We start from the raw sequence: 61,297 nt of genomic DNA, 5'->3' as shown, positions 1-61,297 counted from the left end.
CTCTGGGCACAGCCGCTGGTCTGCATTGACAGTCCATTAAGAAAAATCTGGCCAATCCAAAATGGCTTTTGTTGTATTGTTTAAGTATCCTGTTTTGGTGTTGCTGTGGAGACTGAGAGGCGAGAGAACAGGGTCTCACTCTCTATCCGGTAAGTGCGTGTGTTACCTCTCTCATGGCTTGGCAGGTTCTGATTAGCCATTGTTAAAGCCTTACATCACATTTGGGGATGGAGCCGGCCCTCCCTCCCCAGCCCCTCTCTCTTCCCTTTCCCATAAACCAGTTCTCCCATTCTGCCAAGCAATTGCGTAGATGTGCTTCTGCCAGCTGTTTTTGCTCGTGTACTAGCAGAATCAGGCCTTAGTCTGCCAAGCCTTTCCCAGTCGACTTCCAGGCATATTTGCTGGAGGAAACATTCAGCACCCCTAAAGGATATTTAGCCTGAGTTTGGTGTATCTGCATGTCTTTTAATGAAGCATCAGGCTGAGTCTAACTAACCTGTATCACCTGTGACTAGAATGTGAGTTTTGGTAGAATCATGTAGGGTTTCCACACTACCGCTCTGCAGCAATGTTCACTCTGCCCAACTTTGATGCTTGTGACATTGTCGGGGACCAGGGGGGCAGCTGTGTGAGGATGTATATATAGGGGACAGACTAGTGACTTGTCACTGCCATCTTGACGAGCTTGCATCTCCATTTACAAGCGGAAAAACTGATCTCGTGCTTCCTGAGTATAAACTTCTGTAAGGGTCGTCTCCTTCAGGCTTTGCAAGGTTTCCCGCAGCTCAGAGTCTCAAGCCTTGGTCTGTTTACTCCCCTCATGGTGGTTCCTGGTGTGCCAACACTGCCCCCTACTGTGTGAAGCTACCACACAACATTGGTTTATGATCAAGGCTACTTCTGATACCAGTATGCCAAATCAACCAGAGCCTGCTTATGGTGACACTTTAACCCCCTTTACCCAAGATAAAGGCCTGAAATTCTAACAGTACAAAAGTAAACCTTGATGTTTAAATAGCATCATAAATGGACTGGAATTATTAATGACTAATTGTATACCTTGCATTTGTGACACCCATATAAAGATTTGCTGCCATTAGGTCCATGGTCTTCATTGTGTATTTATACTGCATGAGTGGCGGTTGCAAAAAGTTCTGGGGGTTTTCGGGAAAGACATAATCAACACATAACCTGCACCTGAAACACCACATAGGATGATTTAATATCCCAGTAAGTGAGCTCTGCATGGGTAAGCAGAGAAGCCACACCCTGCAGCTAACAAGGACCTGGGCTTGGTGTTTCTAGCTGTAAGCCCACATGAAAGCATGATCGCCATCGCAGCTCAGTAATGCTGCCATGGCGTATTAGGCTGCTGGTTCATTTCCAGGGAAACCAAATACAATGACCTTCAGAAAAGCTCTTTTCATGGTCGCCTTCTCTAAACAGTCTATTGTTTTTCCAAGTTTCGTCACATGTATTGGGGGAACAGAGTGAAAATCTTGTGCCACAGAAGGGGGGTAAGGGGCACTGTGATTGCATGGGGGTTAGAACAAACAACTGTGCTATACTGGACAGTACAAGAATAAAAAGATGTTTTAATAAATAAGTAGAGTAATATGGGGGATGATGTGCAGATCAATGCAATGTGCTGAAAGTACATTGATAGAGCTACATATTGTACTGGTTGTGGGATGGACAGGTACAGGTCAGCAGGTGTTTAGCAACCTAATGGTTTCACAGAGGGCAGGATTGAGCAGAGGGTATGAACTGGACATATGGTGTCCCTGATGATGCTGCCCTCATCTGGCAGCAGACAGAGGTGGACGGACTGAAGCTGTGGAAGATCTGTGCCGATGACCTTTGAAGCACTCTGGACAGTCCTTTGCAGTATGCTGTGGTCCAGAGCAGTTGGGCTGCCCAATCACATTGCGATGGATTCAGTCAGGATGTTCTCACTGGTGTAGCGGCAGAAGTTCAGCAGAGTTTTGGTTTCCAACCCAAAGCTCTTTAGCCTCCTCAGGAAGATCAGCCTCTTCAAAACATTTCAGTAGCACAGGATATCCGGCTAATAGCTACCAAGCTGGCATCTGTTTCACAAGACAAATCGTGAAAAGTAGTGTAAATAACTAATAAATGTTCCTTAAGTGTCCCCCTTTCTTGCATTTCCTAATTGCCTATAGGGTGGACCGGGCCCTACTACCCAAGAACATGAGGCTGCACACTGTCTCAGCAGGAGAGCCAACACTGAAGTCAAAATTATCTTGTAAATGTTAAAGGAGAGGTTATTTTCATGCACCAAACATCATACCATATGAGAAGGTGAAATACAAATGGCCTTTTTGATAACATGCACATAGAACCATTAAGTAAGGTTGACAAGAGTGGAACAGAACTGAATTAATCTCATCTCACTAGTCACAAACTTTGTAAACCTTAATTGTCAATTGTCAAATAATTACACCTTTAAATAAACCTTTTTAAATTATGTTTACCAGCAAGGCAAGTATAAACATTTACAACTGCATGTCCATCATTGCAGGTTAACAAATTTAATTTCTTACTTACGATTTTTTGGAAGTTTATTCTGTGGATTTATCTAGTTTGCTCCTCTCGCACAAAGTGACGCCATTAATGCAAATAGCACTGACCGTGTTTATTTATGCACCAAACTTTAATTCGCAATAATTCAATTACGAAATATCTCTTCAATGTTAAAATATCGTTGTGGTAGGGCAATTTAAATGAGGTATACATGTATCGTTGAGGAGGAATATCTGAGCGAGCATGATTTCCAGCACGGACAATGTATTTAAACGGGTACACAGGAATTACGAGGGGACGTTTTAATTGATAAACGTATGACGCAGAGAGAAACTTATTGCATTAAGCAAATGAGCGTCTGACATCACTCTTAATGCCTATTGCAGAGGCAGATGAGACTCACATTGTCGGGGCAGTAAGAGAAGGACGCGTAACTTCGCAAACACAAAGGGGACTCTATAATTCTTCCTGGAAGTGCACGGAGCACCCTGCAGCATCCAGCCTAACCGGTGAGTCCCTTTATCTGCTAACCATCCGCACCACGGCCACGCCTCCTCAGGTTTGATCCCACGGAGGCTTCATGTAGATCGCGGAAAGAAGTGATCGGGAATCGGAATTAAGTCCACAGACATTCGAACCATTCTCCTATCCTCTGTGACCGTCCCCTCTCCCCATGTTTCACTTCTTGCGGTAAAGAGGAGCACAAGGACGTCAAGTGATTCGCCTTAAGTGAGACGGTCACAGGGACATGCACAATGAGGCCCTTGTGGCTTCGTGGGTTGCGGGGCCCTATAACAGCCCCTGGCTGTTAGTATCGCACTATTTCAGAGTTATGCATTTGGCGATTTAAACTTGATTTTTGCATTTTTGCATGTACGACGTACAAATATTTTGCGGAAATGTAGCTTTTAAAACACAGGTCAACACTGAGTGTGTGAGTGCTTTGAGTTCTTCGGATGGGACTAAACGATGTCAAGTTATCTCGTTTGTTTTCATTTCACTTTAGCATGTTCCATTCCTCTACAGTCAAATTTGTTCAGGTTATCACAACAAACAAATATTGGTTAAAGCCACGATGTCAGTAGAAAATCTCTGTAGACCTGTCTTTTTCGATATTACGCAAAACAGAGCAATATTTCATTTCCAAACTTGTACTTTAGCTACATTGCTCACTTTTGCTAGAATAGTGCCTTATTCATATTCCATACCTCTTTACTTGCAGCTAAAATGATAGCAGTGCAGATTTTAACATCTTTGTATCATTGATATTTTAAATTTAAAACCTTACATGTTTATATAAACGTACATAGGATATTTTTACTGGTATGTAACTGTATCTGTTGTGGTTGCAGATTGAGCAGCATAAAGCGCTACACACATGTTGTGCTAACTCCAGTGAGTCCATCTGGATAATGTGGTGGTAATAATGCCCTGTATGGAAAGGCACGTCACTGGATAATATTCAGCACTGTTGCATGATTAGACTGAGCGATAAAAAGATGAGATTTGATGAAAACCAGGCCGATCTACCCCCCTTTTTGTGGTGCTGTGATTTTTCTCCCCTCTGCCACTAGTCTTAGAGAACCGCCCAGCTGACACTTCCAGGCTGGACACACAGGACGCGGCTGGGAGTGGGAGAGCCTGCTTTAATGGTACAATCACGGGAAGCCCGCTCCGATCGCACATATGTTAGAGCCGACTTCCCGTCCTGCAGAGAGGGTGGATAGCTAAAGCTTTGGGGATTGGCCATCCTGCAGACACAGCTGTTTACAGATGATTGCCACGAGGGGCACAGCAGGGCATGGATACCTTGGCAGATTCCTGGATGGGTGAGGTTGTACAAGGGAGGTGGTGGATGAGTGAGGGGCCCAAGGTGACATTTTGTCAGTGGGCTCAGAATTTCCACACAGAGATCAGGTCCCCTTACTGCTGAATGATGCTGAGAGTAATACAAAGGATAACAAAGATGAATAGACGATGACAAGGGACAGAGAATTCCCATCAAATACTTTTGTCAGTTGTGAAAAATCGACTTAAGCATGCTGTATTGCATTATAAATAAAAAAATAACTCGATGCAAAACCCAACGATTTTGCAGTGCAAATACCAACTTGCGGCGTGCACATTTTACTAGTATTATTTGAGAAACAAATGATCCTCCATTGGTCAGATGAGCCTGGGTAGCACACATGGTCCAGCTCATCCAATGAGGATCCACAGCGGTGAAGAGAACTTCTGTGGAATGAGTTTCTCTGTTGACCTTGTGTGAGTCAGAGTTTCTGAACAGTCAGTAAATTGGGAGTAAAGCTGACATCGTGCTAGATCACAAATATCAATGTTTCTCAATGCTTGGCTATTAATTTGAGCAGCGAGTGGCATAGGGTCTAAAGGCATTGACACATTACCTGTTGGCTCATATCCCATGCAGGGCTCCACTGTTGTTCACTTAAGTAAGATATTTGAGATGCTGCAGTAAAATATCATGAAAGAATTTAATTGCTTTGAATAAGAGCAGACACTGTGCAGCATAAACTTACTTACTCTAAAGGATGATTGTTATTAGGTTCTCGGTCTGTATTTAGTATTTTTACACTCAGTTTGTCCATGCAGATATGAACAAAAAGAACCATTCCTGAGGCAGGAAGGGAGTGGGTGTGGGATAGCACTCTGAGGCACTGGGTCCTGTCTCCGATAAGCAGGCTGGGGCCAGCATGCCAGACCCATGGCATCATGGGGAGTCGGCCGCTTCAGCATGAGGGCTGACGCAATGTCTCTCTCTCTCTGCAGGCAAGAATGGGACAAGGGCTTGACAGAGCTACGGAGGCTGAGCACATGGATAGGAGTGCAGAGAAACTAGGCAGAGACCTTGGAAGTCCAGGGCAGGGGGGTGACAGCGGGGACCCGGAGCTGGGGGCTGGCGGAGCCGGGGAGGAGCTGCGGAAAGCTGACTTGGATGAGGGCCCAGGCGTACAGCCAGCGGCACCTGCTCTGGAGAACGATGTGAACAGCCGCCCAGACGAGGGGGGAGAGGGTGAAGTGGGAGGAGACAACGGTGGTTCGCCTGCTATGCCACCTCCACTGCAGCCAGATGCCGGGAAGAGCCCAGGGAAGAGAGCACAGAGCAGCAAATTCTCTAGGGCTGATCCTCAGTCATCCAAGACCATGAGCCAGGAAGAAGCTGGTGAGGACAGGGTGCAGAGCGAGACAGACCAACAAGTTGGAAGCAGGGGTTGCTTTGAGCTGTATGGCGAGGAAGAGGCCCTTCATTCTGACTCCGAGGTCATCTCTGACGGCACTTCCGTTCCACTTGTGAACCCTTCTGATGTTGTGAGTGAATTGCTTGTGGAGCAAACCATGGGAGATTTTGCGCTGCTTGAGGAAGAACAAGGTAAGAAGACTACAGACTCCAAGACAGTGGAAACGAGATATATGGGTAAATTAACAACAAGTGAAGACATCAAGATTGATTCCTCTCACGTGGAGGGAGATCAGGAAGTGTCTTTTTTTGAGCCCCTCGAAATCATTGAGGAGGTGTCTCCAAGTTCTGACAATTTACTGGAAAATGTGGGTATTTTTATGGCACATTTAAGAGAGGGAGGAGAAGATTCCAAAGGGACAAGAGAACTGTACACTGTAGAAATCCTGTCGTCTACAGCAAGGATTGGACCCCAAAAATACCAAGAAACCCCTAATGATCTGGGGCATGTGCACCTGGAAAGCCGAGATATTGAGTGCTTTATTCCTGTAAATGAATTTTCCTCAATGACTAACCCACGAGATCTTCCACAACAGGATGTAGAGCATGCCCAGGTTGGGGTGAATACAAGGAAGGATCTTACTTATGAATGTCTCAGAGAAAATCCTGATAACTTATCTGACCAGGCCCACTCCAGCCCTGGGGATGATATTGCTGAAGTGATGTCCGTGTCTGAAGTTTTGCATGTTGGAGGTTCATCAGAGAAGAATCATGGAACAGAAAACGCCACACATCAAATGGATCCTTTTGAAGGAATAGGGGAGACAGTAGGTGACATTTCAGAGCACTGTCAACTTCGTAAGGATGAAGAAACCAAAAATGAAGATCCTGTTTCTATATGGAGTGGACCAAACCAATCTGAATGGACGCCTCCTGAAGTTAGGACATCTGCGGTGTTTGGCAACCGTCCATTGGATTTTATCTTGAGCTGTGAAGCGCCCGATATCCCAACTAAAAATGACGACGACCTGGCTGAGCTCACTACAGCTTTCCATTCTAATCAAAATGCTCCCAATAATACTGTGGGTTCTGCTTCAATCAAAAGAGGCCCAATAGTTGACCCTAAGAAACAGGAAGAGGAAGTCGCACATACAAAACTTTCGACAACTCCTTCAGATGAAACCCAGAAAAGAGAAGACATTGATCTCTTGGCATTGCAACATGGACACACGTTTGACACTTCAGCAAACCACCAAAATACAGAAGAAAGAGGAAAGCAAGATGCAGGACGTTGGCTGCAGGAAAGGACACCTACAGGCAAGACACAGATGTCTATACTTGACAAAGAGGAAGCAAGAGGAAGTAGTTTCAGCTGGAACAGGTCTGATTTCAGTGGCAGAGGTATTGTAGAAGCACAAGTGGCTTCCTCAAAGGATACTCCCGAGTTACTTGGAGCCCTTCCGGCATGCAGTCTAGCTTCAACCGGCCAAGTCACTCTATCATACACTCAAAGGTCCCCTGAGACAGAATTGCAAAAGTCAGAACTGCCAAACTCAGAAGTGCTGTCAACATCCCCAGAGGGGTTTGCGTATCTGTCCAGTACGAATCTCTCAACGTTTGAGGATATCACAAATAATGAACCAGCTGTGATTATATCCACATCTGTAGAAGAGATATCCAGGTCTATCCCAACTGATTCTCGAAAAGAAAATGAAATATCATCAGCATTATTTATAGATGGAACCCAAAGGCTTGTTGCTGTTGATGCTTCCTCCCTGCTTACAGATGAATTGTCTCCTAAAAAACAAAGGCTCTCGTCCAATATATACGTCCCCGAAACTCCATGTACAGAACTCTTAGATGACAGAGTTGTGGAAACATATTCTGCTGAAAAACAACCCTGTGCTGAAACAAAATCCTCATCAGACCTTGTAAAACACTTTTCAAGGGACAGTGTGCAGTTTGACAGCAAACAGGATAAAAGCCTTTGTCTGCAGGATGTAAAAACTGACAAAAGTGCCCTGCAGCCTGATCGGTCTTTTTCTGAAAAAGATTCTCAGGCCTTGCTCCAAAATGTTCCCAGGTCTAAGACTGTTTTTGACCTCGTGGAGGATATGACCCACGTGCAGGAAAAGACGAAGCACCGAGATGGGACGAGACCTTTAAAGGCTGAGGGGAACATGGAGCAAGGGGTGTCCTTGAAAGTGGCACAAATGCTGAAGGCCTTTGATGCTCCAAAAAAGTTACCTGAAAAGGCACTTGAGAAGAAATCCACATCAAGGAAGGGTAAGTGAAATATTCTAATAACAGAACTATGTGAAATATCCTAACAATATGATGCAATATCAGGTGTGACCACCTTTACTTTTCAGTAAGATTTGGAACAAAAAAGACTCGTTAAAATGTAATGTTAGCTAACAAAAAAAATTAAATAAACATTAGGTAAAGTATGGGATATACAGTTTTCGGTACGAGACGTGAAGATATTTTAGCTGGGTAACTATAACACAGACACACATGCAAATGATTTTCAAATTTTAAATCATGTATTCACAACATATAGGTGTATTTTGTATGTATTTTGAATGTATTTGCCTATGAGTGTAGTATTTACAGATTCAGGCCTCCACTATTGTGCGTATCTGCTGGAGACAACAATCAAAAGGATTTAAATAGATCTCACTTTTTTTGATAGCAAAAAAAAAATAAATAATGCAATGATTTATTGCTCTGATTTTGCGATACCACAGCATTTCACCCTGTAGAAGCAACTTCTTTTGTTTTAACAATATTTAGCTCTGTTTCAAATTTACCACACTATATCATGTGAAAGTGTCTCGGGGTCTAAACTGGGTCCGTTTTCAGCATTATGCCGACACCTTGCATTGATAGGCAGTATCGACCACTAATTTGGAATATCGTTTTTGTAAATAGTAATTGGCTATGGAAAACTGGCCCGAGATTTTTCAAAATGTTCATTTTTAAGTAGATCTATTTAACTTTATTTGACTGCCTTTATTCTTCTGTACACTTATTTAGTAGTGCAAAGAGACTGAGTATTTAAGGAAGACCCTTGAATGAATTTTACACTGTACAATCCACGGAGTGCTTGATGTGTATATATATCGTAGATCATGTGGTCAATCACAGACTATTCAAATGTGGGGGAAGGGAGGTAACACAACTTGACAATCTGTTTATGTATTAGCTATTGTCTATGGGTACCTTTCGAAATGTGCGAGGGAACTGCATTTAAAGCATGCCTTAGACAAGATGTTTTGTGTTAGTCTGTCCTATCTGTCTGTCTGTCAAACGTCACTGTGAAGTCTGCAACAATTCCGGAAAACCTCCATCCGGGGATATAGCGCCACCCAGTGTCAAACACTACCGGTTGATAAACCACTCTTGAAACTTTGACTGCTATATCCTGTAGTGCAAAATCAAAATTAATCAAAACCCACATTCCAACAGTGTATATTCTATTTTTCATAGCGTGTATTCTTCAAATTGGTGGTAATCAACATGTCTTGCTTCGCATAATTTCTGAAGTATACTGTGGCATGTTTGTGTAAAAATTGCCTTAAGAAATGCACTTTATATTTTAAGACGGGAAGTGTAACTCCCTGACGATCCTCAATTGAACAATAATAATTATACAACTCGCGTAAATATAACTACAATTTATATACTCTTTGTAGTGACAACCACCACATGTTCACCACAGCGTTAAAAAAGACCAGTTTTATTCCAGGTAAAAGCGGTTTATAGGGCGTATACGTATATATCTGGGACACAAAATCCAGATGTCCACTAAGCTCCCACAAAGACCGGAGGAAAGAGACAGTTCGGTGTCTTCTTGACGGACACCCCACCCGTCTCTGCTTCGCCTATCGCTCATCGGGGGCGGGATCAAGGGTGCCAAGCCGATACGCGGATTGGCTGCCCGATGCGCTTCTTGCTGCGCTGTGCAGGTTGCAGCGCCGGAGCTTTAAACGAGGCTGGGGCGCCAGGGGAGCGGGGGGCGTGGCTTCCGGGACTCCGGAGCCTGGATCTGGAGTGCGTGCACAGGCGAGTCCCAGCGGCCAAGGCAGAGAGGCGGAGGCGGACGGGAGGAAGCCTGCGGCAGGACGAGCCTATCGTTTTAAAACGCGCTTGGATCTTAACATATTTTTCACTTTATTTTAAAGAGCAGGTAAGGGTTTCCTAGATCTCAGCCTGACAGAGGTACGCTTGTTCTGCATGCTTGGAGATGCTAGGTGGACATTAAGTTAGGTGTATCATTGGGAAAGCTGCTAGCCCTGACGAAGGCGAAGAGCTCAGTTTTTTTGTCAAAATCAACGAGAACGATACAGTTCTCAGATAAATACTTAAGAAAAGACCTACGGACTGATTACCGATTATTCTTTTGCCGGTATCGGCTTGATCACAAGCAGAATCCGGCTCGTTTCTGGGTCGTTTAAACAGGAAGCTGATTGCAATGTGACAGACTGGAGTGTGCATGAGTTTATTCTCCGATTAGACACTGCCTAGATCGGTATTTACCTTGACTCGACTTACCTAGGCAAACTACCCCAGGCGGCATCAGGTATGCTGGGTGTGATTCTTTGATTTGAATGGCTTTCAAGTAGATGAGACGTTTTATTCTCTATCCTGAGCTCTGCGGTGCAACTAAATTAGCCAGCAAATACAGCGTGTGCCTCGAAGAATTCCCTCCGTTTTAAAAGGATTTGTAGCAATACAGACAATTATTTTGAAGGAAAACTAACCTTTCGATCCCGAAGCTCTCGGTCTGTTATTGCTATGCATTTTGTGAGCATTTGGAAGAGAATGTGAAATTAGGTAGGCTTGGTTATATGGTTAGAGGTCTGTTATCAAGCTACGTATCTTTAACGCAAAAAACGACTAACTCATGTTGTGCAATTATTTCCTATGGGAGCAATATAATTAATATGTGTAACAAATTAAATGGTGATGAATGAAACATATGGGAGGGAACGCTTATGTAACACTGATTGGACTGTTTGGCTTGATTTTGGTGTAATTACGTGAAATAATTGGGTCTGGATGAACGAGTTAACTAGCGGGTGGGAAGAGACATTTCGTCAAAGTGATCCGTCCAAATCAACGCGATTTATAGTATTTTGTAGGGATATGAACGACTCGGCTGGTTCAGGACATAATTGTAATCGATTTGGCTTCTGACTGTTGTACAGTAGATTGAGGCAGGTCCTGTCACGAATGAAACCATAAATGTTCAGTTCCCTGACGACTGAATTCTTTTCTTAAAATTCCATTCCTACCTGTGCACTAAGGAAAAGCATAAATCATTAGCTGTAATATAAGCTGCAAAATAGGTTCAGATCCTACTTAAATTTACATATGTTCTCTAACAGCCTCAAGTCACGTTCAAGCAAAATTCTATTTTCTTTGCAAAAAGAAAAAAATATATATATATATATCTAGTCTGTCTATAACTGGTTTACTTGTTTCCTTGTGATTTGGATCTGGGTGATAAAAATGGCATTTTTCATTTTTTTGTAATTTGCGGTTTGTTAATTACTCAGGAACATGTGGATAAAAATCTGTAGATTAGCCTTGGAACTTATTGCGGTGGCACAGTACTGCTGGTAGGATGTGGGGTCTGCCTTGTATTATCCCACTCAGAGTACTTGGTTCTTTCGCTTCACCTTGATGACAAGTGATGGGTATCTCAGTGTCGGCTATGGTTATGGTGTTTGTTGTGGTGTTTGTGGGTGTTTTTCGGCACAGAGTCACGTTAACGTGGTTTCTTTTGGCTCGTACGTTACGTAGTTGTATTTCTGGCACATGTTTGAATCACAGTGTTTATCAGTTAAAATGCTGCTTTGGTTGTATTTGGTGCATGTGCAAAGCAATCGAATTCCAAAAGTCAGCATAAATTGTTTGATTATTGCCCATTAATCATAATTTCACATTATATTGGTGAACCTGGCAGGACATATCTCTTCTCAGAGAGCTTGCGTAAAGGAGAGGATGGTTGGGTAATCCATTTATCTGTACGTACATCCATCCATCCATCCATCCATCCATCCATCCATCCATCCAGTATGGGATTGCAAGCCCTAGTTCTTGTCCCAGATGCCCCGGGGCACATGCCAGATGTACCACCTGACTAAGATGCCAGTGTATTGCAGGTCTTCTAAACAACCACACCCTTGGATTATGCAGAGGAAGAATTCCTGTTGAAATAAACTAGTGAAGATATGGTTCCCCTTTCTTCTCAGATAAAAAAAAATGACACCTATAGTCCTACAAGATACGTGGCGCTACACAAGGTGAGATGTATCATTTATGGTTCTCTTCTTTTCACAATTCTGTGAAACATCTCCTCCGTTGCAAACAGCATTGTGGAATGCATCAAAAAACCTGGAGTGTTGATAGTTTGAGTGGGAAGACAGAGGTATCACCTAGGATGGGAAAAGTCTACACATTGTACAATGAGGCTGATCATAAGGTCTTTTGGCACTTTTCCACCACACCAGGTACCATACTTTTGGTACTTCAAGAAAGTACCACAAGTATGGTACTTCAAGGTGTTGGTTTTCCAGTGCCGTAAAAACTGGCATCGGCACCAAATGACATCTCGGTGTGAGGTAGGGTATTTTGTACTGAATTTGAAAAACGAGATGTATATTATAGGGCTGGGTGATGTGTGATATTAATACCAACTTTACATTATTATGCACATGCAATTCTCGCATCGCTCTTAAGATAGATTAAGATCAGGTTTTTTCTTACTTGCAGTTATGTATATGGACATTATAGCACAGGGAGTTATAAGTTTCGCTAAAACATCTTTATGCCATCATAGAAAGACAACCTTGGTTAAGTTTGCGATTTTAATTTATTCCTTTTCAAGATTATCTAGTATATGTTTAAAGGTTACCTCCGCTGCTTTTCCATGAGGGCTGCATGTGTCCTCAAAGACAATCATAATCATTTTCATCCATACTGTTAACACTCCTAGACAGGTTTCGGAGAAATGTATGAACTTCCTTCTTGCTTTATAAATACCCCAATATTTATTGCAACAAAATCACACTGCTAAATTTCCACATCGCCAGGATGGGACGGCATACTATATACATGATATCCGTACTGTCCTACCATATTAAACAAAATACTTTTAAAATTTTTGTCCTGGACCTCTGATATTTTTGTTGTATCTGTTCTTCCGACCAGACGGCAATTAATAATTTATTCACTATTTTCTGACTTCGTAACTGTTTTCAAGGCAGTGTTAGTGTGCCGCTGAAACATAATGCAAGTTGCATAACCGATCCACCAAGAAATTTCAAGTCCCACTCCAAAGTACCACAGAAATACCCCAGCTGGTTTGCCACTTTTAGTACTGGAACTTTTGCTACTGGTGCTCGATCAGAAGTCAATGGAAAAGGGAAAGTACAAAAGTACCATACCAGAAGTATGGCAGTTGATACGGTCGAAAAGCACCCTTTCAGGAAGGTTCTAAAAAGGTTTGTGCCTTCGAGGTGAATTCTTAGTGTGTTTTGTTTGTTGTGCATTGACATATTAATGGTAGTCTTGGTCATGGAATTTTCTTTATCTGGTCTTAAACATCAAGTTGGTTGGCTTATTGAAGGTGTGGTTCTGCACTTAAGGAGATTCTATTCCCAGTTATTTTTTAAGATGACTAATGTTGATTTACTTTTTTAACCTAGGCTGCCTTTATTGAAAGATATCTGACTACACCAACATCGTACCATATATGCATTTTTCTTACCTTCAGCTAATGAACTCCTGCCAGTAATAAACTGTGAATTTATGAGTAACAAAGATATAAAATGAGAATTCCAAGGTTTCAATAATTTATTGGAATTTTGAAAAACAATTATTCTGTACTGGAAGACTTTCTTTAATTGAACCTTCTGGCATATACTTGCGCTGGTAGAACTTTAATGGAGATATTTGTGTTGAAGTATCTTTCTTAGTGGAACATCTTCTGAGACTGGTACGTACCAGAGTTATTCTTAAACCACAACACTGCTCGGCTCTTTTTTCAATGAGTTTTGGCTGTGTAAAATTTTCTGACTTCTACTGAAACATTCTCAAAGACGGCCTCAGATTCTGACCCTGTGGGAAGTTTTGGAGAAATTTTATATGGGGAAGTATCCATGGCTACACTGTGTTTATAAACTGACCTGAATTTCGCACAGTGATGGGCAGAGAGCTCCAGCGTTCTGGCACTGACTTCACAGTGTCCGGCGTCGTTCTGGACTGAGGAAGTTGTGCTTCCTCTTGCCTGAGCTGTCCATTGTTCCCGTTGCCATGCTTAAATGCCAGCTAAAAGGGAATTTTGCTCACAAGTGCTTTTTATTAGCCCCAGTGTCAAATTGGGAGTAGTTTTTGATGGGGGTTTTTACAGTGATTCTGTGTATCATGTAACAGTGGTTTTTATGTAGACAGTACTGTGGTACTGACCACAGAAACCCAGAAACCTAAACGAGTAAGACTCTGCACAGTATAGGTAGGTAGGGGTAATCTAGGAGTGATCTGTTGGTAATGATGAGATCCTTGTGCATGTCGCTCAAGTTCTTTCTTGTTTTTTCGGGTAACCTACTGAACTGGGTGGAGTCTTTACGAGACGCTACCCAAGCCCTATCTCTCAGACCTGGACCAGTTCACTGTTGCAAGTACCGCATATCATAAGCCAACACATTTGAGTCCTTACAGCCATGGAGAGGACGGGCCTGGGTGGGGGCCATGGAGTAATTTGGATCCTGAACAGAGCCATTTATGGTGGTGAAAAATGTGTCCAATCTAAAATAAAAAAAGACATTTGGGTTCTTTGGAGGCCTGCAAGCACTTTAACTTTTCTCCAGCCTTATGTCAGAGGATAGCAATGTGCCTCGGCTCTGGAGCACGCAAATCTGCACAGCGCAGATTCTCGGAGGTACACACGATTCCTCCTCTGCTTTGTGGCCGGTGGTCACCGTGGAAGACAGCGTGGGTCTTGGTGATTGTAGGAGAGCGGAGAGTGTGCGCAGTTCTGCCACGGTACCGATGGAGTTTTACCTTTTAGATACGGTTTCACCAAATGCTGCGATTTATTTATGTATTTTTTTTAAATACCGCGTGTCTCCCATTCCCTGTTGTGGCCATTTTTTTGATGACACTGAATTCCACAAAGCAAATACCCAAAGAACTGGTAGACACTTGGGCCGTTGGGAAGCTTAGAGACGAGCAGGATCTCTGAAATTTTCCCTGATCCTGGCAGGATGTGAACCAGGAATCTCAGGAAAGCCCTGCTGGTGTGGAGTGGCCCAGTGACTTAAAACCCACCATCTGTCTGGATTCCTCTGTGTCTCGTATATGGACATACTGGATGGGGCCACGCCTCAGTCTGACACGTTCACCCAGAGGCCCAAGGCCTATGAAGGGCAGCCATCAGACATGGATTATGTGGGGAAGAGCTGTTTATTACGCCTCTCTTCCTACATTTAGCTCTTTACCCCTAATAGTGCTCCATCTATGAGGTCACCGCATTATACGTTAGCCTCCTGTAAGTTGTGGTTGTTGAGGAAGAGTGAAAATATGGTGTTGGTGATGTGTGTACATGTGTTTTGTGTGTGTTTAGTGATGGTACGGTTGCGGCAGCCTTTTTCAGGGTCACCATGGCAACATCTTCAAAAACACAGTACTCCTGTTTTGGTTGGTGAGGAACAGCCTTCTCATCCGTCCAAGTAGAAACCCTTTTCCACATGTCATTTATCAGGGCGTGAATTACTTTTGGAAATGGGTGTGTTGAGCATTTAGTTTTTGTTCTTTGTGCTTTATTTTTAAGCGTGGCTGTTTATTCCAGTTCACTTCAATGCAATGAGATTGTTTAATATAGACAGGTTAGATGTGAGAATGAGTAACTGAGTGAATACATAGCAATAAATTAAAATGGTGAAATTGTGGCTGGTGTTCAAACAGGGTGCTTGCTGAACATAGTTGTCCCCAGTGGTTCTGAGATTCTGAGATCCTGTTCAATGACATTCTTGAGCACGCCTTGTTTAGGTGAGGCTGTGTTTGTGCGAGCACTATGCCATCTTTTCCCCCCACCTCCCCCACACCAAGTCAGTGTTTGCTTTGCCCGAGCTTTTGAAAAGATAGTTGCAAGCCAGCTCTGTGTCTTTGTATTTAGCGAGTGAGTGATGTCATATGCAGGTAGCTAAGCAACACTGAAAATGATGAAATCGTTTTATGGATTCCACGTGTGCTGATGTGAAAGATTAGTGTCTCTACCTGGCAGTCATGGTGTGTGTGTGTGTGTATGTGTGTGTGCGCACGTACGCACGCAGATGCTTGTGTGACGCAGCCCTTCTCGATTTGGTCACCAAGGGTTCTCCCAGTCTTACTCCTCACTACACCAGGCTCTGCTCCTGGCTGCGGGCTGCATGCTGTCATTGTCTGGGTTTTGAAAGGGATGGAAGTTGAATGAGCGCCTGCCATGGCTTCCTCCGAGGCCCAGACCTCAATCTCATAAACCAATGGTGAGACCATGTGGAGACATGCAGACAGCAGCATTTTTTCAAGTTGTTGTTTTTTTTTTTACTCAGGGCTGAAGGGATTCCTTCTCGCAGACCGGATTCCAAAGCCCTTGCTGACTCGGTTCACCGCAATACCTGTGGTGCACCAGCTTGGCTACTGAACCTCATTTCATACATAGACTGCTAGTAGGGTGGTCTGTGTCCTTATTTGTATATGATGTCATGTATTCAGAGTGGACCTCATCTTATTCGTGTGATTTATGGTGATGGCAGTTTATGCAGAGTAGGTGATTTGGAATACCAGAAATTAACCAAAAAAAGCAGATCAAACCATCTCCAGAGTGTATTTTACCTCCTGGAGTGAACAATATTCTTCCTAAGAATTAATTCTTTTCCTATTTTTTTACATTTAAAAAAAAAAAAAAAAAAAAAAAAAACTTTGTCCGAGATTAACTAAGTCGTTATTTTTAAATTTAGATATTTTCTTCCAAAGCTTGTTTATGTACCAAGATAAATATTTAACTATCCAGAAATATGTATTTTTAAATTTGTGTTGTGTAACATCATATCCTCAAAAATACAAAATGATTTATACACGTGAAACATATTTTACACATTTGTGCATCACATCCTGTATGTTTGTTGATCATGTTACTTGTGACGTCCCTCCTTTTTGATTTGCGGATTTTTATCCAGTTCGCACCACTGCGGAGCCCCTAAAAATTCTCAGTGGGAAAATACTTTTTTTAAATGGTTTTGTATTCCCTCGCAATACTTTTGTGATCCCACTGCTCTTGCCCACTTGCTATTTGCTGCAATGTTGATGGTATGGATAAACTTAAATAATACAGACATGTCCTGTAAAGTGTGCTTTAAGCATTAAACTGTGGGTGAAAATGTACACCATTGTAACTTGTATATTATGTGTTATATTACAAATTAACCTGCACTTTACTGTTGAAAAGAATCGTGGATGGTTTGAGGGAGATGAGAGGAGAAGAGGAGGGTTATTTTGTAGGACGACACTAAAATTAACGGAGTCACTGGTGTCTGTTGGCTCACTGGAATCTTATTCTTTTTGTGCGACTAACAAGGAACCTATTCAATGAAAGCCGCTTTTGCCTCCTTTTCCATTTTGCAGAAATGAAGACATTGCATTGTCGTTAAACAGATTCATCGCTTGTACTACTACACCCTTGTTCGGGTGGTGCTTTTCTACTAAATTTTTGACTATATGAGTGAGGCACGCAGACCGAGACTGAGCATGGGAGATGATTACCCACAATCCCATAGCGAGAGAGAGAAAAACCATCAGCTCAGTTATCACATGACGCTCTGCAGAAAAAGCGTGTATGTCATACTCGTATTGCAAGACCTTGCTCGTTGTTCAAGTTAAAAAAATTTTTTACATTTTATGCTCGTCTTGCAAAACACTTGCAAACCAAGTTACTCGCAATCTGAGGTTTGACTGTAACTGTATTGTGTCCATTAACTGCCTGTGACTTTAAGAGCGACAGCTGAGCTATTGAATGTGAAGTGCACACATACAAACACTGAAATATATCACGGACATTGAAAGATATTGCAGCTAGAAAGCGACATAAAAAGCTAACCTTACCATGGTGTTGGAGTTGAGGTTTAAACGTGCATTCCGAAATATTTCAATATACGTTCGCATATCCCCACATTCATCATCAAGCGAGAATACCAGGGAGGTATCCCCGAAAGTGGGTTTGGCTTCAAACCCTAAATACGACATTGTGGTAAAGTTGGCTTTATATTCAGTTTTCTGACTAATATCCTTCAGCAAAAGTAAGCAACACCTCTTGGTTTTCCAGATTTCTTTATGGGTGAATTTTGATTAATATTTCAATGTTCATCTGTGCAGTTCATCAGGTGGACGGGGAACCGTATGATTGTTTGCAGGTCATTGACTGTGTGTGCAGACCTAGGCCGGATCTGAGTGACATCCCACTGGAGGGAGGCAACATCCTGTTTGTCGATGGGAGTTCTTTGAGGCTGGAGGATGGATCCCCAGCAACCTCCTATGCCGTGGTGCTACAAGATGGATCACTTGTGGACGGAGGGCATCTGATATATAGAAAAAATCCCTAAATATGAGGGGCAGCCTTGATACAGTATGTATCGTTATCGGGATATGAAATGACATATCAGGATATGACATTTTGGTTATATCACACAGCCCTAGATACCATGATGTGTTGTGGTAAATTATTCTGTGGTTTAGGGTTTTAAAGGAGAATACAAAATAATCTGAGGAAGTAAGTCCCTTTTTACTGCAGTGCCCATGGGAACTTTGCAGCACTTTAAGGTTCGGTTTGGAAAGTGTTACAGCAGAATTCCTTCCTTGCCGTCCAAATATGAAATGGCTTCCATTCCACATAGTCGCTGTTCCATAACGCTGTTTTGAAATCTGCTCCATAAATGTGACATCTGCATGGTCATGCGTTTGACAACTTCCTGGTTCCTGGATCGTTGTACCATGCCTGTTCGTTTTGACCTACCTTTGCTTCAGCGGTACACAACCATCTCTCCCATGACAACCTGATTCCGTCGTCTTTTGGATGTTTACTGTGCGATTTCTCCAACACTGTCACCTTGTCCCGTGGTCGTTTAGTGGAATGAACCCCTGAGAGTGCTTGGAAAGATAAAAGCCGAAATGCCGATGCAGCCAAGTCGAGCACGAAGGAAAGAGAAGGAAATGGTTTGTGACTTTAAGGAGCAATCCATTGTCAGCTGTTCTGGCTTCCTGGTCTTCTGGTGGAGCTCTCTGTCCTGCTCAGCTCTCTATCTCTGCTAGCTCTGTCATGGTCTCCTGCAGGTTCTAGCTTTAGTTTTTGGTCATTGTAGCCGGAGCCTGTCTGGGAAGCTGACCTCTACTTGTTGGCTTTTCAAGATCACAGGGACATGAAGTTACTTGTTCAACAAATGATAAATGCTGTGATTTTTCTGTTAGTCTTTGGTTCCTGTGAGATCTTTCATCTATAAAACGTTGAGTGTTAAGAATAGCTACTTTTTGTTAGTCAAATCTGGGGTATGTGATTAGTATTCCTGTCTGCTAATCCAAAACGAACCGGCAGCTAGTTTGATAATCCTCTGTACTGTTTGATAATCTCTGGTTGTCTAAGCTATTATCGGCCAAAAAGCATAAATAAGAAAAAAGGTGTACAGTGTTTTGGAAAAGACTGCAATAATTTCTTGTTGCCAAATAGCTAAACGTATTGTGTCAGCTTATGAAATCAGTGAGTATTATTCTTTTTTTCTTGTGAACAGTCTGATTATGATTAGTTTTAGTTCATTTCGTGACAAAGTTCAGCACCCTGAAGTGATGCTCCGATTTTAGATGTAATTTGGTACATGTGCAGACCAGTGATGGGTACGTAAATGATTCTAAGGAGCTGCCACGTCTAGTCACCAGACACAGAGGACGCCTCGTAGATGCATTAGACAGCATTACCAGCACTTGACAGACTTTGATAGGGGTCACATTGTGAGTTTGCATGAGGCTGGATGGTCATATTCTGCAATTGCCCGGCATGTGGGGCATATAGATGTCAGTCACCCAGTGCTGGAACCAGTGGGCACATGAGGGCACTCACATGTCGTGAAGGTTCCAGTCTCCCAAGACAGACCACACCAAGGGAGGATCTTCGTATCGTACGGCAGGCATTATAGAACCCCATGACATCTGCGCTTGCCATCCGGACGCAGGTATTGGACTCCCTGCGACACCCCATGTCATCCCGCACCGTGTCTCGATAAATATAATCAGCCGGATTACAGGTTCACCGTCCCACGTATAAACTGCCAATATTGTGGAGGGACATGCGACTTGTATTTATGTTCATTATGAATATAAGCTACACATAGAACTATCGTTCCGTGCACACGAGATGCGGTACCAACAAAATTCTTGGGGGCAGTATGGTCACCTTTTTGTTATGGGACGATGTGTTTAATTCTAACTGTACTATATATAAAGTAGCATCTTTATGCATGAGGAAAAAATATTCAGAACGCTGTCGTGTGCGTCTGTGTACAACATCTTCAAAATTTAATGCCAGTTCAAGTTTCTTCTCTTCCCAATTCAGTTTGAGCTACGAAAGCTGTGTCGTGTTTACAAAGTACAGTGTACAAAGTACAATGAAGCTCTTACTTGAATGCCTTCTGTACAGACAACTAACAGGACAGTGCAACATCACAGTGCAAAAAATAGCAAGTATGACTTGGCCGTGTTAATATCCACATCACGCCAGGCATGCACTTCTCACGATCAGGTTTTTGCATGCCTTCATTCTGTACTGACATGACGAGGCACGAGGTATTTTCATAAGCCACATCAATACAGTTCTGGTATTTAGAATCTTGGTGAAAAATCTGCTCAGTATGAAGAAGTTCTGCAAAAACATTTATATTCATTTTGGGAAACAACTCAGTAAGCTTTGCAATTTGAATTACTTTTTAAGAACCTACTGTCTGCTAAAAAAATTAGCTGCCACTTTACAGTAAGGCTACCCTTTGCCACTTATAAATGGTAGTAACTGATTAATAAGAAAACTGTGGTATAAGTTGTTTTATAATTATCTAGTAATGATTAAAAAGTGTTAACCTGCTTATAAAACATTCATAATCGCTTTATAAGGGTAGCTTTATTGTAACGTGGCACCAAAAATGAAAGTTACTGCTACTGTTGCATGAGATCTGCATGCGATCTCTGAACCAATCCCTCATGCATAGGGTTGTGAGAAAATACATTTATTTTCATGTGTGTTTGCGCGTGTGCGTATGTATGTATGTATACGCATGTTTATATGTATGATTTTTTTTAAAGTATCCACCCGGAAACAGTACAATCAGACCGACACAAACTATGCACAGAATTCTGAGCAGCAACACCCCTTGCATAGGGACAGTGTGCGTAAGCGCAGGCATTGGAAGCACTGAGTACAAACCGGTCCTAAAACATCTGGCGTGGCATAGCACTGCCCCCCACCGTTTGGCCCACTTAAGCCAGACTGATGCCAGGCAGTTGTTCTGTTGTACATTTTGGGGGAAGGTACTGTGGAATCCATCATCTAAATATTCTGTCCGCTTCTGTGTGTTCTGCTAACTTGGTCTCTGTTGCCAAATGACACTTCAGCGTTTGTAAATGATGCAGACAGCTCTGTCCCCTTGGCTTGGCAAAGCTGTCAAAGCCGCAGCAGGTGTTTGCAGTCCCCTTGGCACCATTAGCCCCTTTTGCCTGCATGTGTGAATATTCCTGCTTTGGAACGACTGGTGGCCCTTATCAGGACACGCACAGCACCAGCCGTTATATTTACAGAGCTCTCAGGCAGGTTAGGGTCGCTTGCTTAATTCAGCGAAAATATTGCAGGTTTATTGGTTGGTTCGCTTTAGAAACAACCAGTGGTTTTAAGTAAATCATCAATTTCGAGTACAGTAGTAGTAAATTGAAACCCACGTTATAGATCTAACAGAGCTGTTTTTTTAGTTAATTGACAATTGGTCTCATTGGGCTTTTTAAATTTGTAATAACATAAAATCCCAAACATTCATGTGTACTGTTCCAGTGGGAATTTTATTTGGACTATTTTAAGATGCGCTGGGCCTGGGGTACACTAATTTAAGCAGACGTACACAAAACTTCAGTATTATTCAGCAACAAAGTAGAAGTATCCACCGCATATTGCTTCAGTAAAATATTGTGCTTTATGCTTGGGAGAGAAGTGTACAAGTGTAATCACTACAGCACTTCACTAAATACTCTATTTCTTCCTCCAAGAGGTGCTCCGTAGACGGAACTTTCAAAATAGGAAGGCAGTCTAAATGGGGAACGCTGCTCAAGTGCACTTCCTCCTTTTGAAGCGCTGAGCTTGAGTTCCCAGTGGTGGGCCGTCGATATCGAGGGCTGATTAGCCTGATTGAGGCTAAACTCTGAAACTGCCTCAGCTGGGAAGGCTGCTTGTGATGTTTTTGTCTGTGCCGTGCTGGCAGGATGGCCTTTGACTAACCCGAGCGGCGCCGTAGCCCCCATCTGTGATGCATGCTATCGGGGGGGGGGGCATCCATCTTACCTCAGTGTGACTTCCTGGTGGATGGGGGAAGAGGATGTGGGAAAGAGCAGAATGCATAACAAACACCGTATCGGTCACAGAGACGTCCGAGAGGCTGTCCAGAGACATTTATAATTTGGCCGTTTCAATTTCTTTTGTTTGCTTATTGGTCACAGTTGATATATGCCGTTCAGAAAGTCAGCGCCTTGTGCCATAGTTGGCAGTTGGTGTTTGGATGAGTCTTATGTTGGCCTTCCTGGTGATATACCTGAGCATCTGCCTGTGTCATCCCCCTGTAGCTGGGCGACGTAACTAGTTCCTAGTAACTGGCTGAATCTGTACTGTGCCAGTAATGGGATGATCCTTGCAGAGGGCGCATATGGTGTCAGGCCCGATAGTGCTGGGGACAGGGATCTCTGTCTAATCGAGTGTTCGGAAGAAGTATGGCATGCCTCTCTTAATTAGCTCAGAATGCTTAATTATTCACATGGGGAGAAATTCTTAAAATTCCCGTCACTTCAACAGACCTGCCTCTGGGTCTTGGAAGTCTTATGACTTGAGCATTCATTATGGTATTTGTTTGTTTATTTAATTATGAGTTATCTATTCCACACTGTGTGCTGAGGACAAGTGATGCCAAAGGGCAATTCGAGGATGATATGACATTCAGTATGTATGCCTCGCAAAAAAGGAATCAGACGTGTATCCAACTCATCTGTTTTAGCAGTGCTTAGGATTCTTGGTAGTTATACTGCCCCCTACTTACTTACCTACTTACTGCTCTGCCCCACCTGCTGTTGTATGGGTTGTTTGTTTCTTAAATGTGCTTGGATTGACAGTTGTTGGATTGTTCAGATGTCTAGAATGTCTCCCTATCACTATATTCCCAGCACAGTAGTGCATTGTAATGACCGGACAAGGCTGTCCAGACAGTCTGCTTAGCAGCATGCTAAATTTTTAGTGTAAAATCATTAACATTTTCACAAAGCTGCAAGACAAACTTGAAATATGTGTATCTAGTGGACAATGGAAGAGCACCGTTGGGGATTGAATCTCACCCAGTGGTTTTACATTGATCCTAGCAGATAAATTTGACCTCAGTCTCCGTTTAACAGGTTAGGGTTTAGGGAAGGTACAGGAAATGGTCACCCTTTCAGTGTGAATGGAGATCGCTGGCTCTGCGGTCTGCCCTGGGTTTGCAGTTTGGGTGTAATATATTCATGTTTCCAGTAAAGCCATTGCCTTTGCTCGCTGCCCTTGGAGGTCTGTTTGAGTTTGGGTTTTCAGAGAAGGAGAAACGGAACAGCCTGACCTTTTTACAGTTATGATTTACAGTGCTAAATAATTCTCTTGAACTTAAACCTCAAATACTTCTGTCTCTGTGGCTTGTGGAATAAGGAAATAAATGCAAACTATCATTTCCTAAGTTTATGCCACATGGATAAATTTTTTTCCTATAGAGTCGCATTTTCCTTTCCTGGTTGATAGATCTTCCTCAACTGCGGCTTCCTGTAGTTTTGGGTCGGATTAGGCCGTGCAGTTGGTTCAGTGTAGTGTGGGAGGGAGTGACTGTTTTAAATGTATCGCACTTTTAGGTGTGCGGAACCGCAAGCAAGGTGGTTGAATGTCCCTTCGGCCCCTTTCCTATGTAACTAACATTTGTTACACATTTTGTAGAGAGATAGAACAAGATTGTAGGGGTAGAAGAATTTGAACGATTAGACGCTTTGTAAGTTGAAGGCTTAGTGTCCAAAAACCACCAAAATACACATCACAACAGACGGTTATTACAAGAACATGCATAGCCTGCTAAAAGCTACAGGATCAATAGAAGTTGCACAGCTAATCAGCAGCCCATTGTCTTGGTTATGTCAGTATGTGCATGTGTGCATAGGTAGCATATGAGAGCCATTTCCAGTATGCCCAGTTTTATATTATTAGTATCATTACTACTTTGTTTTATTACTGGCATTATCATTGGCCAATCTCCCTCAAATAAGGCCAGGTGTTTGTCATGTCATTAAGAAACATCATTTATAAAATTTTGAAATTGAAAGTCACTAGGTTTGTCTTGTGAATGTATGACTTGGCAGACAAGCTGTAACAAGACTAATTAAATCCAAGTTACTTAATGCCCTGCAGGTACAAAGCATTCCCTGGGTTGACTTCTGCCTACCTTCCAGTCTCTGGAAGATGTACGTGCCCGATCAGTGCGTTTGGGTTCCTGGGAATGGTTTCCACGCTTGTGAGATAGAAAAGGTGATGCATGCAGCCTGCAGGCATTTGGAAACCAAGGAGACCACCAGCGAAGAGGGAACTTCCTTTCTGCATTTGTTTATTATTCATTTAAGAAGCTGTAAACACGCATAGCAGAGTGCTCTCATTGCTGATGGTAAGAGATTTCTATGAAGAGATGGATCTGAAGACCAGATTCTAACACAGCAGTTGGAGATGGCACACGCGGAAAATTTCACTGGGTGGGTCTTTACCTGATCTGTAGGAGGCCTGGTTACAGGTACTTGGGGAGCTTGAATGTGCCTTGAGAGCACCTGGAATAGACCAGCTCTTTGGAATTGTAATGCACTAGGCCAAAACATTAATGCATTAAGTAGTATTTTTGTTTGCCTAGTAGAAGACAAATGCCTCTCTTGGAATAACTCGACATTTTCCTTTGTGTGGCTTATTCTTCTTTCCTTTCTAAGGTGATAAATTCAAGCTCTTTCTAACATGCTATTATGTGGAGGGATTTTTATTTTTGGCTGTCACGGTATAGGCAGAAAATGCAGGAGAGAAATTATGGAAATGGATGACCCAGTTTTAATGTGCAAGCACTCTGTATGACAGGCTGCATGATGAGAGAAAATGGTTTCCATGGATATTCTTTTGCATGTATTGATGGCCACTTGTGAACTCTGGTGAACCTGGAACTAAGTGTGAACAATCAGGTGGTGAGGGTTAATTATGCCCCGATGGATGGCAGTGTGCATGAGAAACAATGTGCCGATTGTCTAAAAGATCGACGACTTGCAAGCCAGAAGACGAAGACCAATAGCGAGTTGGCTTTGGAACCCCATTGAGGATCGTTCTGGAATTTCATTGATCCTCCATTTCTCTTTTTTTTCTGGAAGGGGTAACATATAATGTACCCCCCATCTCACAAGGCTGCTATCTCTTGGTCCCACTAAACATTTTTGACACTTCTTGTAGAGCCTGGATTTGTCCAAGAGAAGCAGACCTATTTTTCTACCTGATCCCTACTGCTGCAGGTGTAAATCCAGCATTAATCCCATGTCTTTGCTCCTGCTGTTTGGCTTTTGAGGAACAGCTCGCTTTGGTTCCTTATCCTCCTTGACAAATTCTGGTCAGAGTGAAATGAAGTCCTGTGAAGGACACGGCCAAGTTATGTCAGGCAGATGTTGGCGTCTTTCCTCCCAAAAACGAAGAATGATCCTCGTGAACTATGGTTGGTGCCAAGGTGCAACCTGAGAATGCATAAAAGCCAGAGAAGTTTCAACCGGCAGATCCGGAGGTACGTCACCCTGGATGAATGTTTCTAGCTATCCTCAAGTGACGGAAACAGAAAGGAGATGGTGTGGTGTTTATGAGGAGGAAAGTGCTTCGATTCTTTCATCGCTAGATCAGCTCTCATTCCCCTGGGATCTTGAAATGGATTTTTTGCCCTAATGTTGTTCTTGTCTTTACTGAAATGCTGGTTCCCTTTGAACCTTGGATGACTCCTAAAATCATGTGTGTGTGAGAGAACCAAAACACAGCCCGGTCAGTATTATTCACTTTTACTGAGATCTTTCCTATTCACGTTTTTTTATTATTTATTTTTTTTATTTCCCTTTTTTCGGTGCACATTTTATCTGTAGAAGCTTGTATAGCTTTTGTGGAAAAGCACATGCGAGAGAGAAAGAGATGCTACCCGTTGCCCTGACATTCTGTCCTTACGGATTTGTTGGGTCATGAAGGTGTGGGCTTGGTTCCGGCACTTGTCTGTGCCAGTGTTCCCTGGCAGGTATCAGTGACATTAATGATTGTGCCCTGAATGGGCTTACGATGGTGGCAAGCGGAAGACATCCCTCTGGTGATTGATTGATTTATGCTGGTTACCAGTGACGTCTACTTTGATTACTGTCACATGAGGCTGGTCTGCCTGCTGCTGGCTGCTGTTCCTCTGAGGTCTGGGCACCGTATGGGAAGCCAGCCGCTGTTAGATCCTAAATCACGTTTTATGAAGCACCTAATGCAGCAGACAGTTTTACTATGCGGAATTGTCAGCTGCGGAGGCTACAAAGCAGCCCCTTTGTTGGGTTTGGACATTTCGTGTTTGTGTTGAGAATGCCAGTGGAATTTTTCATAACAAAGTCTTTAAAAAAACCTTTTTTTGCACATGTGTGTTTGTGTGATATGAGGCATTGACTTCCAGATGTCAGCTTTATATTGGTTTTCACTTAATTGAGTTTTTTACGGTGGTACTTGTTCTTCAAAGTTCCTGCTATAACGTTCCTTAAACTGGTGCTAAAATATTTTCTATGACTTATGCTGGGTGCAATGGGCAGTCCTGAATGGATCTCTCACGGCTCCTGTTTTTCAGTTTAGTACACATAAAGATAAAATGGTTTGGCTGAATTGGTTGGGAAGGTTTACTAGTTCCTGCCTTTCTTGGAATCCTCCATAAATTCATAGTCTTCAGTCTACCGGAAGCTATTGGAGTTCACTGTCTGTCTTGGTCAGACGCAGCTTTAACATGAGCCTTTGTATACGTCATCATATGTGCATTTAGTCATCGCCTCTATTAGTCCACACCGTGAGCCATGCGTAGTCTGAGTGGTAGAGAAGATGCACAGGAGTTTGTCATCAAATCACCTTGTCCAAAGTTCAGAAAGCAAAGTATCTGCGTTTGTAATGCTGGTGTTTCCTCGCGGGCAGGTGCAGTTGTGTCTTAAGGCTTTCATTTGGGGTTTAGTTTACATGGAGAAGGTGAGTTTTTTTTTTTTTTTTTTGTTTTGTGTTACTGTTGGGTGGAGCTCCAAATTTTGATGCATCACAGTACTTTGATTTCTCTGCCTCTGTCTTAGTTCCACTGCGTCCGTAATTAGCTACAATAACTAATTTTTAAGCGTACAGGCAATGCCCTGACTTACGGACACCCGTACCATAAAGTGTATTTTATTAATTCAGGTTACATGCAATCCTTCATCACAATGTCCTCACACACTACTTTGTGACGCTTGTGAAAACATTTTGTGGTTTTCGTGGTTCGTAGGCTCAGTGTCGGTATGTAATATTTTACTATATTTTTAGTGTATAATTATTTTTATTACGTACCGTATTATAATTCTTCTGACTTGTGTGTAAATTCCCAAAGTTTGTCTTTGCTACCGGGGGGGGGGGGGGGGGTAGACTGTCTGTCTTTAGGTCCCCTTACTCAGCCAGTGTTCAGATGATTTATGTGTTTTCCCATCAGCAGCTGAACTCAACAAGCCTCCTAACCCCCCCAGTTCGTGCCTCTGTCACTGGACATCCTATGTCTTCATACTTTTATATAGCAATATTCAATCTCTGTTCCCTTTAATATCCTTATAATTGTTAGTATATTGCTCAACTTGTACTGATCTGACCTGTTTTATTCCTTCATTCTATTATTTAATTTTATTTTTGTAACTTGGAAGAACAAAGAGCATAAATTATCTGTAAATGTTAGTAGCAGCACTGTCAAAGCAAATTCATAGTACATGCAGTTGTACCTGGACGATAAAGAGAATTTGATTCTGATTCTGGTTACTGATGTAGACGATTCCCCAGCCCCCAAATGAGATCACCTGGGACGCCATTCTTTCTTTTGACGTTTGGTATGCAGTCAGGTACAAGGAATCTCTATATTTTTATACTTCTCTGATGTAGGTGGAAACTCGCCGTCATGAGGCTTTATCACTACGAAATGTTATCAGAACGTTAACTCCCCAAATCTGCTCAATTAAACATAGCATTCCTATAACAGATTTATGGTACTTTGCTAACAGGAGGAAGAACAGCAGTCTTTGGATCTGCACATTCTTTATATAATGAACTTCCCAAAAGTAGGTTACCTGGCTAGATTATCCACTGGCATGTTGGCTAGTGTAGATTAAGCGATGAAAGAGCTATTAAAATGAGCACTTTCTGTGGTGGTGTTCATGCAGCGATCATGCAGCTTCCTGGTTGGGTGGATTAAAGACCTTAACGCAGTTAAAGAGCAGGGAAATGTAAGACCACAGATAGAAGGTAGGCAGGGACAGCCTGGGAAATGAGTGAAAGAAGTGCGTCTGTCTTGCTGTGATGTTGATTTAAACTCGCATAGGTTGGGGTGGCTGCGCTCCTGTTATTCCCAGCCGTGGGCTATGTTCCTTCACTCCTAACAGTGCCCCCATCCTCCCCCACCCCTGCAGACATGTTCCGGCGCGTCGTGCGGCAGAGCAAGTTTCGTCACGTCTTCGGCCAGGCCGTGAAGAACGACCAGTGCTACGATGACATCCGCGTTTCGCGTGTCACCTGGGACAGCTCCTTCTGTGCCGTCAACCCCAAGTTCGTGGCCATCATCGTGGAGGCCAGCGGGGGAGGGGCCTTCCTGGTGCTCCCCCTACACAAGGTAAGTGTGGCAAGGAGCCTGTCAGTCCCAAGGTCTTCTACCGTTGTGTCTCACTGTGCTAGGGGCTGCTCACGATTGCCGTACGTCCATCCAGTGCCATTTAAACACAAACTCTCGGTCGTCGCCTAGGGAAGCATGATCAAGCCACAGTGAGGGGGGGACACTCAGTTTCCAGCTGCTTGTGTGGCTTTGGACGCTGCCAGTCGGCTCTCCCTCAGACGTGCGCGCTGCCAGCCGCTCCCCGTCTGCAGGGAATAACCCTCTCCGTCTGGATTTACTGCTGAGGTAGCTGCTCCAGATGGGAATCGAGAACCATTGCGACAGATTCCATCTTCGCGGTTTGCAAAAAATTGTTTGTCGTGTGTGTGTGTGTGTGTGTGTGTGTGTGTGTGTGTGTGTGTGTGTGTGTGTGTGTGTGTGTGTGTGTGTGTGTGTGTGTGTGTGTGTGTTTTGCTGTCTTTGTGGGGAAAACTTTTTTGAGATGTTAAATTCTATTTAAAAAAAAAAACTTTTTTTTAATAAAACTTTATTTTATGTTAACCAACGGCACGGTTTCTTGTAACCCAGAGATGACCTGTTGGAAATTGTGTCATCTGATGACATGCTAGGATTGAACACCCATAATTCTTTGGGTTATTATATGCGATGAACAAATGTCACCTTTGAGGACGGTTTTTTCAGCTTCAGCAGAACGGTTCTATGTCCATGGCCCCTTGAATATGACCCTTAACACTGCTCCTTGGGTGCTGCACACTGGCTGATCCTGTGCTCCAAGCTCTCATGGAGAGCGAGATGGGGTAGGTCGAAAGACAATTTCCACACAGGGATTAATAAAGTATTGCTATTCTATTCAATTTGATTTGAGTTTTCGATTTGTTTATGTCCAAAGACATAAACTAGTGATAGGTAAATTTGTTGTGGTTACACTGAATTGGTTTGTAGTGGGGAAAAACTGCAAGGTATTTCAGATATTTGTTGTGTAATTAAGTCTTCTTGTCTTGGATGGACTCTTTTCCCAATGGAGCAGTCTGGACCTCTAAGATGAACTCTAGGTATAAAGCTGGAGTTAAACCAAGAATCTACACAGGAAGCCCGTAACTGGTGACTGGACCGCAGACTCCATGGAACCATTGTCTTATCAAGCATCCACATAAAGAGCAGTATCTAATTGCCTTGCCACCAAGCCAACGTGCCCCCACAAGGAGAGCATGTTAGTCTATCGATCAGTCCAAGGAATAGTGATGCCTCTTGGGAATTATCACAGTGGGGTCACATGACGTTGAGTGTGTGTCTGGGATGATGTGTATAATTTGTTACCGATGAGGTAAGGCGATGAACCCCACCCCAGCCAAAGTCAGCAGAAGATCATTAAAGGCAGAATGTGTAATGGATTGCAGGAGGTCTTGTGAAGCTGAGCTCTGGATACAGTTTTCCCTTGTTTTTATAAAATAAGTATTTAGTGGAATGTTTTTCTGCCTGAAACAGTACCATTATGTGTGGTTGAAAGTATGATCTTTGTTTTTCTTGCGCACGCAGTAAAAAAAAATAAAAAACTGCACTCGCTTGCCTTTGACTGTCATAGTCAAATGGCCTCTCATAGTGTTTGGCGCCATGCTGGTTGAATTTTCCCGACTGTCCAGATACCCATCTACCGATTGCTTCACACTCCACTTATCCTGGTGCATCTTTGTGTACAAGGACCGGTCCCTCTGGGTCTCTGTAAACCACCCTGCCATACACACAAATGGGAAACACAGCCTGAGACACTTCACCATGACATTGTAAGAAAAAGAATTTTAGGACCCATTTATGTGTAAACAGACTTTTTTTTGTGTGTTTCGTTCCCCTTGTGATGGTGGCGGCAAACAAGAGCGTTTCTCTGGTACTTGGAGATAACCATCTCCCTCTTTGGCTGGAGTGAAATCAATTTAATTCTGTAACGCATACCGCATAAGTGGGTAAGCAAGATATTTGCCATAGGGGGTTTTAGTGTGATTTTGTGTTTGTTCCAGACGTGTCCCCCCCACGTCCAAGGTTTTGGGTGCAATGGTGTGGCAATGGCGATGACAGGCGTAACCCCCCACTGTGTAATTTAAGATGCCTATTGGAGGGCACGTCATCCGAGCCACGTTTGACATTCAGATGCGACCCCTCGGCCTGTCATCACTTGGCTCACGCCACTGGGAGCTAAACCAGCACGTCGCCTTTGTGCCAAGATTCATATCGGCTTGTTTTCGCAAAGAATAAATCCACCATTATGTTGTCCGGAGGCACGAGAATGTGAGAGATGTATCTAATTAATTTTTTCCCCGTACCCCATCTCCTCCAGCTAGACATACTCAAGGACGATCTGAAAATGGCTTTTTCAAGAGAGCACTGCGTTTCCATCTTCAGGCTCTGATTTGTCGCGTCTAGCTTTCTGTCGACTGGACTGTCTGAAGATGATTTGAACAAACATCTAGCTTTTTTTTTTTTTTCCCCCCTGTAGCTTCATAGCAGAATAGACCAGAAGTCACAGTATAGACTTGTCTAAATTCGCCTGGCATGCGAGTGTCCCGCCTTCCCTCTCCGCAGAAGTGTGCAGCTATGCATGCTTGTGTTTTCAATATGGACACCCACCTCTCAGTTTTTACTAAAAAGAATGTCAGGACTTGTGGTCCACAAACTCTGCCATGTGAGGGAATCCGGGCTGGCCCTCCTGCACCCCCCCGGCCATGCCGGCACTTTCTGGCTGCCTTGGGGAAGGCCGACGCCCCCTGCTGTCTCTGCTGCTCGCGTGCTCAGTCAGGAGTTTCTGAGCCAATGCAGTGGCTTCTTCCTTGCCACAGGCCGGGCCGGTCAGCGTAAGCATTTGGACAGTTGCTCCTTGTTCCTAATTAAGGAGGCTCCGTCTATAAATTAGCCTTTTGTGTCCGAAAAGCGATTCGGCCAAAGTTTTTTAGGTCAGGCTTGATTCTGGCTCTGTGAGACTTGCGGCAGCCCATGATAACTCTGCTCTGACCATGATTCAGCCATTCTAAAATGGCCTCTGCCTCAAAGTATCACCCCTCCAGCACACGCAAAAAGACGCTCTCACTCTCATTGTTGTAATTTTTGTGTCCGGGGGCTATTTTTGGCCATGGTTTGGCCTTTTTTTAACTTTCCCTCCGCATCCTGCGTCATCTGGGTAGACTTGAGTCTTGGCAGCTCTTTCCCTGCACGTTCTCGCACGGGGAGATGAAGCATCAGGAGACGGAATCATCAGGGAAGTGGGCGGGGTTTTCCCTGCGTTCAGCGTTCTAATTCATTCGCGCCTGGAATGGTGGAAATCGTGTGGACGCCCCTTCCCTCCCGGAATTTAGGGATGAGGATAAAGGAAGATTAAACACTGAGCAGATTTCAAAGTTGCCTATGACGCACCTGCCTGCCTCGCGTTTTGTTTGCGGACAGAGGACTGTCTGCTCGCTTACTGTTGCTGTATCTTCTTCTTCGCCTTCCTCTCCTCCATAGTTCCCACCAGGCGACTTTGAAGATGCTGTCTTACATGAGACAAACAGTTTGTGTCCTCCCAGTCCCCCCTCCCAGTGTGTCCGACCCCCATATTCTGTCAGATTTGTTCATACGGCCACTGGCACTTTCGCCCCCCCACCCTTTTTTTTGTCTGTTCTGCGTGCGTTGTTCTCCATTCCATATGCTGCATTGTCCCCCCCACTCTGTATTCCAGGAGTCTGCCGCCGCTGCTGCTGCTCTCTCAGTACTGCTGACAGCAGATTTTACCTTATATGGGCACACGGAGCTCGCCGCCTGTCAGCCTTCCAGGGCCGCTTCCTCCCTGCCTCGCCATTGGCTGTGAGTGGGCCTGCTGCCTGGTGGATTCTGGGACAGCGGGGAAGTGGGATAAGGAGGAGGGCAGCACCAGCTGATTTGCTGGTACAGTAGCCTGTTGAAGCCTGTGCCATAAATATCATCACGGCTTGTTTTCATAGTGGATTTCAGTGGTTTTCACTGCTGTCAGCGAATCGCACTTAGTTCCTGTATTTTGTCTGTAAAAGAACTAAAGCTGCCCCCCCCCCATTTTTTTTACTGATAGCACTTATGGGCAAAAGAGGTTTGCAGATAAATGTCCATGTGAGATATTCAGCTTGTTGGTTGAACCTATGCATGCAAGAAGTGGGCTTTTGTGTGAAAGGTCTCCAAAGTGTAATATGGAACAAAGGATTCTGTTGCCAGTGTCTCCTGGACGGCTCCCAGGGGAGGTGTTTCGGGCATGTCCAACCGGGAGGAGGCCCTGGGGCAGACCCAGGACACGCCGGAGAGATTACATATCTCTCTGACTGTGGTTTCCTCTCTACTCTTTGCCAGGGCATGATCCAAAAAGTGCCCAACATGCTCGTCCATCTCATGACATGCGCGCCCCAGTTTGTCCATCCTACAGTTGGACCAGTTATCTAGGCTACCGTGTTTCCCGCTACTTTGGGAATGGGGGGGGCTGGGGAACCCCATCAGCATCTCACAGACCGTTTTCTGACCTGGTTTTTGTTCCTTTGCAGTGCAGTGAATGTGTTTCTCCTATTGGCATCCAGTGGCGAAGCCATCCAGTCATTTTAGCTGATCTCAGAATAATAGCTGTTTTTGGCCTTCCCTTTTCAGCCCCTCGATCCTGCTGGTTACTCGCTGGTTAAACTCCTCAGTTTGTCTTTCATACGAAGGCCCTTTCATTCTTGTGAGATGGTGCTTTGGATTAAAGACGGGGCCGGAAACGTTGCCCCTCCTCCCGTGAACAAATAAAATGCCTGAGGATGGTGCCAGTGTGAGATGGCCTGCTAAGGTTTGCAAACAGTTTTTTTTTTTGTCGCACGACAGTGCTGTGGTTTAATAGTGCAGCATTGACCTTGAGTTGGAGGCCTTGACTCTCTTCAGAGGAACGCCTTCCTTCCTTGTAATCCCCTTCTTGTCTTCAAAAGCCTCTGTGGTCTTCAAAATGACTTGCGGCTTGGTGTCTGTGTTGCACGGATGGAAGTGATCGGTCGAACTCTTTGATGCCCAATGCCACGCCCCCTAAACAACTCAAAAAAATAATTCCAAAATGTTGGAAAGGCACGATCCTAGTCTTGGTGGTGTTCTTGGTCTAAATTCTTTGGTCCATGAATTGTCTTCCAGTAATCCTTGAGAAATTTCTTGTTTACCATTAGTACCATGCTGTTCTATGGTACTGAAAAGACGGCACAGATAAAATTTCAGTTCAGTGTCTCGGTACCATGTAAGAGATGTGGCTTGATAGCTAAGTCACCTGAATGATTACCTTTAGCATTTAAATGCATTGTTCTCCGAGGTCATTTTGCAGCGCTGCTTTGTCTGGACCTGATGCTCTCAGCCTAAAGAATCCAATGCACTGTTAACATTTCTACATATTGGGCTGCATGCAACCAGAGGCTGTGAAGTTCTATGATCGGGCCAGAAGCCAATCTTTTGGAGATGAGAAGCAAATAATGCCTAGGTATAGCGTCCCCTGAAATGTGTTTTGCATTAGAGATTTTACAAAACTGTTACCCATTTCGTTTAATGAGATGTTTTCACATGTTCTGGTTGGTGTCTCAGTGTTGGTTTGAATGCAGCATAGTACTTCACAACATATTTCCACTCATACATCCGGATAGCAGTTTAATCTCTAATATAGTTTCTATATTTCCGTTATTCTCTTCCTTACCAAACGGATTGTGCAATGATGCTGTGCAACTGTCCTGTTTCTTGACATACATCCGTCTTCATTTCTGATCCTGGGATGAAAATAGTTTGCATTTCCTCACGCGACTCCTGTTCTCCGTGCTCCGAGCCGCTCCCCCGTCAGTCAGGACTGTCTCCTTGAGTACGTGATGAGGGATTGGTTCACGGGTGACTCACCACTTGTCTTGCAGAGGTGCCAGGTTTTGTTTATGGCTGGCTGATGTAAAGCATTGTTAGTTTGCTGTGTCGTTCTGTGGTGCACTGTATATGATTGTTGTGAAACGTCATTACACAACCTTCTGAGAGAGGTGTCTTGCAGCAAAATAATTCTGCCAAGGCTGCCGCCTCTCTCTCCTTTTTCATTCCTGTCCTGAGTCTCTCGTCCCCAAGTCGCCATGCCTGTACAGAGTCTTCTGGGGATTAACCTCATTCCGTTTGGCCTTTTCTTCATCAAGCTCAGACTGCCTTTAAAATGGAATCTGAGACCATGGATGGATGAGCACAAGCTGGTTTTCATTCCGGCCCATTCCCCTGGTCTAGCTGGTCCCAATTAGTAATCAAATGTGCTATTTATATGGCTTACGTCAAAACAAAACCTGAAATCCTGAAATGTTGTGTGTGTTGCTTTCAAGGCGCAAGGAGCCATGATCATTTATTGGAATCTCAGTGATTCGACTGCCTGTTTGCAACCCATCCATCTTCTGAACCGCTTATCTTACTGGGTCGCGGGGGGTCCAGAGCCTATCCCGGAAGCAATGGGCACGAGGCAGGGAACAACCCAGGATGGGGGGCCAGCCCATCGCAGGCCTGTTTGCAGTGAGCCATGATTTTCCAAATCCCTATGCCAGGTAGTCCGCCTTGTCCAAGTCGACCTACAGGTGTGGCCATGAGGAATGAGCCGCCTTAATAGACTGCAGCTGATTGTTGAATTATCAGTTATAGCAGGTATTGGCTCTTTCAAAACTGGATGCGTCAGGGGTGACGCATGAGGACGTGGGCTGGGTGCGTCAGACCCGCTGCTCTTATTCTTTGAAATGATATGCAATTAACATGCACGCCCCCCAGCCCCATACCAGCAAGGTATGTCTGGTAATGTTGCTGGTGACTCTGCTCAGGTCATAAATGCTAGTTGAGCCGCGCCCCTCAATGCTGGGTGTGTCCTTTTGGTTCTGAATATTCCCAGAATGCACCTGTTGTACCGAGGGAGTCAACAGCCGAACACAGCTTAAGATGCAGCGATTACTAATCCAGCTGCCGTACGGTTAGTGTAGCGTAACAAAAGTGGTATTTATTGTCACTATTTAATTTTTTAAACTACCATTAAAATCACAGTGCTCCACATATCCAGGGTGTTTTGTGCCAGATTCTCTGGCGTAAGTGTGCCTCTTTGGTACATCTGATCATCTTCTGCTGGCCCAGTGAGATTCGCCCCCCCTTCCCTGGTCAGATTGGGCTTCCCCTGCCCGCAGTAGGTCCAAGTGAATAACCTGCAGAAGTCCCCTCCAGGGGAACTTCAGCTTCCTGTTTTACATTTCCCCTGTATGCAGTGCACCTGGCAGGATCTGACAGACAGACACGCACGCACACGCACACACACACACACTTCTGGTAAACATATCTTTATGGTGTCCACTCATTCATTTCTACGGGAAAAATGCTAATGCTAACTATGATGACCTTAACCCCTACCCAGCCCTAACCATAACCATAAGTAACCAAGCAAAATGCGAGAGTTTTTGCATTTTTAGTTTTTTCATTGTAATCACAGATCTTTAATGAATTGAAGAAACGGGTATTCATCACGTTGTGGGGACATTGTGTCCCCATAAGGTATACCTACTCTCACACACATGCACACACGTGCACGCCTGCTCCTTCCAGCCCTCTACCTCCCTCGGATGTATGCTTCAGCTCTGCCTCTGTATTATGGGGTTTTCTCCTGGAAATGGGCCAAACCCCCTCCCAACCAACCTCTCCTTCATCCACCCTGGTCTTGCAGAGTAAGTGAGGCCACCTGCTTAGGAGAAAAACCTGTCCCTCTGCGTTACTGTCTGTATTTGTGTGTGGGGTCAGGGTGGGGGGGGGCTGTCTGAGGCCTGCCTGTCTGCATGCCTGTCTGAATGTGTATGTACGTGCTGTGAGGGACAGATGTCACACAGAAAGTGGCTTAATCTGCTGGCTTCTGGGAAGTTTAATGGTGCAAATGAACGAGACTGGGAGATTTGAGACTCTTCCTTAGCTGAGGAAGTTCCCCTGAAGCTGTTCACTATTCAGGTGTGCATGCGTGCGAAAGATGTCAGGTTAAATGCCACTGCGATCGACCACGCAGGTCCTGTTGAGGTCAGACCGTGAGTCACACGGTATTTACAGGCCCCCCAGCTGCTGAGATGAACAAGCCTGGGTGAAAATCTAAATGAATTTTTGTGGTAGTACTGGAATGTGCCTGGCATTGTGTTTCCTGGGAAACCTCCAACTCCGGTTACCGAGGCAGCGGCATGCGTGTTTACAAGAGCAGTGCGGCTCTGCCAAGCTCACAGGGCCCCGGTGTGTGTCTCACGGGTCACTGGCCAGGCTGCGTCTCACCACACCTTTTGCCTCCTGCCAGTCAGACATCACAGGTTGTACCACAGTGTTTTCCATGGCATCACTAGTAAATTAACGTTGCTGCCTCGGGAATGATCGGCCATCCATATGTTGTCTGTAAAATCTGAGAAGTTTATGCTGAGCGTAAATGGGTGTGATGTTTGTTTGCTCATTAAAAACATTATTTTTGCAGGGTTTTATTCAGGCAGTATTTTCTTTTTCTTTTAACTGAGAGCTGCTTGGCTCTGCCGGCATGTTTTTTTTGGGGGGGGCGGGGGGCTCGTTGTTTGGCGCCACGTGAATGTCGATGAGGCAGTTAATTCTGGGGGGAGCTGGGGGGAGTACCTGACTCATCACACGTGACAGATCGGAGGTCATGAACCCCTCCCCCCTTCCCCTCTGCAGGATGGTGTCATTTTAAAGTCGGCTGATTGGTCGGGGGATGCCTGCCTTAACATGAAAGGGGGCCGCTTCCTGCTTCTTTGGTATGAGGGCTGGCCTTCTTGTTGTGTAAGGAATTATATAAGGGCCTTGCTAAGGGGTTGAACTTTTGAGTGTGATGGGGAAGGAAACCCATGCATCTGCTTAAACTTGAAAAAATGAAGTTAATAAAGTGGCGATTCCGCCCGGATGGTGTTTATGGGGCTGATTCTGTGTGACATCACATGAGTGAAGAGGGGAGGGGGAGGTACAGCCATGATGGGGCCCAGCCAGCCTTCTGCAGGCGGGTCTGTCAGCCGAGCCGGGCTTCTCAGGATGGAGGGGCGTAACGCCCAGCCGGCCAGCGTATGTTCAGCCTGGCTGGTCTTTGTGAGCTGCATGCTCTGGAGCTGTGCTAGCATTTCCCCGGGCTAAATCGCACCCCCCCATCACCCCCCCTCCCCAAAGCGGTCCTCTGTGGAGAAGGAATTTCTACGTCTGCCCTTGATACAGCCCTTGCCCGTTTCCTGCAGCAGTAAAGCTATGGAAGGTTCTGCCCATGTGATGCCACCGTGGTTGGGTGCCGTAGCTGGATTTCTGCATATGCTGTGTGTTCTTTTGTTTCCTCTGGATTGTGCAGCGCTCTCCCTAGCAGGGCTCACAGCCTCCCTTTTCATAATGCACCCTTTTGTTTTGTAATTTCTCTGAGAAAGGATTATGTTTTTAATTGCCTGGCAGACACATTTTGTCCAAAACAAAGTTACTGTCACGTATTTAGTCAGCTGCAGCAGTAATTCAGCCACTTCATGGGACTCTCATGGAAGCACATACTTTCTTTAACCACTGTGCCACCTGCTGGAGTAGGAGATGTTAACTGGCAAATGCCTTTGGGGAGCTGGAGAACTGGATAAGGAAAATGGTGTCGATTTTAGTGTCTTCCAGACTAGCTTATGGGTCTGTTTTTTGCAAAGCTGAGCTGTAATTTCTTCAGGCAGATGGCCTGTGCACTGTGTGGTTCACTGGGCTGCGTCTCTGTCTCTGTGATCAGAAGGTCGCTGGTTTGATTCCCAGCCTGGGCAGGATAGTCACATGTACCTGGGCCCTTCAGCAGGGTCCTTAACCCCCAGCTGGTTGAACCTGCCCTGTGACCCACAAGCTTCCCATCATCTGTTAATATGTCTGTGTGGGGGGGTGAAAAGAGAATGTCCCTACAGGGATTAATAAAATATAACTATTCTGCTCACTTCTATTAAATGCACTTCCAAAAAAACGCTTCTGTTAATTTGTGCATTCTGGCCGGGATTCATCTCGTCAGGTGTGTGAGGGGACATTAATCACGCTCCTGATTAATCTGGGCTTGCTGTCTAGCTCACCCTTGTTCTGCTTCAACAGACTGGCCGGATCGACAAGTCCTACCCCATGGTGTGCGGACACACAGGCCCGGTGTTGGACATCGACTGGTGTCCCCATAACGACCAGGTCATCGCCAGCGGGTCCGAGGACTGCACAGTCATGGTGAGCACCCCCCTCCCCAAGTTAAACCACCCCGCAGAAAACTCCGGTACTTCCATGGTGCTCTGATATGATTTTCCCTCGTGTCACACTCGCTCGCTTTTCTCTTATTCAGAAATAATGGTGACACAGGCATGTTTTGGGTTCTGTTCCATATATTGTAGCTGAGGAATGTACGAGGTAATTGAATTGTAATATCCCTTTTAACCTTTGACCTGTTTGGGAGTGTCTTCATGTGAATTCCCTGATGTCCTGTTCTGTGTCCACTGCCCGAGTCACCACAATCCCAAAACGAAGGGCTAATCAATGAAAGCGTGGATTAATTGTTGGGTGGCTCCTCTCGTTAATCACCTCGGTGGGGCAGTGCGAGGCTGTTATCTATAGCACACCCGCGGGGGGCTCGAGGTGGAGCAGACGGGGTGAGTAATTGTTTTCCCAGCCATAAGCGCCTTCAGCTCTCAGGCTGCTGCCTTTCGGTTGCACAGAGCACATGTGGCCTGTGTGTCATTTCTCTGCATTGTGGCAGGTTTGAATGAGTACTTCCCTATTTTTTTTTGTTTTGGGAGCGGTGGGGGGGGTTGGGGGGGTTACTCTCTGTAGCCTGTGCTTCTTTTGACCTTTTAATCCCAGAAGTCAACTGGCTTTGCTGAGCCAGGTGTTGTACACAAAAACAAATTGATTGTATGGAAACATTTCTGATGCTCTTTTACTTTGCACGTTTTTTTTTTACTCCCTCTTGGTCTGATGATAATTTCTTGGTCTGATGATATAATCTCGGTAACAAGCAATTTGCACACAAACACCACATAAACACAAAAACCAGCTGTCAGCTCCCTATTATGCTTCGTTCGTTTCTCAGTTGCCTGTGTTAGATTAGTACGTGGGATGAACAATAATGCATTTAGTTGATTGGTAAAAGTGCAAGATCATGGCGTGTGAGATCTTGGCTGCCATCTTCTGGTCACGTCTGTGTAGTGCAGTATTTAAAAAAAAAAAAAAAAAAAAACGAGGTATCCACAGTTTAAATATTGGAGCAGAATAGCTACATGGTGTTATTAAAATCAGTTTGAAATTAGGGAGATAATATCACTTGGCACAGTTGATTTTTATATTGTGGTCTAAGATATAATCCCTGTGCTTTTACCTTCAGGTGTGGCAGGTTCCGGAAAACGGGCTGACCAGCTCACTGTCGGAGCCCGTGGTGGTGCTGGAGGGTCACTCCAAAAGGGTGGGCATAGTCACATGGCACCCCACCGCTCGAAACGTCCTCCTCAGCGCAGGTAGGTGCTGCCCTGTCGCGATTTAGTAACCGTTTCACGCTTGTCACTGTCATCTTGGAAACTGAGTCGGGCTCTGGTGGGTTTGGCAGCGGGAAGAAATAAAATGCAGAAATGGAATTCATTTCATGTTGGGCTCCCCGGCGGTACGGGCCCAGTTAGCGTTAATTACATCCCTGAGAGTAGAGCAATTTAGTTTTGGTGCTATCAGAACTGTGCAGCTTCCACAATGGAAACAGAAGGGATGTCACGGAAATTAAGACTAAAAACAAAATAGAAACTATTTTATATAAATAATGTTATAGGTTTTTTGGAGATTTATCTATTGTTTTTATACTGATGATTAGGTCCGTTATGCCTCGGTTCTGATACGGTATTTACAGCACTTAAAGATGGTGTTTTTATGCTCCAACAGACCTCGCATTAAATGCAGTAAAGACTAAAGTCATGTGGTTTTGTAGAAAAGGTGTCGTCCCTACTCCCCAAGCCCATAACTGTACTGCCGTTGATGGGTTTCTTCTAAACTGTGTCTCAGAGTACAAATACCTGCGTATTTGATTAGATAGCTCTCTATCTTTTTCGTATCATATCAACTGTTTACAGTCCAACATTAAACTCGGAATCGTTTTTTTTTTTTTTTTTTAAAGAATTCGTTCTACTCTGTTCAGAAAAACTGGCATTTGTTAAAATGACCATTCTTCCCCTGCTTAATTACGGTGATGTAATTTATAGGTGAGCTTGTCAGGTGTTCTTCAGAAGTAGGGCTGGACGATTTATCGATTTCAAGTCGAAATTGCGATTTGAAACAACACGATTAGCAAATCGCAATAGCTGCGATTTAGAATATACGTTATATAGCATGTCCGACTGTTGTGAGAATAGTTTTACAAATTCATGCCATTCTTCCAGTGTGACGTGTCCAGTGTCATTCTCACCAATCATAAGCGCTGTGCTTCTCGCATACCAGTCATTCTCACCAATCGGAAGCGCCGTGCTTCTCGCATGCCAGTCATGGTCACCAATCGGAAGCGCCGTGCTTCTCGCATGCCAGTCATGGTCACCAATCAGAAGTAGCCCAAGAAGACTGCCTATAGGCCCACAAACGGCAAACGTGAAACCCAAGGAAAATGTTGCATTCATAGTACGGAAAAAATACTGATTCCACTACTGAGCTATAAGTAAATTGCTTTCCTATTTCATGGTCCGACATTGTTTCCGAAAGGTCCTATCATCAATAGAACCGGCGACCTCCTTTTAAACACCAGCAGCGATATACTTCAGTGTATCACACCTTTTGTTTTTGTTAATGGGCATTAGCATACCGCTAACCCATCAATACAACAACGAGACAGTCAGTAATTCTGTAGGTGACCCCCAAAAAAGCCATAAAACCCATAATACAGTCGTGTTTATGTCATACTGTATGTTTTGGTGCTCATTCATTTAAGTATTTCCAAAGATTAATCTTGTGAAATTAATCTTAATCCCAGAAGAATAATAAAATAAAAGCCGTGCTTTAACATAAATACTAAAAGAATAGATCGCTATTACAGTTGGGTATGTGCACACGGTCTAAAGAGACGCATATAATGTTTATTCATTCGTTTTGTATTTGCCAGAGTAACAAAACAAAGGAATGATACGCCGCTTCGGTCGAGAACTGCATTTTACTTCTCATTTTAAATAAAATGCAGGGTTGGCAACTTTGGTCAGCTGCATGGAGGGAGATTTTTCTGTTCTCTGTTCTGCACATACATTTACATGTATGTAAGTTTTATTACCTTGTAAATAGTCTGTAGGGTTTGCAAACTGCCCTAACGTTTTTCATGCGGCTAATTTTAAGTTCCGAATGGTATGATATAGATTTTCCGTAAGATTTCTGAATGAGTCTAAATGATTTTGCAACCCTGAACACGTACGTTTTTTTTTTTTTGTTTTACTTGAATTCATTCGTATGGAAAATAACCGTATACAGTTCTTAAAAAGCGGAAATTTCGACCAACATGAAATCACCAATAAACTACATCTATTTATTCAACATTTTATTAAATGCATACTACGTTTAAAAATTTCCAGCTTTACAGTTTCAGGACAGAACAGCCAATCTGTTATGAACATTGCAGCTTTTTGGTTGAGAGGGTTAGATTCGCTGCTGTTAGCACTTATACACATTAGCGCAAAAAAGGCTGCAGAAACCAAAGTAGTTCTTGCTTGTTCATTGGCTGGGAAAAGGCAGTTCTAGTGTTATTAGGGGGCTAATCAGTGTTAGCTGCAAGATCGATATTTTTCTTTTTGCTGCAATTGTTTTCATTATTACTCTAACTTGACACAACACATCTTTAAGTTCTCATCCTTGCATTAGAATATAGACCAGTTCATATTGATGATCTCATGCTACATCATATGTTGTAAATTAACGACACACTGAATATTGAACTGAAGCTTAACATAAAAAATTATATTGCAAGTAAAATCGCAATGTCTGTTAGAAAAACTGAAATGAGATACTTTCCCCAAATCGTTCAGCTATTCAAAAGCCCGATGTTCTTGTCCATTCTGCTATCCAGTTTGTTATAAATGCTGTCACCAAAACTCACCACTATACGCTTTATTCTTCTGTAAATTGACCTTTTTTACAAACATGTTGAAATATACATTGGTTCATGTTCATCTATAAAACTCGTCTAGGTTTGTCTCTTCTGTATTTGTGCCACCTGCTCCAAAAATCATCTGTTACTTGCAGCACCCGTACTCAGACCCATATCAGACCCTAACCCCTAACCCTAAGTCCCCAAAGCAAACACCAAGTTTGTTTTGCCATCATTCCACATTGCTGCCGCCAGAGACTGGAACGATTCGCAAAAAACATTAAAATTAGAAATTTTTGCTCTTGCTGACTTTTAAAAATCGTATTAGACTCTCATAGATATTTGTAGTCGTTTCAGATCTGAATAATTAGTGATGGAAATGTATGGTTATATATTGTATTTTGTATTTGTGTTTTTATTGGTTTATGTATCTTTGTCTTCACCCCTTGTCCTCAATGGGTTCTTTTGCCTTTTGTCAGACCGTCAGTGTAAAGTCGAGAATAAGTTCCTTTGAATCCTAAGCATTAATGTCTCCCCTTTGTGGCCTCCACAGGTTGTGATAACGTCGTCATGATCTGGAATGTGGGTACAGGTGAGGCTATGATCACCCTGGAGGACATGCACCCCGACGTCATCTTCAGCGCCTGCTGGAACCGCAACGGCAGCCTGATATGTACGGCCTGCAAGGACAAGAAGGTGCGAGTCATCAACCCGCGCAAGGAGGAGATCGTCGCGGTGAGTCCCCTGGGCTGTTCTGCCAGCAGATGGTGCCTTGTTGCTTATTCAGTATTATAGGAGGTAAACGTCTGTTGTTTTGTGGCAGTTTCATCCTACCTACCCTACCCCCCTCTTTGCTGCCCCCTGTTGATGCCACCTCTTACTGCAGGAGAAGGACAAGGCCCACGAAGGAGCAAGACCCATGAGAGCCATCTTCCTGGCAGATGGCAACATCTTCACCACAGGCTTCAGTCGCATGAGTGAGCGCCAACTGGGTCTCTGGAACCCGGTGGGTCTCCCGGGGACCTCAAAGTCCCCATGATCATAGTGCCTCCCCATTCATTCACACACATTTATATTTAAAATATATTTCCAGTCCCAAGTTCTCACCCTGATATACTTCATATAAAACAAGCATTAGCCTATGCTGGGTAGTGCATCCTTCCATTTGTCTGTTTTCCATCGCTGTTAGTCCAGGTTGGAGTTCTGATGGTGAGTAGTGTTGGCAGTACTGATGTATTGACTTTCCACAGCAAAACATGGATGAACCCATCAGCGTCCATGAGATGGACACAAGCAACGGTGTCCTGCTCCCTTTTTACGACCCCGACACCAATTTGGTCTACCTGTGTGGGAAGGTCAGTTTAGCACGTCCCGTAGTTACGGCCCTATTAGGAAGCTTTCTGCAGGAACGCCCAAGTAATTGGTTCATCTGCAAAATTTTATATTTCGGTCTTGCCGGAGTGCAGAAGTTAGTAAGCTTGGCATGAACAGGCTTCTGTACGCACATCTGAAATTCCTTCCATCGAACAATCTCAGTGTTTTGAGGTGTAATTTTTATTTTTCTCCAATTTGAGAAACTTGTACATTGATGATAATATCTGTTACTTATTAGGTAATGTTATTTTATGTTAGATATTCCCAACCTGAATGCTAGTGGAAAATGCTTATAGAAATAGTTCTAGAAACATCAATCGTAGATGTCAAGCCATTGAAGCAATTAAATAAGATACCACTTATGAAAGGGATCCCATGTCCATTTGACAGTAATCTTAAACTGGATTTTTTTCCCTTTTGTTGCCAAGGGTGACAGCAGCATCCGCTACTTTGAGATCACAGATGAGGCCCCCTACGTTCATTATCTCAACACGTTCTCCACCAAGGAGCCACAGAGAGGTATGGGTTATATGCCCAAGCGAGGACTGGACGTCAACAAGTGTGAGATCGCAAGGTGAGCGTGCAGACCCTGTGGACCGCAGCCTGTCACAACCTTGATGGTCTCTGATAGCTACATTCATATCCACTCACAGTCCTCACGGGGCAGAGGATCTCTGTAAATGGTATTTTTAGTATATTAGAAACAACATAACTGTTCTTTTGTGTCGCTGTTCAGATAATCTGATGTAGTTCTGCTTTAGTTACATTTCAGTCACTGACCCTGAGCATTCCTGCATTATTTTGTGCTACAGTATTTAGTATTTACTTACTGCAGGTATATATAGTAGTCACATTCTTTCCATCCATCCATTTTCCAAACTGCTTATCCTACTGGGTCGTGGGGGGTCCAGAGCCTATCCCGGAAGCAATGGGCACGAGGCAGGGAACAACCCAGGATGGGGGGCCAGCCCATCACAGGGCACACTCACACACCATTCACTCACACATGCACACCTACGGGCAATTTAGCAACTCCAATTAGCCTCAGCATGTTTTTGGACTGTGGGGGGGAAACCGGAGTACCCAGAGGAAACCCCACGACGACATGGGGAGAACATGCAAACTCCACACACACGTGACCCAGGCGGAGACTCGAACCCGGGTCCCAGAGGTGTGAGGCAACAGTGCTAACCACTGCACCAGCATGCTGCCCCCCACATTCTTTCCAAACTCTACTAAACTGGAACATGACCATTTTAAATTCTAAAAATAGACTGTCAGCTGACTTAAACATTATTCCATTATATGCTTCTGTCCACTAGATGGCAGTAGAAATCTTATTGGTTTTTATCTCGTAATGAACACGTCGAATGAAAAATGGTTTCATGAACCGTTGTTCGCGTTAATAATATATTTTAAGTTTCAGAAAAATTTATTTTAGCTTGAGAGATGCACTGTTCCTGAGTTTGGTTGTATGCATCTGTTTGCTTTTGTAGGTTTTATAAACTTCATGAAAGAAAATGTGAACCAATTATCATGACGGTGCCAAGAAAGGTAGGTCTTGGTTTTGGTTTTAGTTTAGTTTAATAATGCCTTATGTTTTGTGAAATATTACATATTTGTGAATATGGAATCTGTGCTTTTTGTTCAAAGCCACATTAACAGTCCTCTTAAATTAGACAATGCTGATCGGTGCTAAAAGTTGAGTTTGGGGGGGCTCTGGCTAGGCCCTTGTCCCATGACATCCCTGTGTGTGCTGCTCCCCAGTCGGACCTGTTCCAGGATGACCTGTACCCAGACACAGCTGGACCAGACTGCGCCCTGGAAGCTGAGGAGTGGTTTGAAGGCAAGAACGGCGACCCGATCCTCATCTCCCTCAAGCATGGTTACATTCCCGCCAAGAACCGTGACCTAAAGGTGGTCAAGAAGAACGTCCTGGATGGCAAGCTGAGCAGGAATGTGGAGAACACGAGTCCCGGCCATAAGACACCAGCTCCAGCCCCGACGATAGTGAGTATTGGACCTTGCTGGAGTTGTGGGCTGTCCTAGGCTGGGCAGCTGTTTCAGGAGCATGCATGTTCACCCATACTGGGTGTGTCTGCGCCTCTGACATGACCTTGAGTGTCAGAATTATCCATAAATTATTTATAAATCAAATGCAGATTCTTGTTAAAATTTCCCATAAGGTCAACAAACAACTGATAGTCTTCTGTCGCCTCTGCAAACCCTGACAATCTCAAATGCCCATGAAATTAGAGGTTTCCAAAACACCTCAGTTCTGCTTGGTGACTGTTGTGCAAAACCTTGTTGAAATACTGGTTACAGTCCTGTCCTTGTTTTTTTCACTGGGTTTGAAAGACTCATGTCTTGCATTTTGTAACAGACGACTTTACCCATAGCAAGTTGCTTAGTTTTTATAATAATGCATATTATATGCCTTAGGGGAAGAAGATGAATCACAGCCAGGTGAAGGGAACTATGAGTAAAACAAACAAAGATGTACATCAACACCCATCAGTAGTTCTGGGCTTGACAGAGTGGCTGAGTGGTTTGGTTTGGTGGGGGTTAATTTCCTGCTCTTCTTGTACAGTAGCTCTGCTCCTGAACACACAGAACCTGAATCTGTAATTTTTCTGTGCTTTTTTTTTAAATATTTTATTTTGCACCACCCAGCTCTGGGTGGAAGTTCTAAATTTGTTCCTGTACCCTCCCAAAAATCAGCAGACGCAGACACACGGAGAGCCTGCTGACTGCCCAGAGAAACAGGGGCGGAGATCCAACCTTTAATCTGGCCCTCGCAGCCTCTAATCACGCAGGATGGGTCACGCATGTGGCAGAGGCCCCGCTAATTTATCCTCTAGCTTGGCCCTGAAGGAGCGAGCAAAATCAGTGTACAAGATCAGCATTGACCTGATCTCCAATATGGTCACTGGCAATAAAAATATATAAAATTTTAATGATTTTGTTACATTTCAAGCTAGGTAAATTTAATGTAAGTGCATAGACAAGAAATGTTTGCAAAATGCATGGTCATATTTAGCATAACATTCCAATTAATGGTGCTGGGGTAACTTTGTGAATTAGGATCAACAAGAAATCTATACCATGAGTTGTGCATTACAGATTTTGTACCGTGTTCTTTTGTCGTCTTGTGTGGCTCTCACTGGTACATCAAATGAAAATGAAGGAGATAAAATACTTAGGAGTAAATATTCTAAGAATGGATATATTGGTGACTGACAATGTGTCTCTTTCCTTCTTCCCTCCCCGAGCAACAGAAACATGAGGCCAAACTGGATGAAATCCTGAAGGAAGTGAAATCGCTCAGGGAAATCGTCAGCAGTCATGAGAAGCGAATCGCCAAACTAGAGGAGCAAATGCCCAAGATTCATAACTGAGGACCCCCCCCCCCCATTATTCAGGGCGAATCATTTGTCGAGAGGTGGGTGGGGCTTGTCGCTGCCAATTCTGACAACTGCGTTCTGCCTAAGTGGAACCCCACCCCCAGCGGTGAACCCCAAACAACATTCCAAGAATTTTCTTTATCTTTAATAAATCATACCCCCTCCCCCCTCCCACCACGATTCACGATTATTGCCCAAGGGAAAAGAAGGAAAGACTAGGCTGACTATTATAAAGCGGCGATGAGCACATATATATTTTTAATAAAAGTTAAGATCTGGATTGCCGGTATTTGCGTGGATTGAAATGGTTTTGGTGTGATTTTTATTATTTAAATTTACCCTGCGCCCCACCCACAGTCACCTCAGTTCTCTCCATTGATCTAATAAAGGCTGGCTATTAATCTCTGGTCATGGCTTATATTTTGGACAATGAGTGCATATATTTGTCCTTTTTCTCTCAGATCACATTTATTTTTCCCAGAATCCAGAAATGTTTTCACTGACTTGCAAAGATTTTTTAAAGACACAGTGGTTAAAATGGTTTAATTGTGGATTAACCAGCCTACTGAAAAAACGTCCAACTGCTGCACGTTGATTGTAGTTAATTGCTTTTATTGGGATGACTAGTGTTGTAAAACTCCCAAACTGTGGTTATTTTTAAATGTAATTACGAGGTTAAAATCCATTGAGTATAATTTCGCAAAGTTGATTTTGATGATTGGCTCAATCTTTCAGACTTGAGCTGATAAATATACCACCTGCTAATTTCTGCCAAATGTTCCCTTGTCTTTTTATTGCTGGGGGAGATTCCTACAGTACTGCTCGCTTTTGAAATGATGACCTGATGAAACACAGCTATCAGTATTGTCGTAATCCTTCATACCTGCTTGCCAATTTTAAAGGACTTCAGTTTACTAATATCTTTAGGCAGTATTGTAATCCAGTCCTCTTGCAGCAGATTAAATCGGTAAGGGATAAAGCAGTTGGGGTGGTAATTGAGAAGGGGGGGGAGGGGGTGCCTGTCTCCCACCCAAACAAGCAGCCATTCATTGGTGACTTGCTGCCTGGTGCATTTGCTGAGTGAGGGACAGTGTTGAGGTGCTGTGTATGGAAGCCATTTGGTCTGTCCTGCTGTAAATGCCATAATCCCCCCCACATTCGTCCTGGATGTTATGAGCGGTTGTCCTGAGAGCATTCGGCAGCTGCCCTTTCAGCTCATGACTGTCTTTCATCCACTTTTTATCCAAGCCTTTTCTGGTAGTTTATGGTATAAAATTTACTTTTACACATTCTATTTTTTTTTGTGAACAATAAACCTCTATGAAGTCCTGGGCTCTTTATAATCTCTGTGCCATTCTTAGATTTTTTTTCTCTCTTTGCTGGCCTGATTTCATGAAAAGCTCGCATTTATTTCTCATTTTGTATGTATGGGTCTGCATGTGTAATTTTATTGATGTCTGACGTTTTGAACATTGCATTTCTCCTTCCCCATCCCCAATTTTAGCTGGTATAACCATTCATGGGGACCAGAACACAGTCTGTTTCCAAAAAACAAATTTCATGATACTAAATGGATAAAAACCTAATTTTTTTTGTTCGCCCTGTTTTTCCTCGGCACACCATCAGGGAACTTTCCATAAACTTACTGTTGGTTTTGAAAAGTGTCTTAACTGTGCAGTTGCATGTTGTGCCCAGCAGGGGGTGATCAGACGGCTTCATCTCAGTCCTGGTGTTTTTCTTTTAATGATCAATATGATGTTAAATGTTAATAGCTGTTTCTCACCCCTGTTTTGTTCCCTTAACTTGGCTTGTGGGTCTCATGTCTGTGTTTATCATTGTGTGGAACTCGTTGCTTCTAGAGGTAACTTTGCACAGTGAACTTGACAAATTCTCCTTCCAAAAAAAAAAAACTTGAATAAAAAAAATTATTCTTTCAAAAAACAACAATATGATGAGTGTTAATTTCATTTTCCAGTTCAGTATTGGTTTGTAAGAGCAGAAGCTGGACGCAGTTAAGGAGAATAGCATTTAACAAGAAGGTTGTGTTAGAGAGGGCCCTGGTTGTTGATCACTTGAGCAGTGAAACGGGTAAAACTGCAAGTTGTTGGGGATTAAAATCAGAGTGAATTACGAGTGACCCCATTACCTTCAGCTTGGTTCTTTGCTTGATTTTGTCTGTCCATGATTGGTTGCAGGACGGTTTGTGTTTGGTTGTGAGGAAACTGGTGCTGTCAGAGCTGGATGGCTGCAAGGCATCATTGTTTAAGGTGAGAATCTGCAGTTTTAGCAAAGAGCACAATCACCATCTCCAGCTGTGGCTAAATGAGGAGAAAACGAACACAGAGTTCCTCAGTGCTTCCAAGGGAGAGCACCATCATGTTCAGCTTTTAATTTGATCTGAGGCTGCCGTTTACAGTGCTTTTAAAAAGCTTGGCAAGGTACGTTACTGCTGTGGGCAGAAGGATTGGCTTCCTTAAAGTGGTTCGGCAGAATTCCAGATGTGGGAAAGGGTCCTTCCACTCCAGGTCCCCGCATCTAAAGCTGCCCCACCTGCACATGCGTGTAGGTGAATGGATAGGTGGGGATATGGTGTTAAACGCTCCATCTTACATTTTTATGGTTCTTGCCATTTCTGACCAAAGCAAAACAAAATTATTCAAAAATGGAACCTCTAAGCCTGTTCTTTATGAAATTTCAACTTCATGCATTTATTCTAATAAGGACATTTACTCTATAAATGTACATGAATTTTGTTTTGATTGTCAGTTAAATAACAATGATGCGTTGTGGTGGTTCAGTGCACCAGGCCTTGTATAAAAAAGAACTCATTTATATTAATGTCACTCTCAAAAGCCTGTGAATCTACCAGCATTCAGTGCTGCTTATACCACTCAGTGCTATAGATTGCATGTCTGGTTCTGACTCCAGTTCTATGTTGATAGACTAGTGCCTGTTTATTAATGACTTCAAACCCATTGTTGACAGTGCAGTATATGATTGGACACAATGTTGCGACTTACAGCCAATCAAAATCTTTGTCTCACAGTGCTTCAGCCACACTGATAGAACAGTTCTTGGGTCCACATCAGAGATGCAAAGAATCCATATGTCTTAGATCTTGTGAGTAATGTCACTTGGAGCTGGTTGGCAAGTAGCCAAATAAGTAATACAAAATAAGTAGCCAGTCTCTGTTTCTTCAGTCTCACTGCAATCCTGTATAGGATAAGCACTTACAATGATAAATGGATGCCAGTTTCATCTTCCATCCATCCATTTTCCAAACCACTTATCCTACTGGGTCACAGGGGATCCCAGAAGCAATGGGCATGAGGCAGGGAACAACCCAGGATGGGGGGCCAGCCCATCACAGGGCACACTCACACACCATTCACTCACACATGCACTCCTATGGGCAATTTAGCAACTCCATTTAGCCTCAGCATGTTTTTGGACTGTGGGGGGAAATTGGAGTACCTGGAGGAAACCCCACGACGACATGGGGAGAACATGCAAACTCCGCACACATGTGACCCAGGCGGAGACTCAAACCTGGGTCCCAGAGGTGAGAGGCAACAGTGCTAACTGCACCACCATGCCACCCTGCCAGTTTCATTGTTCTTAGTTTAGTTTTGACCCGTGAGGGAAGGTAGGTAATTGGGGACAGTGCCTCCTACAGGGTGGAGCTGAATTAGCGCATTGGGTTGCTGTGTTGTTGTACTTATATGGTAAATTTTTAAGATTTAAAGCTGCTGTTACCCTGCAAACTCGAAGCGGTTTGCATGAATCAAATAAATATACTATACACACGCTGAAGGAAAAAACATTTTGATTCAAAATATTTTGCTTTCTTGTTATTTTTTTATGTTCCTCTCTTTTAGTTGGAACCAGGGGGAATGAATAAATGCTTTTCACTCTCCTGACCCTAGATATCTGTATTTACTGGTAACATGTCAGTTCTGGCAAAGGTCCCTGAAGCTGTAGCCAAGACCTGCAGGGCAGAAATGGTTGTGTGTCCATGTGCTGTTGCGGAATGGATCCATGCGCTGCTGGTGCAGGCCAGCGACAGGTGTTCGCTTCCTCGTGCCAGTCCCTGAAGCACTTTCTCCAGCCTTATTTTTTTTTCTTTTCAGCTGGCCTTGCTGGAACTTGGTTAATTCGCTGTATGCGAGACGCCATTATGGAGAAACACCCTCAGGCATTACGGTTTGAGACGATTCTCTGCGTTGCTTCACCTGTTAAATTTATGCATGGCAACTACGTGTAAATCGCTTGCTGTTTGTATCTTTCCTTTGTGTTGAATAATTTTTAAGTAAATCTGAGCCTTGGCACAATTTCCAATGGAATTTCTAGAATTTGGGGGTATTAAGAATGAAATTGTGTAATAAAGAAACTAAATTTGAACTCTCGCAGCTGGTCAGCACCCCCACACTTGTGCAAAAAGTGGCAGGGTCCTCCCCCCACCCCATTACAAAGGAACTTCAACAGTAGCTGATTAGATTTCAGATAGCTGAAGCAAGATTGACGTGTGAAGATGTTCCGAAGACACCCTCTTTGGAAAAGGTCTGATATCTGATGCCAGAATGCATGCTTAGGAAGGCATGGTGTGTGGGATTATCAAGCACTAATCACTGTGTCTCATTTAGGCAAAAACCTGCAACGTGATCCATAAAAAGAGTTGAGAAATGCGTGATACAGGTTAGCAAATGACAGAATGTGACAATCTCCCCCAGTGTTGGTTACAAAGCATAATTTCCATCCTGTGTAAAAGGCACTTTAAAAGAATTGTGGTAGGAAATCATACAGCAAAAAATACGTTTTACATGAATACGGTCATAATGATATGTAACATGCAATTGCCAGAAAATGCAAACAGAAACAATGGAATAGGACTCTGGATATTTCTGAACGTCTGTCTGGCCCTCAGTGAAGCTGTCCTGTATTCAGAAGACGGTCCTGAAAAAATGCTCATCTTTCTGTTTTGGGTCCAGACTTGTGGGAAGCACTTTCTCAGAAAAGCCACACGATAAGGCCTACGGTGGCTTTCATGTGGGATGGCAGCGAGATGCCTGATCGGGGATATTTTTGTCTGTTTTCTGCTCTCTCAACCTTTTTTTAGCGTGAAGGTTTACAAGGCTGGTCACTTTGTATTAATAAGGGTTAGTTTTTGTGGTGAGGATTGAATTGGTTAATTCCGGCAGAATGCATTTAAATCTGTTGAGGTGACTCGATAAATTCAGCATTGATGTCTTGGTTCCACAGCGTTAGCATGTCAGTTGCAGAACGTGACTTGAGGAGATGGGCTTGTGGGCCAGCTGTAGGACACAATTATTCATCTGCAGTAGCCTGCCTACACAGTCCCAGGTTCTGATCCAGACAGTCGGATCCCCTCCTTCACACACACTGTCGTGTCTCCCGGCCCTTGGAGTCCCACCCTCGGTCTGTGCCATATGAAACCTGGGTTTAATGGGAACAAGCTGTGCCCTGCCCCAACCCGACCAGCAACGGAGGGGAGGGCCACTGGGTAGGAGGAGGCGGGGGTGGGTGCAGACCCTGTCGGCTGCAAACGAAGGATTTGTTCCATCTGGCAAGAAGAGCTCCAGCCAAGCACTAGCGGTAGCACTCCTCAGCAGCTGGGAAACAGCTGCCTGGCTGCCTTTCGGTTCCTACCTATCCCTGCTAGAGCTCCCTGCTGACTCCCAGTGCGAACCTCCCCACCAACGCTGGTTCCCTCAGCCGGCATCCGTAAGTACCAATCACTCTACCGAAGCATTTCTCTCCGCTCTCCTTAAGGCAACTAACGAAATGGTCTGAATAGAGTTCATTCATTTATGGTATACGTGCATTTAGATCCATTTATTATCCTTATGAAGCCTGGTGCTTATTGCTGGAGTGTGAAAGCGAAGACCTTGTCCAGACCATGTAAGCAGTTCTTGCAGGGCAATCAGCATGGTTAGCTCAAATAGTTTCTCCAATGTTTTCATAACCTGGGAAGAAGAATCGCAAAGGAAACTGGTGACTCAGAGGAATTGTAACATTTATAACCAGTTTAATGTGAGAAATTGAGACCAGCAAGTAATGGGACAGTAAAACATTTCAGCGATAAAAAGATGGTCATGGAGGATACATTTCATATTTAATGCATAGTTTTGTAAACCAATTCTTTACAGAGCGTAGCATTTTACATGAAGGAACCATATTTACTTCTGATGTTTACATCTGATATTCACTCCACATAAATGACAAAAATGAGGTACTTAATAGTGCTTCAAAGGATCAAACTCAGGTGTACTTTGGGACATAACCAAGCTAAAACTTTTTGTTGTTGTTCTTGTTTGCTGCTTGCGTGTCGCTGAGGATTATGGAGCTTCTACCTGATGGTTGGCAAGCTGTGATTGGTCCAGCTTACAGACATGTGTCAAACAGTATAGAGGCAGAGGTTTCTGAACCAGTTTTGCCCTGGTAGGACGTGGGTATGTGGTGGAAGGAACGGGGACAGAGAACCACAGAGTTTTTTTCCACTGTATAATTTGGGCTTGCTAATATCATGGTAATGTAGCAAACTGTGAGCCTTAAAACTGCACTGTTTATGTGCAGGACAGACTTGCAGACGACTACCTTGCCACCATTTTGGATATGATTGTAGTTTAAATGGAAAGTTCTGTGACTATGCAGACTACTCAAAAAACACGATCAGATTAGTTCGATCCCTGTGGTTCGGCTTCAGGATTATCCATCAAAAAAAATGATCAGTTTTATTGGTTAACATATAGTTAACTGTGCCTTATGTAACAATTTAAAAATGTAGCTTTTTTTTCCCTCAACATAATGATACTGTTTTTGAAGTATAAAACCCAGGGTGGGTTTGCTGTGCGCTGTCAATCACAGGCGGATCTCATCCAATCAGAACCAATCACCAATAAGAAGTGGGTTAAACCTGCCAGGGAATATTTTATTCCTTCCATAATTAGTAATTTCCATAATTAGTAATAACAGCAAGAGGTTTTACCAACACAATTGATTGTTTAATTGTGAGGTCCTTTAATACTTTGGTACAATATATGTCATTTATTTCTACAGTTAATACAGTTCATTTCCACATTCCTGAATAGAAACCTGCATTGACGTTTAAACAGTAACTTGGTCTCTAATGGAAATGTGATGAAAGGTCATATTATATTACATAAAAACTGGTTTATCCGAAGCAACAATTTAATAAATTTGGCTGGCAGAGCACCAAAGCCATTCTTAAGATTTTAACCTACAAACATCCAATCACATGTTCAGATCTGTAACCAAAAAATTGCATCTGCAAATATGGTCACAAAGTTGATACTGAAGTGATTGTTTTATTTGATAATGTTACATTACGGGCAGTAATTTCATTGATTTCCTTTATTTTCCTCTCTGGCTCATGTGGTCTTTGGAGTTTATCTCACTGTCTTGCTGTGTCATCGGCACGAATCTATCTGAACCAAAACAAATTCATTCAGAAATTTATTCCAAGACAAGCAGAGGAGGTAGATCACACGATTCCTCCCTGAACAGTTTAAGGTCCAACTAATGGACCTTGAGTTGCTCAAGTCAGGGTCACCAGTGACAAAGATCTGGCATCTCTCCAGGACCAGAGTGGTTTGGCACTGGCCGTGTGAGTACATCAGTGTGAGGAGTACTGTGGATGGATATATGTCACATGTAAAACTGTCACAGACCAAAAAACCTGAAAAAGAAGAGTATAACATCTACATTTCACTCATATATCTAACTCTTTTGGTTTAAGCAAGCTATAGTATAGGGGTCCCTGAGATGTACAACAATAAGGTAGCTGGGTTTCTTTGAATCACAGTGTGTGTCAGGCAGCTATGACTATTAATTTTTTCATTTAAAATACGCACATTGCAATTCCATGTCTGGGCAGCACTGAGCATGCTTCAGATGTCGGGAGGCAATGTACACCAGGGGGCGGTAGAGAGCCCTTCATTGGTGAGTCATTGGTTAACTGTGGATCATAAATATAGAGGAGAAGGCCACAAAGATCACACACCCTGTTCCTCCCTCTGAAGCATATAGTTTTGTGCCGCCCTTTTGTGTGGCAAGTGAACAGCCTTTTCATTGCTAATTAAAAGCTCCAACAGTTTCCCCACCCAAAATTAGGAATGGTTATTAAACTATATTTAATGCAAACGTGGGAAAACACAGCACATTTCTAACAGCCAAATTTGCTGTATTCACTTTAGATGAAAAATAGGACGATTTTAAAGCACTGCCTTTGCTCCAACTGATATTTAATTAGACGTACATCAGCATAGTCTTGATCCCACAAGAGTTTGTATGGCTGTCATGAATGGAGGGGGTTTCTTTGTTGGGATTAAAAGGTCAGAATAGATTATTAATAGATGCATTCAGTTCATAGACACTGCAAAGCAATTGAAACAATGCAAGTCGGCTCCAAACTCTGTTGCTTTACTGTATGTTATTTTACCAAAGCCCTACCATGGCTTCTACAAACAGACATTTCTGTGTTATGCCTAAAATAACAATTTTAACAATTATTATTTATAATAATAATAATAATAACAAAGGTCCTAGTGCTTTGGCTTCCCCTATGTCCCTTCATGTTTTCTTTAGCTAAGGTATGAGTCACACAGCTCATAACTGAGTTCACTGCTGATTTTCCACCAGATTTCGGTGTGGGAGTTGTAGAAGCAGCACCTCTTGTGTTCAAAAGCTTTAACAGAGTGGTATGTATTTGTTAAAGTGAAGGGGTTTCCATCTTCATTGCCATCATTGTGTAAACTAGGGATGGGCAATATTGAATCGTTTGTGATATACCAGGAAAAAAAATTCCCCACGATAATAATTAGTCATCCTGTGATAATAAAGATAAACTCTAATTGATAACATATATGTGTGTGCGACGCGCTCACAGTCCGACCCGCTGCAACAAGCACAGCGGAAGGTGAAAGAGAAGCTGAGGAGGAGTTCATTGCTAAAAAAGGAGCTACCTCAATCATCTGGAAGTGGTTTGGATACAGAGATCCTGACGTGGAACAAACAACTGTAATATGCAAAGTTTGCAAAAAACAAAGCCAGTGCTTACAAAGGATGGTAGCACATCCAGTTTGTTCCACCACCTCAAACACAAACCAGAGTATGAGGAAAGTCAGAAGATGCGTGAGGAGGAGACAACAAGGTCGACCAACGTTACAGTTAAGAAAATTCCTACTCAGCCGAGAATTGCCGACACATTTTCTTGTTGCATTGCTTATGACGAGCAAAGTAAACGATGGAAGAAGTTGACAGAGGCAGTGGCAAATTGCTTGGCTAAAGACATGTCACTCCAAAAAACAGTATTGAATTGTAATATTTTTATCGTCATTTCTATTGTTATTGCAATAAATATAAGAAAATATCGGGATAAAATTTTAAGTTCATATCACCCACCCCTAGTGCCAGCTGATAAATATCATTTCCACTGTCCTCACAGGCCACTCGTTCATTTATTAAATCATATATTTATTTGTTTTCAAATGCAGCTGTTTGTTTCAGGACTTGGTCATGAGGTTGGTTTGTCCAACTTGAAAAAGCAGCTTGAATCTTATTGTATGAGGTAACAAACATAACTTCATTAAAAACATTTGATGCAAGGTTCTTTTCAAGGTTCTATTCATTTTGACTCAAAAATAAAACAAATCTGGCATTATGCAGCATAATAAGCTAACTTTCCTTACTTCTTTTACCCAGGTTCTCTGAATGACCATGAAGCTCTCTCTGTTCCTGTCTCTGGCCTGTGTGTCCACGATTCTCCTATGGAACTGCAGCTGTGATGCCACACCCTTCCCATTCAACATGTCTGCAGAAGGCAGTGGGGAGAGTGACCCAGAGGTCATAGAACCTGCCTCCTTTACCACTCACAGCCCAGGCCATGTGTCTCCAACACCCAGGGTCACCACTGCCACTCGCATCAAGCACTTCATCTTCAATCAGGTGGTGGACTTCCTGCGTGAGAATCTGCTCCTCATCATCGTCGTCTCTTCACTGGTCATCATCCTCATCTTCATTGTCTGCTGTGCCTCTGTCATGAGCCACAAACGCAAGCTCAATGCCTACTACCCATCATCCTTTCCCACAAAGAAGTACGTGGATCACAAGGATAAGTCTGGGGGTGCCAGGACGTTCAATGAAGTTCCAGGCAAGCTACCTAGCACCCAGCAGGCTCGACCACTGGAACCTGTCATACAACCACAAACTGACAACAAAATGATCACCAAGAACCTGAGGACTCCCTCAAATGCCCTGGTGGGAGAGAAGGAGGGCAAGGAGTCCAAACTGAAACCCCATGAAATTGAAACCAACAAGGAAGAGAGGAGGCCAGAGGAGACCACCCAAGTCGCCAAGCAGGAGGAACCTAAACAAACCCCAAGCACCAGCCAGCCCCCCCTGGTTTGTCTGTGTCACTTGAGAAATGGCAACCAGCCAAATGCGTCCCAGAATTCTTCTGGCCTAGAAGATCGAGTGGCCAAGAGAGATGGGAATGTAGCAAAGGTTCAGGGAGTTGTTGTGGAAGTGGTGTAAAGAATGAGGAGGAGAGATGACTTAACACTGTGTATGGCTGGTCTGATGCCTTCAACACAGCATGTCTGTCACACTATCCTGTATTTTTTTTGCTATTTTGTTTGAGATGGTGGAAAATTAAAATCAAAAGAATCAAAGGCAGAGCTGTAGTATTTTTCCAACTGATTTATTTAAAATTATTGTTCTGTCATTAATGCACAGAAACCGAATATGGATGACTTCTGTGACTTCTGGTGCGTTGTATGAAACTTGTTTTAGGCTCAAAAGTATGAGCCAAAAATCATGAAAAATGGTTCCTTGATTTTTATTTTATTTTATGAGACACATGTCTGATTTTCCACTCATTTAAAGCAGGGTTCTGGCAGTGGCAGACACAACCTATTTAGTATAAACAACACTGATATTTTATCATAGTTCTGTATTCATTGTTGCATATTTTTGGAAGCGACAATCTATGAAAATACCTCTTGTGGTACCATTGCCAAGGCACTGAGGTTGTAAGCCATTTCTATCTGCAGTGATATACCTGCGCGGTGTCCCCCTCAGTGCCTATATTTTAGACAGGAAGGGAAGAATTTAATCATATGTGTAAAAACCGATATCACTGATTTTTTTTTTCTTTTTTAAGTAGCATGCAGCTGTTGCGTTAATTATCTTTAAATGTTTTTAGTTCTGAGTGACCTGTGCTTACCTCTTCTGATTCACTGCATCTTTAAGACAGCTTTATTAAACATTGGCCTTTTTTAAGGTCAACTTTTCATTGTAGCAACCTGGTAGACACAAGAAATCAATCATTGTTACATTTACATTTATTCATTTATCTGATGCTTTTATCCAAAGAAACTTCCAATTAATGTGTGTTCCCTGGGATTGGTTACTGTAGCTTTACAGCATTACCACTAATCTTCTTGGAGCACTACGGCTACATTCTTTGTCTTGTTCAAAAATCCCCCTGGAGTAAAATTGTTTTTAAACTTAATATCCTTCTCATATAATCTTGTCAGCTATGACACTCACACTGACTCCTTTGTCTCCAGCATAATGGTAAAAGAAAGTAAATATAGTTGTATTTTTCTTGTTTTGTTGTGTTTTCTTGCAAACAAATTGGTAGATATTACGTCCCTTTATTGTATTACTTAAAGAATATTACACAGTGTTCTGGCAAAATATGTCTGGTACTAGACTAGGAGATTGCATTCTGTGTTTTTATGTTTAAGTGTTCTTTGAAGTCAGGATACTTGTCTAATGATAATATGTGCGCATTATATTTTCTGTTATTCTGTTTTTGTGTGAGTCTGTTTAGAGGCATATAACATTCATTTAACTTTATCTATGCAAAAGGGGAAATCGTGTATGTCTCTGTTAATGCTGTTTATGTTTCACTGGGGTCATTTTTCTCAATGATGAATTTTGATGTGAAATTTAAAAATACCTGTGGACGGAAAGACATAGGAATGCTGTGCAAATAAGATGGCAATAATGATGCGTTTATTTCCGAGTTCCTAAATGCTTATGTCAGCTAATATAACCGCCACAAATAAATGTAGTAATAAAATAATTCAGTTTCATGTGTTAGTTTATGTTAACGTAATGCTGGGGTCATCAGTTCTGTTAGTGGTTATAAACAATGTCTAGACTGTTATGTTATTAATGCATTCTATTACAGTTACATTTCTTCCTTTTGTGGCTCTGTTTTCCAGTGACACAGAATCAGTGTCCTATGTTGGTGAAACACAGACAACAGATAAAACACATCCATTCCTTTTTATAACATACATTCTTTACAGGCCTAGTATGATTTAAACCCATTCTGCAAGCCGGTCAACGGAAACATTTCATAAGGTATGTTTTTATTAAAACACTTGGCACATTTGACCCAAACTAATAAAAAAAAAAAATACAAAAATACCCACAAACATGATCAGATTAGAAATTGCATTGGATATGGATTTCAGCGTACACTGTCAGAATAGTTTTATTACCATTAACCTCAGACTGAAATAGTTTTATGACATATATTGAAGAGAGCAGTTTGCGTGATGAGAACATCTCTGTAGATATGTTTTATCTAAATATTTAATGGCAGCATTCCTAGGGGGAAGTATGTGTGCCAACTCTCCGCTGCGGACCGAATTTGGACTCCTTCAGATGCCAGGTTAGGTTGATTCACATTGAGAGGACTTGTTTGCAAGGACACTTGTGATTTAGGTTTCAATGCCAAAACCTCTCAAATATTTATTAAAAGACTTTTAAATTCCACTGGCATTCCACACAGGGTGTACCCAAGCCCCCCCCCCCCCATGACCCTGACCAGTAGATGTGGTTGGAAGATGGGTGGATTCCTTTTCATGCCACAAGTAGGCCTAACATGGTCCTAATATGGAGTGAACATGGAAAACTGGAAAATGCTGCATCCTCTCCTTCAGAGCTCCTGTGCTACTTTTACCACGAGACAGAGAAATAACATTTACGAATTTGAAACGAAAACAAAGTATGCTCTAAATTAGAAATCTGACACAGGCCTAACATTCAAAAATGCTGGCATAAGCATCCATAATCTCACCAAAATTTCAGCACCAGCTCAGTAAAAGTAAATGGGAGGGGGCTTGGCAGACTGTGGGTGAATTTCAGCACTAAAAGGAATAAATTGATAAGATTTACCTAGCAGCATGCTTGTGTCAAGTTACTGACAGATGCACCAACTATCCATCCATCCATCCATCCATCCATTTTCCAAACCGCTTATCCTACTGGGTCGCGGGGGGTCCGGAGCCTATCCCGGAAGCAATGGGCACGAGGCTGGGAACAACCCAGGATGGGGGGCCAGCCCATCGCAGGCACCAACTATTGTCCCTTTGTTTATTTTGTCAAAAAATGAGACTGTTAT

General features: G+C 43.3%; 2 protein-coding genes and 1 long non-coding RNA gene across 8 annotated transcripts; 2 read left to right on the top strand and 1 right to left on the bottom strand.

Annotated features, from left to right (window-relative positions):
* Window positions 1-1,577: 1,577 nt before the first annotated feature.
* LOC125726308 (uncharacterized) lies at window positions 1,578-2,934 on the bottom strand. Its single transcript, XR_007388147.1, has 2 exons — window positions 2,566-2,934; window positions 1,578-2,087 (listed from the first exon to the last, which is right to left on the bottom strand). It is a non-coding gene; the product is annotated as an uncharacterized LOC125726308 (long non-coding RNA).
* Window positions 2,935-5,474: 2,540 nt separating this feature from the next.
* Window positions 5,475-49,785, top strand: LOC125726105 (coronin-1C-A-like). 2 transcript variants are annotated; one of them, XM_049002591.1, is made up of 11 exons: window positions 5,475-8,023; window positions 28,778-28,977; window positions 39,076-39,198; window positions 40,346-40,475; window positions 43,614-43,795; window positions 43,947-44,066; window positions 44,311-44,415; window positions 44,863-45,008; window positions 45,931-45,988; window positions 46,202-46,444; window positions 47,713-49,785. In XM_049002591.1, exons 1-11 carry the CDS (start codon window positions 5,608-5,610, stop codon window positions 47,830-47,832), a joined length of 3,843 nt encoding a protein of 1,280 aa, XP_048858548.1. In that variant the 5' UTR covers window positions 5,475-5,607; the 3' UTR covers window positions 47,833-49,785. The 2 variants fall into 2 exon arrangements, with proteins under 2 accessions (XP_048858548.1, XP_048858549.1); XM_049002592.1 differs by lacking the exon at window positions 5,475-8,023 and adding an exon at window positions 9,767-9,929.
* A 113-nt stretch (window positions 49,786-49,898) lies between these two features.
* tmem119a (transmembrane protein 119a) lies at window positions 49,899-59,968 on the top strand. 5 transcript variants are annotated; one of them, XM_049002596.1, is made up of 3 exons: window positions 49,899-50,105; window positions 51,969-53,580; window positions 57,580-59,968. In XM_049002596.1, exon 3 carries the CDS (start codon window positions 57,589-57,591, stop codon window positions 58,408-58,410), a length of 822 nt encoding a protein of 273 aa, XP_048858553.1. In that variant the 5' UTR covers window positions 49,899-50,105; window positions 51,969-53,580; window positions 57,580-57,588; the 3' UTR covers window positions 58,411-59,968. The 5 variants fall into 5 exon arrangements, with proteins under 5 accessions (XP_048858553.1, XP_048858558.1, XP_048858557.1 ...); XM_049002600.1 differs by lacking the exons at window positions 49,899-50,105; window positions 51,969-53,580 and adding exons at window positions 53,602-56,576; window positions 56,765-57,445; XM_049002599.1 differs by lacking the exons at window positions 49,899-50,105; window positions 51,969-53,580 and adding exons at window positions 53,602-57,044; window positions 57,372-57,445.
* Window positions 59,969-61,297: the final 1,329 nt, after the last annotated feature.

The sequence above is a fragment of the Brienomyrus brachyistius genome, chromosome 2 (genome assembly GCF_023856365.1).
Source record: "Brienomyrus brachyistius isolate T26 chromosome 2, BBRACH_0.4, whole genome shotgun sequence".
NCBI classification, from domain to species: Eukaryota; Metazoa; Chordata; class Actinopteri; order Osteoglossiformes; family Mormyridae; genus Brienomyrus; species Brienomyrus brachyistius.
This window is presented reverse-complemented; position numbering and strand designations above follow the sequence as displayed.

Bases quoted from the DNA above. Each gene is read 5' to 3' on its own strand.
- LOC125726105 (XM_049002591.1), top strand. From the start codon at position 5,608: ATGCCACCTCCACTGCAGCCAGATGCCGGGAAGAGCCCAGGGAAGAGA. The intron at 8,024-28,777 runs GTAAGTGAAATA...CCACCCCTGCAG, and splicing joins GAAATCCACATCAAGGAAGG to ACATGTTCCGGCGCGTCGTG. The intron at 45,009-45,930 runs GTGAGCGTGCAG...TTGCTTTTGTAG, and splicing joins AACAAGTGTGAGATCGCAAG to GTTTTATAAACTTCATGAAA.
- tmem119a (XM_049002601.1), top strand. From the start codon at position 57,589: ATGACCATGAAGCTCTCTCTGTTCCTGTCTCTGGCCTGTGTGTCCACG.